The sequence below is a fragment of the Bombus flavifrons genome, unplaced genomic scaffold, assembly GCF_040668555.2.
Source record: "Bombus flavifrons isolate JBK064 unplaced genomic scaffold, iyBomFlav1_principal scaffold0032, whole genome shotgun sequence".
Taxonomy (NCBI): Eukaryota; Metazoa; Arthropoda; class Insecta; order Hymenoptera; family Apidae; genus Bombus; species Bombus flavifrons.
Genome location: NW_027184777.1, coordinates 305521 through 377609, shown reverse-complemented (window position 1 = coordinate 377609; position 72089 = coordinate 305521). Strand labels below are relative to the sequence as shown.

The window sequence follows — 72089 nt, the reverse complement described above, 5'->3', positions numbered from 1 at the left end:
TTAGATGATATAAATTAATAGTTTAAATATTGTAAATTAGTGGCTTAGATGTTGTAAATTAATAGCTTAAATGTTATAATTTAATGGCTTAGATGATATAAATTAATAGTTTAAATGTTATAAATTATTGGCAAAATGTATAAAATAACAGTTCAAAAGTTAGAAATTAATGGCTTAAATGTTATAAATTAATAGCTTAAATGTTATAAATTAATGGCTTAAATGTATAAAATAACACATTAAATGCTGTAAATTAATGGTTTAAATGTTATAAATTAACAGTTTAAATGTTATAAATTAATAGCTTGAATGTTATAATTTAATGGCTTAGATGATATAAATTAATAGTTTAAATGTTATAAATTAATGGCTAAATGTATAAAATAACAGTTCAAAAGTTAGAAATTAATGGCTTAAATGTTATAAATTAATAGCATAAATGTTATAAATTAATAGTTTAGACGTTATAAATTAATTCCTTAAATGTTATAAATTAATGGCTTGAATGTTATAAATTAATAGCTTAAGTGTTGTAAATTAATGGTTTAGACGTTATAAATTACTAGTTACAATGTTGTTGTTTGATATTTTTTCTTACTTACCTGATATTTATGTTCTTCTTCGATGTTCACTCTCCGGAATTTCAGGCACAAAAGAGCTCGCGCGCGACCTCCGTGTTCCTTATATAACATAACAAGGCGTCGGTTTGTTAATCAAACGGTAACGATTTTTTGACATAGCAGGAGACGGTTTTTCCATTGTAACAAAATCAAATTGAACGATTTCTTAATTTTTATCGTAAATTGGCATCTTTTACGATTTAATGCGATATCCATTTTTATCATTTTAATAGTTTCTACAAACTAAGACTATATTCACACCTACATGATACTAGTTTTCGACTATCGATTAGTTTGGACAAAAAGGGAAAAGAGCCTAAGTGCAGTCGATGACGTTACTGTGAAATAAGTTAAGCTATTAAATAATCAGACAGATAAAATTCATATTAAGCGTTATATTATATTATCGATATTCGTTCATTTACTCGTGCTAATTAAAAAATAAAACGTTCTTTTTTCTTGAGTAACACCTACATCACTGTTTGCGATATTTAAGATTCTTATTTAATGCTTATTTAGAAGTCAGGTACCTTTTTAATTCTTCACGAGTTAAACGAATAAATTTACTCGTTATAGTTGTAACATAAAATGGCTTTATTTCTTCAATACCGCCTGCATCGCTGTACGTGATACAGTTATTAATTATGTAGCAAATAATATGATCTAATTGGTTGTAATCGCGGTTACGTATTTCTTCGTTAAATCTATCGATGTATTGGGCTATTAGCGCGAGACTTACTGATTCCTCGAGGACTGGTTTGATTCTTATAAATTAATGTTTTAAATGTGCCAATTATTGTTTCAATTGTTATAAATTAATAGTTTAATCGTTGTTAATTGTTTGCTTAAATGTTATAAATTAATAGCTTAAGTGTTATAAATTAATAGTTTGAGTGTTAGGAATTAATGGTATAAATGTAAAAATTAATAGCTTAAATGTTATGAATTTGTGACTTATTGTTGTAAATTCATGACGTAAATATTGTAAATTAATGGCTTAAATGTTATAAATTAATAGTGCAGTCCAGTGTAGATCATCCAAAATGATCTTAGCGGCTTTTGTTGATCCAAACTGGACTGTTGCGTAGGTCTTGGCTTGGTATCGTTTTCCAAAGATTAATCGACTGATTAATTTTTGGAAAACGATGCCAATTACCAGGTCTCACCACGAGGAGGTGACTACGCACGAGACCCGCCCATGGGTTATTTAACACTACACATCGATCTCGACATTCAACCTATTGGCAGAATGTCCAGTTTTGACACAACTTGACCATGGGCCTGCGTAAAGAAATAGTTGTTTCGTAGTCTAACTGCGAAACACATATCTCCAACGCAGCGCTAACATGAACCTTTACAAACGTAGAACAAGGCATACGTAACGCATCTTCTATCTCCCACACAACGATTACATCGATCAGTACAAATAAACAATAATTCGCATCCCTGCTGGCAACATTCGGTATCAAAGACACGTTTATCTAACTTGGTGCGAAAAGAAGAAGATGAAGCTACTGACACTGTCCCGAAACGGACGAGACCGCGAACTCTCGAAAGAACTAACAAACCTACGCGACGTACCCCCGTACACGAGATAACCCCGAGGTTCAACGGAGAGCCCAAGAATTGGCCGTAACTCGATTCCTGTTTCGCCGTTCGAAACTTACACGAGTCGCGGTCGATGGCGCCGACAGATGATGCCAGTGATCCACTAGTAATTCAGCCGTGGATCCAGCACATAGGCCAGCAACTTGACACACTCCAACTGAACAAGTGGAACCCGGGGAGGGACCGCTGAACAGGATTACGAAGGCAATACCTCAACTGAACAGTGGGGTCCACTCCCGCGGGGCCGAACAGGATTACGGAGGACGTGAAATTGCTGGTCCCTGACCGAGTACCCAAGTACCAATCGGACAGAACTGCAGATCCACGAGTGAATCCCCAACAGATTAGCAAGCATCACCGGCACGACGACAACTCCCGTGATCCGATGCAAACGTTGAGCAGTCACCAAGACAGAGCTGTCCTTGGGCGACTTACGAATCCGAAGAGTTGTCTAGAGCACATTGACCCGCACGCACCCGAAATACACGCGAGCGAGTACGCCACGCGACAGTTTGAAAGAACTGAGTGATCGCGAACCGATATATCGTGGGAACAATTTTTCCAGTATGGTAAGCGAGGGGATCAAGAGAGACGAGATCTTTATTTGTCGTTCCAAGATAGATAAGTATCTTTTTACAGAATGAGCTTACAATGTACATAACATAGGTATCTATCTTATGATTAATTAAAGCTAATACGCTCGCATCCCACGGTGTCCTGCGATGTCCCACGATGTCCCACGTTGCACCCGCGGGGGGGTATTAGTCCAGTTTAGATCACCAAAACTATTTTGGGTGATCAAGACCAGACTATATTCAAGTAGTTTTTAGCTTGATATCGTTTTCGAATAATAATACTAATATTCGAAATAGTACTTGGTGTATTATTATTTGAAAAACGATACCAATTACCGGGACCCACCACGAGGAGGTAACTACGCTCGGGTCCCATTTACATATGAGTTTTTACGCATTGGAAGCAGAGATTGTTATTTCGACCAATCGCGGGGAGACGCAATCGCGAGGAGAGACGTCAACGGGAGTCGTAAATTCCCGTTACGATTATACTAATCGACACCACGAGTTGATCGATCCCCTGATTTCCGTTAAGATAATAGGGGTGATTAAGTTTATATAACACTGTGATTCACAGAATTATAAAATATACATTTCCAACACTTAAACTACACTGTTGAGTAGATACAAATCGTCGATAACACCTTGTCGCACGAATATGAGATAGATATGACTAATAGAGCAAGGTTCGTACAATCGAATTTCGTATGTTAGTGGACGTAGCACTAGAGGATACTTGATAGACACTAGATTTTGATGTTAGACTTCGACGTTGTCGTATGTAGAAGAAGTAAGTTGACTTGACCCTCCTGATGTAGCAGGAGAAGTCTGCGACTTGACTCTCCGAGAGTCGTAGGAGAAGTGACGAGTAGGAAACCTCCGACCAACGTGGTTCGTGAGTGACCTTGTGCATGGGAAAACCCAGCCTGTTCTATTAGACAGATGTTCGATTTTTCCTAATGGGCGCGTACCCGCTTTCTCCGTGTTTTTAATTGCGCCTAATAAACCCAAGGACCTCTCTAAAAACCAGATGTGCGTCGCAAATATTTCTAGCCTTAAGAAAGCTTTCAGGACGACGGATGGAATGCAGATACATGTGTACACAATGCAAGAGAAAGTTATGGTTGGTCCTCAGGTTTATTGAGGGTCGAAATGACGTTACGCAGGCCGTCGGCTGGCCGGTTGCGAGAGCTGCAGCGCAGATGTTTTAGGCGACGTAACATCCTCCCTCCGTTGAGAGGGTACCGATCAAAATTTCTGGTAGGTAGAGTTACTTGGAGCTGCCGCCCAACTCTTTGTTGATTGCTGATTGTCCGTGGTCTGCTGGATGGGGTCAGCTCGAGCGTAGGACGTGCTGCGTGGCACCTCGATCCGCGAGGCTCATTGTCGTGTGGATTGTGACTGTCTGGATGGGGCCGTCTCCGCCAGAATGTATTCGATAATACGGCCGAGAGGCCGTTGCGTTGAGGATATGTTGTCTTCCTTGCGTTCTGGATCGTCGTGGTCCTCGGCATTGCCTAGATAGTTTCTGTTGAAATTCACGAACCAGGACGTGTCGTGAAACAGCTCGGCCCATGAAGTGTCGTGGAACACCTCGTCCCAGGAGGTGTCGTTATATATCTCTCCGATTTCACAACGGAAAGTGAAATTCGCATGTAGATGCGTTGTGGAAACGTGAAGAAGATCTATGGTTGGTTGGGGAACAGGACTCCCCCCGCTGACCCATTCGTGTCGCGCCGTCTTGATGATGCGTGGTGGTTGGACCGGCGTGGACCAATTATCCGCAAAAGGCAAAATCAGAGACTTGTTCGAGGCAGCGCTCTGTGGCCGGGTATTGGGATCCGAAGGAGTGTTCTGAAAACTATCAATATCAATTACGTAATTATTCACGGTAGCAATAACGTAGATATTATTTCGCTTCGGGTTATTCGCAGCTGTGGCCCCTGTCGGCCATGGAGAGTGAGGACTCTTCACGGAATGTCCCGGAGAATGAATGAGAGTCTCCGATACGATGTTTATGCCAAATGTTGCGTGTGACGGTATGCAGAACAGGTTATTAACCGTCGAAGTGTTGATAAAGGAACGTCTGTTCCCAGATAATTCTATCATCGTGAATTTCGGAGAGTCTTCTGTAGGTTTCGCTTCTAGATTGGCTTCGGTATCCTTGACGGGATTTGACCCGCTACTCTCGTCGTTTTGAATTACAGTTGCAGGGCATCGCCCATCCTGTAACAGCTTCGGAAAGAATGTTTGCGACATCTTGTCGCCTGGTGAGGTTTTCTCTCTCTGTTGATCCAGAGAATCGTGAAGTGTTGTCTTCAGGACGCGTGTAGGCGATGAGGTGCGAGTTTCACGCAATGTGCCGCGCGGTTTAGGCGATGAGATCCGCGTGTCAGGCGACGATATCGACGTTGGATTCGACGCGTTGTTTTCTGCCGGCGGAGTATGGCCGCTGTTGTCCTGGACGGGATTGAGTTCCTTCTGGTCCAGAGTATCTTGAGCGGTTTGCTGATTCAAGGCGTTTTGTGTCGTTGAATCAGATTGTTGTGATGCTGACGATGTGAACGTGGTCGTCGTCAGGTCGCGTATGGGGGACACGTTGTGAGTATCACGCGATGAGCTCCGCATGTCAGGCGACGGTATCGGCGCTAGGTTCGACGCGATATTCTCCGTCGGCTGGCGTTTCACGCATGAATCGCGTGCTTTTAATGTCGAAGGGGTTGTTGATGGTAGTAGGTCAAAGAGGTCCAGGATCCGTACGTCAATCTTAAGATGCTCTCGCAATAAAGAGTCTGCATGAGCAATTTCCCCCTCATCTAACGCTTCCAGCTCGTCCTGAACCTCGATTATCTTCCTCCAATTCTCGTCGAAGAAGTTACGGCATGCTATGAGGGAGTTCTGTTCTACCCGTCCAGACGCTTCATATTCGTCGAGTTGACGCTTCGTGGTCGCGAGTCGGCGGACTAAGATGCTTCGTCTCCGCCGCAGTGTGCTGATCGGTTCAGCGTGGGCCATATTTGAGTTTAATGGCAGGAACGAGTTTACCTTAATCAAATGGACGTTGATCTAGGAATCGGTAGCTACTCGTTACAGTGCGGTGTGGGCTCGCGTATGTGCTGAGCGAGGAAGGAGTTCCTTTCCGATGGCAGCTCCTTTGGCTAGTTGCCTAAGTCGTTGGAATGTGGATTTCACGCGACACTGTATAGTCACTGGTCAATGCACTTTTTAATGGCGCAAAATCCGGCTCGAAGGACCATGTTATTTCGACCAATCGCGGGGAGACGCAATCGCGAGGAGAGACGTCAACGGGAGTCGTAAATTCCCGTTACGATTATACTAATCGACACCACGAGTTGATCGATCCCCTGATTTCCGTTAAGATAATAGGGGTGATTAAGTTTATATAACACTGTGATTCACAGAATTATAAAATATATATTTCCAACACTTAAACTACACTGTTGAGTAGATACAAATCGTCGATAACACCTTGTCGCACGAATATGAGATAGATATGACTAATAGAGCAAGGTTCGTACAATCGAATTTCGTATGTTAGTGGACGTAGCACTAGAGGATACTTGATAGACACTAGATTTTGATGTTAGACTTCGACGTTGTCGTATGTAGAAGAAGTAAGTTGACTTGACCCTCCTGATGTAGCAGGAGAAGTCTGCGACTTGACTCTCCGAGAGTCGTAGGAGAAGTGACGAGTAGGAAACCTCCGACCAACGTGGTTCGTGAGTGACCTTGTGCATGGGAAAACCCAGCCTGTTCTATTAGACAGATGTTCGATTTTTCCTAATGGGCGCGTACCCGCTTTCTCCGTGTTTTTAATTGCGCCTAATAAACCCAAGGACCTCTCTAAAAACCAGATGTGCGTCGCAAATATTTCTAGCCTTAAGAAAGCTTTCAGGACGACGGATGGAATGCAGATACATGTGTACACAATGCAAGAGAAAGTTATGGTTGGTCCACAGGTTTATTGAGGGTCGAAATGACGTTACGCAGGCCGTCGGCTGGCCGGTCGCGAGAGCTGCAGCGCAGATGTTTTAGGCGACGTAACAGAGATGTAAAATTATTTTATAATAAAGCGACATTGTAGCGGCGGCATTGTTTTGTCCGGAGTTTATTTGTTTTTAAATTACTTGTAATCTAACGGTTTTGGTACTCCGAGGCAAAACAACAACACTATTTGAAATGTCCTATGACTCATGTGCAGCTACAGATAAGATGTCGTTGCCTTCGGTTAAACTACACTTGCTTCCTTGATTCCATGAATATGGTGTTGTTTCCTTGGTTTTTAGCAGACATGGAAATTTACATCTTAAAATTACACTCTGCGTTACCACTGCTTTTATACAAAATAGTGAAATGAGAAATTAAGTACTGTATTTAAAATTAAAAAATAATGCTATGTAGAAATAAAATAGCAATCCAGGGACCTGAAAGATTTCCTTAATAAAATAATACAATATAAATCATTAATTCACTCACATTGATGGTACTGATTTAAATCAATGAATGTAGAGTTGCTTCCGATTAATGGTACAACTGTTATAAATTAAGAGCACAATTACTTTGAATTAATGGGAGAATATGGTTATAAATTATTGGTATAGTTGTTAAGAATTAATGGAGGAATTGTTTTAGATTAATGGCTTAAATATTATAAATTAATGGCTTAGATGATATAAATTAATAGTTTAAATATTGTAAATTAGTGGCTTAGATGTTGTAAATTAATAGCTTAAATGTAATAATTTAATGGCTTAGATGATATAAATTAATAGTTTAAATGTTATAAATTATTGGCAAAATGTATAAAATAACAGTTCAAAAGTTAGAAATTAATGGCTTAAATGTTATAAATTAATAGCTTAAATGTTATAAATTAGTGGCTTAAATGTATAAAATAACACATTAAATGCTGTAAATTAATGGTTTAAATGTTATAAATTAACAGTTTAAATGTTATAAATTAATAGCTTGAATGTTATAATTTAATGGCTTAGATGATATAAATTAATAGTTTAAATGTTATAAATTAATGGCTAAATGTATAAAATAACAGTTCAAAAGTTAGAAATTAATGGCTTAAATGTTATAAATTAATAGCATAAATGTTATAAATTAATAGTTTAGACGTTATAAATTAATTCCTTAAATGTTATAAATTAATGGCTTGAATGTTATAAATTAATAGCTTAAGTGTTGTAAATTAATGGTTTAGACGTTATAAATTACTAGTTACAATGTTGTTGTTTGATATTTATTCTTACTTACCTGATATTTATGTTCTTCTTCGATGTTCACTCTCCGGAATTTCAGGCACAAAAGAGCTCGCGCGCGACCTCCGTGTTCCTTATATAACATAACAAGGCGTCGGTTTGTTAATCAAACGGTAACGATTTTTTGACATAGCAGGAGACGGTTTTTCCATTGTAACAAAATCAAATTGAACGATTTCTTAATTTTTATCGTAAATTGGCATCTTTTACGATTTAATACGATATCCATTTTTATCATTTTAATAGTTTCTACAAACTAAGACTATATTCACACCTACATGATACTAGTTTTTGACTATCGATTAGTTTGGACAAAAAGGGAAAAGAGCCTAAGTGCAGTCGATGACGTTACTGTGAAATAAGTTAAGCTATTAAATAATCAGACAGATAAAATTCATATTAAGCGTTATATTATATTATCGATATTCGTTCATTTACTCGTGCAAATTAAAAAATAAAACGTTCTTTTTTCTTGAGTAACACCTACATCACTGTTTGCGATATTTAAGATTCTTATTTAATGCTTATTTAGAAGTCAGGTACCTTTTTAATTCTTCACAAGTTAAACGATTAAATTTACTCGTTATAGTTGTAACATAAAATGGCTTTATTTCTTCAATACCGCCTGCATCGCTGTACATGATACAGTTATTAATTATGTAGCAAATAATATGATCTAATTGGTTGTAATCGCGGTTACGTATTTCTTCGTTAAATCTATCGATGTATTGGGCTATTAGCGCGAGACTTACTGATTCCTCGAGGAATGGTTTGATTCTTATAAATTAATGTTTTAAATGTGCCAATTATTGTTTCAATTGTTATAAATTAATAGTTTAATCGTTGTTAATTATTTGCTTAAATGTTATAAATTAATAGCTTAAGTGTTATAAATTAATAGTTTGAGTGTTAGGAATTAATGGTATAAATGTAAAAGTTAATAGCTTAAATGTTATGAATTTGTGACTTATTGTTGTAAATTCATGACGTAAATATTGTAAATTAATGGCTTAAATGTTATAAATTAATAGTGCAGTCCAGTGTAGATCATCCAAAATGATCTTAGGGGCTTTTGTTGTTCCAAACTGGACTGTTGCGTAGTTCGTGGCTTGGTATCGTTTTCCAAAGATTAATCGACTGATTAATTTTTGGAAAACGATGCCAATTACCAGGTCTTACCACGAGGAGGTGACTACGCACGAGACCCGCCCATGGGTTATTTAACACTACACATCGATCTCGACATTCAACCTATTGGCAGAATGTCCAGTTTTGACACTACTTGACCATGGCCCTGCATAAAGAAATAGTTGTTTCGTAGTCTAACTGCGAAACACATATCTCCAACGCAGCGCTAACATGAATCTTTACAAACGTAGAACAAGGCATACGTAACGCATCATCTATCTCCCACACAACGATTACATCGATCAGTACAAATATACAATAATTCGCATCCCTACTAGCAACATTCGGTATCAAAGACACATTTATCTAACTTGGAACGAAAAGAAGAAGATGAAGCTACTGACACTGTCCCGAAACGGACGAGATCGCGATCTCTCGAAAGAACTAACAAACCTACGCGAAATACCCGAGTACACGAGATAACCCCGAGGTTCAACGGAAAGCCCAAGAATTGGCCGTAACTCGATTACTGTTTCGCCGTTCGCAACTTACACGAGTCGCGGTCGATGGCGCCGACAGATGATGCCAGTGATCCACTAGTAATTCAGCCGTGGATCCAGCACATAGGCCAGCAACTTGACACACTCCAACTGAACAAGTGGAACCCGGGGAGGGACCGCTGAACAGGATTACGAAGGCAAGAGGCCCCAACTGAACATTGGGGTCCACTCACAGGGAGGGACCGCTGAACAGGATTACCAAGGCACGAGGCCCCAACTGAACAGTGGGGTCCACTCACGGGGAGGGACCGCTGAACAGGATTACGAAGGCAATACCTCAACTGAACAGTGGGGTCCACTCCCGCGGGGCCGAACAGGATTACGGAGGACGTGAAATTGCTGGTCCCTGACCGAGTACCGAAGTACCAATCGGACAGGACTGCAGATCCACGACTGAATCCCCAACAGATTAGCAAGCATCACCGGCACGACGACAACTCCCGTGATCCGATGCAAACGTTGAGCAGTCACCAAGACAGAGCTGTCCTTGGGCGACTTACGAATCCGAAGAGTTGTCTAGAGCACATTGACCCGCACGCACCCGAAATACACGCGAGAGAGTACGCCACGCGACAGTTTGAGAGAACTGAGTGATCGCGAACCGATATATCGTGGGAACAATTTTTCCAGTATGGTAAGCGAGGGGATCAAGAGAGACGAGATCTTTACTTGTCGTTCCAAGATAGATAAGTATCTTTGTACAGAATGAGCATACATACAATACATACATACATACATATAATACATATAATACATACATACAATGTACATAACATAGGTATCTATCTTATGATTAATTAAAGCTAATACGCTCGCATCCCACGGTGTCCTGCGATGTCCCACGATGTCCCACGTTGCCCCCGCGGGGGGGTATTAGTCCAGTTTAGATCACCAAAACTATTTTGCTTGATCAAGACCAGACTATATTCAAGTAGTTTTTAGCTTGATATCGTTTTCAAATAATAATACTAATATTCGAAATAGTACTTGGTGTATTATTATTTGGAAAACGATACCAATTACCGGGACCCACCACGAGGAGGTAACTGCGCTCGGGTCCCATTTACATATGAGTTTTTACGCATTGGAAGCGGAGATGTAAAATTATTTTATAATAAAGCGACATTGTAGCGGCGGCATTGTTTTGTCCGGAGTTTATTTGTTTTTACATTACTTGTAATCTAACGGTTTTGGTACTCCGAGGCAAAACAACAACACGATTTGAAATGTCCTCTGACTCATGTGCAGCTACAGATAAGATGTCGTTGCCTTCGGTTAAATTATGTTGAGGTTATTCGATGTATAACCTTAGATGTAGAGAAAACTAGTGGATAAATTGTAAGGCAGAAAATATATTTAAATGTAAATGTAATTATAAGTAAGAATACAATTTGAGCTGGTCCAGATCCGCACGCTAGCTGTGTTACCCAATAACTGAAAAAAAAAAACGCCGAAGCCTACGTCGCTTGTCTACTGTTTGTGGTCTGACTTCGTCGCAGTCTTTTGTCTACGCGCTGTCGATGGCTTCAGTGCTTGAGAAACTAAAAAGACCAGATGTAGAGTTTTCTTATAAGTGGTGACCACTTCAACACCCTCCCTAAAACTCTACATCTCCACAAACAATTATCTCAATTTTACAAATTGTCTCTTAATATTTTTCTAACTCTTGTCGTAAATATCTGAAAATCAATTTGTCAATGCCTTCACAAGTACATTTGCCAGACGCCTTTCTCTTTTTCATTCAAATTAATTTATTACAAAAAAATACTAGAAGACTAAACAGATCATGTAGAGTTTTTCTTTTTTTTTTTTTTTTTTTTTAGAAGTGACAACCACTTCGACACCCTCCCTAAAAACTCTACATGTATACAAACAATTACCTCTTAATATCCTTTTTATTTTTCAAACCTAACTTTTGCCTTGAATATTCAAATCTTGGTTTTGGCAACGCCTTTGTACATATATCTGCCAGTTGCTCTTCGCTTGTTACATACGTTACATCAATTTCGCCTCTATTGTATAAATCTCGCAAGAAATGATATCTTACGTCAATATGCTTACTTCTTTGATGGAATTCTGGATTTTTAATTAATTTCACGGCACTAGTATTGTCTACACATAGCATATACTTAAGGATCTCTATTTTACATTCAAGAAATATTTTCTTTAGGCACATAATTTCTTTCGCTCCTGAGGCTGCACTGACATACTCAGCTTCGGTCGTAGATAGAGCTATACATTGTTGTCGCTTACATTGCCATGTGATGGCCGCATTCGCATACTTACATACAACGCCTGATGTCGACTTTCTTGTTTCTTTGTCGCCTGCATAGTCAGCATCGCTAAAGGTTTCGAGACTGCCTGCTTTTGTATATAAGAGTCCCATGTCCGCGGTCCCTTTTATGTAGCGCAAAATTCGTTTGACTAATTTCCACTGATACTGGTTTGGATTCTCTAAATGTCTCGCCGCTATATTTATTGCAAAACTAATATCTGGCCTACTTACGGTTTGTAAAAACATTAAGTTCCCTCTACTGCTTCTCTGTATGGTGCGTTACAATCATTATTGCCTATGTTACTTTCGTTCCAATTAGTCTCGATAGGTGTAGAAACACTGTTTGCCTCATTCATATTAAATTTTTCTAATATGTTTTCGATATATCTACTCTGATGAATGAATATTGAACCATCTTTTAATCTATTAATTTCAAGTCCAAGAAAACTCTTGACTTCTTTCGAACTCGTAATTTTGAATTCTTTATTTAAATCATCAAAAAATTTATCAATTAGAGATTCGTCTGAAGCTGCTACCAGTCCATCGTCTACGTATATGGTCATCAACATTAATTTGTCGTCTTGTGTATAAATATAAAAACAAGGATCTGCGTTACTCTGATAAAATTTTAAGTTTGAAATATATTTTGTGAAACGTTCCGTCCAACATCTTGGAGACTGCTTTAAGCCATATAGGCTTTTTAGCAATTTACAAACGCGATTCGTACCATCATCATAACCTTTAGGTTGTTTCATATAAATATCTTCTTTCAGACTTCCATATAAAAATGCGGTTGTAATGTCAAACTGTCCGAGGTGCAAATTATTTTTGGCTGCAATACTGAGCATTAATCTAATTGTATCAAACCGAGCAACGGGACTATAGGTTTCCTTATAATCTATGCCTTCCTTTTGTGAACACCCTTTTATTACAAGTCAAGCTTTGTATCGTTCCGAATTGTCCGGATTTAGCTTTACCGTTAAAACCCACCTATTACTAAGTACCTTCTGATCTTTAGGTTTTTCTACAAGAATCCACGTCTTATTTTCATGGTGCGATTTCATTTCATCGTTCATAGCCGTTTCCCATAACTCTTTCTTTTCGGAACTCATCGCTTCGTTAAAATCCACCGGTAATTTTTCCGCTACGTACGTTACTGGGCTACCATAAAAGTCGGTTCGTTTGATCTTAGCTCTATCTCTCAATTGTCTCACATTGTCGCTAGTTTCAGGAGGTTGTTTTTCATGTTCACTCTCTGCACTTTCATACGTACATGCTCTATCGCTCTGCGCACACACATCTTCGCGCTCGACAATTTTCGGTAAACTTAAATTAATAAATTTCGCACTTTCTAGTTCGGGCTTAAATATTACGTCACGGCTTAATATAACATTTCTTACTGTCGGCACATACACTCGATACCCTCGTCCGTCATCTAGATAGCCTACCAAATATCCTTTGTTCCCCTTTTTGCCAAGTCTTTTTTTCTTCTCCGCAGGTATGTGTGCAAAGCACTCAGTACCGAAAACAATAAACTTTTCTAAATTTGGCGGTTTCCCGTACCACAGTTCATACGGTGTTTTCTTGTCATGTCTTGTCGGCCAGGTCTTATTTATGACATGTACTGCTGTGTTCATGGCTTCGGCCCATAAAAACAGCGGTAGATTTGGTTTTGAATATAGCATCGATCGGCCTGCCTCTACTATTGTTCTATTTTCCCTTTCTGCGACACCATTCTGTTCAGGAGTGTATGGGACGTTAATTGTGTGCCTAATTCCCTGACTTCTTAAAAATTCTTTAACTTCTTTATTTTTGAATTCTTTCCCTCCATCACTATGAATTTCTTTAATCTTATCGTTGAATTGATTCTCAACTTCTAGGCAAAAAGTTTTTAATTTTTCGATTACTTCAGACTTATGTCGTAAGAAGTAAATCTTTGTGAATTTTGAAAAATCATCCTTAAACGCAAGAAAATACAGTTTCTTGCCTAATGACTCGACTTCCATAGGTCCACATACATCCGTATAAATAATTTCGCGAGGTTTAGTCGCACGATTGATTTTCTCATGAAAACTCGATCTATGCTGTTTCCCGTACGCGCAACCTTCACAGAAACAGCTACTATCCTCCACGACTTTCATATTCGAATTTTTTAAAAAACTTTTAACATGTCTGATGTTTTGATGACATAGCCGTTCGTGCCATAACTGCAATGTGTCCGCGTTTGACTCTGCTCTATTGCTAAAATTACAAACTGACGGTGTGATAACTCGCATATCTATTTTATACAAATTTCCGATAACAGAACCTTTTGCTATTATTTTCTGGTTTTGTAAAAACATACAATTGGTCCCTTCCTTTAAAACACAGAAATCTATGCCCCTTCTCGCAACAGATCTAATGGAAAATAGGTTTCTTTTCATACCTGGTACGTACAGAACATCGTTCATTGTACATGTTACCCATTTGCCGTCCACAAGAGTCTCTACTTTGATTTTTCTTTTGCCGCACGCATCCATGAACGTACCATCGCCGATCTCTATCTTCACCGTGTTATCGAATTCTTCAAAGACGCTGAACCATTCCCGTCGTCCTGTCATATGATCCGTAGCTCCTGAGTCGATTATCCAAACATCAGGGTTTGCCGCTTGTATCGCTGAGGTGCTTCCTAATAGACCAATTCCGCTGTGATCACGATTTTGATTTCTAGGTTCCTGGCTGTTTCTACTGTTGCTTCTTTTATTATTTTTAAAACAATTTTTACTGGTGTGGCCTTTCCTTTTGCATATAAAGCATCTAAAGCAATCCTTCTTTAGATGGCCAACTTTTCCACAATTGAAGCAGCTTGGTCCTTGTTTCTCGTATTCACATTTGCTTGACTGTTTCTGCTGTTCCCTTTTATAATTGTTACTCTTTGTTACCAGCGCCACCGATGTTTCTTGGTCGTCTTTCTTCCATCTGGTTTCTTCTGTCATCAGCCTGGTACTAAGCCTGTCTAGGGTCTTCTTTCCTTCTTCCACCGAATCCCACGCACTGTGAAAATGGTCAAATTTGTTTGGTAACACCGATAAAATGCGTATTATCAGCATTTTCTCGCCAATTTCACTCCCAAGGGCTTTCATCTTCGCAGCTATTAATTCCAACTTTGATAGGTTGTAGGCGACATTTTCAGATTCTTCCCATTTAAAATAGAAGAACTGCTTCTGGACCATACTTAGATTCTCATCTGACTTCATGTCATATACTGTATTCAACTTTTTCCACATTTCATGTGCTGTTGTGCAACATAAAAGAAGATCCAACGGTTTCTTTCCTACTGTAGTCACGATTAATTTTCTCGCTAACCGATCTGCCTTCAAAAATCTTTCACGAGCGATTTCTTTCTCCGCGCTGTTGCCTGGATGACACAGATTCCCTTCACACACGTTGATCAGGTCGTCATCTTCCTCCAAAAGTGTACGCATAACAAAACGCCACTGGAGCCGGTTTTCTTCGCCGCGTAACATCTCGATCTTCGCACTTGCTAATTCCATTTTTAGCACTATCCCTTACTTCACTAAGCACAACACTTTAACAATTTATTCACTTTACGTTGCTGCCTTGCAATTTACAGCTCTGGGCCCATAACCTGTTGAGGTTATTCGATGTATAACCTTAGATGTAGAGAAAACTAGTGGATAAATTGTAAGGCAGAAAATATATTTAAATATAAATGTAATTATAAGTAAGAATACAATTTGAGCTGGTCCAGATCCGCACGCTAGCTGTGTTACCCAATAACTGAAGAAAAAAAACGCCGAAGCCTACGTCGCTTGTCTACTGTTTGTGGTCTGACTTCGTCGCAGTCTTTTGTCTACGCGCTGTCGATGGCTTCAGTGCTTGAGAAACTAAAAAGACCAGATGTAGAGTTTTCTTATAAGTGGTGACCACTTCAACAAATTACACTTGCTTCCTTGATTCCATGAATATGGTGTTGTTTCCTTTTTTTTTAGCAGACATGAAAAATTACATCTTAAAATTACACACTGCGTTACCACTGCTTTTATACAAAATAGTGAAATGAGAAATTAAGTACTGTATTTAAAATTAAAAAATAATGCTATATAGAAATAAAATAGCACTCAAGGGACCTGAAAGATTTCGATAATAAAATAAAACAATATAAATCATTAATTCACTCACTACAAATTGATGGTACTGATTTAAATCAATGAATGTAGAGTTGCTTCCTATCAATGGTACAACTGTTATAAATTAAGAGCACAATTACTTTGAATTAATGGGAGAATATGGTTATACATTATTGGTATAGTTATTAAGAATTAATGGAGGAATTGTTTTAGATTAATGGCTTAAATATTATAAATTAATGGCTTAGATGATATAAATTAATAGTTTAAATATTGTAAATTAGTGGCTTAGATGTTGTAAATTAATAGCTTAAATGTTAGAATCTAATGGCTTAGATGATATAAATTAATAGTTTAAATGTTATAAATTAATGGCTAAATGTATAAAATAACAGTTCAGAAGTTAGAAATTAATGCCTTAAATGTTATAAATTAATAGCTTAAATGTTATAAATTAATAGCTTAAATGTATAAAATAACACTTTAAATGTTGTAAATTAATGGCTTAGATGTTGTTAATTAATAGCATAAATGTTATAAAATAATAGCTTAAATGTATAAAATAACAGTTTAAATGTTGTAAATTAGTGGCTTAGATGTTGTCTATTAATTGCTTAAATGTTAGAAATTAATGGCCTAAATGTTAGAAATTAATAGTTTAAATGTTATAAATTAATTGCTTAAATGTTATAAATTAATGGCTTAAATGTATAAAATAACAGTTTAAATGTTGTAAATTAATGGCTTAAATGTTACAAATTAACAGTTTAAATGTTATAAATTAATAGTTTAGACGTTATAAATTAATTCCTTAAATGTTATAAATTAATGGCTTGAATGTTTTAAATTAATAGCTTAAGTGTTGTAAATTAATGGTTTAGACGTTATAAATTACTAGTTACAATGTTGTTGTTTGATATTTTTTCTTACTTACCTGATATTTATGTTCTTCTTCGATGTTCACTCTCCGGAATTTCAGGCACAAAAGTGCTCGCGCGCGACTTCCGTGTTCCTTATATAACTTAACAAGGCGTCGGTTTGTTAATCAAACGGTAACGATTTTTTGACATAGCAGGAGACGGTTTTTCCATTGTAACAAAATCAAATTGAACGATTTCTTAATTTTTATCGTAAATTGGCATCTTTTACGATTTAATACGATATCCATTTTTATCATTTTAATAGTTTCTACAAACTAAGACTAAATTCACACCTCCATGATACTAGTTTTCGACTATCGATTAGTTTGGACAAAAAGGGAAAAGAGCCTAAGGGCAGTCGATGACGTTACTGTGAAATAAGTTAAGCTATTAAATAATCAGACAGATAAAATTCATATTAAGCGTTATATTATATTATCGATATTCGTAAATTTACTCGTGCTAATTAAAAAATAAAATGTTCTTTTTTCTTGAGTAACACCTACATCACTGTTTGCGATATTTAAGATTCTTATTTAATGCTTATTTAGAAGTCAGGTACCTTTTTAATTCTTCTCAAGTTAAACGATTAAATTTACTCGTTATAGTTGTAACATAAAATGGCTTTATTTCTTCATTACCGCCTGCATCGCTGTACGTGATACAGTTATTAATTATGTAGCAAATAATATGATCTAATTGGCTGTAATCGCGGTTACGTATTTCTTCGTTAAATCTATCGATGCATTGGGCTATTAGCGGGAGACTTACTGATTCCTCGAGGAATGGTTTGATTCTTATAAATTAATGTTTTAAATGTTGCCAATTAATGTTTCAATTGTTATAAATTAATAGTTTAATCGTTGTTAATTATTTGCTTAAATGTTATAAATTAATAGCTTAAGTGTTATAAATTAATAGTTTGAATGTTAGGAATTAATGGTATAAATGTAAAAATTAATAGCTTAAATGTTATGAATTTGTGACTTATTGTTGTAAATTCATGACGTAAATATTGTAAATTAATGGCTTAAATGTTATAAATTAATAGTGCAGTCCAGTGTAGATCATCCAAAATGATCTTAGGGGCTTTTGGTGATCCAAACTGGACTGTTGCGTAGTTCTTGGCTTGGTATCGTTTTCCAAAGATTAATCGACTGATTAATTTTTGGAAAACGATGCCAATTACCAGGTCTCACCACGAGGAGGTGACTACGCACGAGACCCGCCCATGGGTTATTTAACACTACACATCGATCTCGACATTCAAACTATTGGCAGAATGTCCAGTTTTGACACTACTTGACCATGGGCCTGCGTAAAGAAATAGTTGTTTCGTAGTCTAACTGCGAAACACATATCTCCAACGCAGCGCTAACATGAATCTTTACAAACGTAGAACAAGGCATACGTAACGCATCATCTATCTCCCACACAACGATTACATCGATCAGTACAAATATACAATAATTCGCATCCCTACTGGCAACATTCGGTATCAAAGACATATTTATCTAACTTGGAACGAAAAGAAGAAGATGAAGCTACTGACACTGTCCCGAAGCGGACGAGATCGCGATCTCTCGAAAGAACTAACAAACCTACGCGACGTACCCCCGTACACCAGATAACCCCGAGGTTCAACGGAAAGCCCAAGAATTGGCCGTAACTCGATTCCTGTTTCGCCGTTCGAAACTTACACGAGTCGCGGTCGATGGCGCCGACAGATGATGCCAGTGATCCACTAGTAATTCAGCCGTGGATCCAGCACATAGGCCAGCAACTTGACACACTCCAACTGAACAAGTGGAACCCGGGGAGGGACCGCTGAACAGGATTACGAAGGCAAGAGGCCCCAACTGAACAGTGGGGTCCACTCACAGGGAGGGACCGCTGAACAGGATTACCAAGGCACGAGGCCCCAACTGAACAGTGGGGTCCACTCACGGGGAGGGACCGCTGAACAGGATTACGAAGGCAATACCTCAACTGAACAGTGGGGTCCACTCCCGCGGGGCCGAACAGGATTACGGAGGACGTGAAATTGCTGGTCCCTGACCGAGTACCGAAGTACCAATCGGACAGGACTGCAGATCCACGACTGAATCCCCAACAGATTAGCAAGCATCACCGGCACGACGACAACTCCCGTGATCCGATGCAAACGTTGAGCAGTCACCAAGACAGAGCTGTCCTTGGGCGACTTACGAATCCGAAGAGTTGTCTAGAGCACATTGACCCGCACGCACCCGAAATACACGCGAGCGAGTACGCCACGCGACAGTTTGAAAGAACTGAGTGATCGCGAACCGATATATCGTGGGAACAATTTTTCCAGTATGGTAAGCGAGGGGATCAAGAGAGACGAGATCTTTATTTGTCGTTCCAAGATAGATAAGTATCTTTGTACAGAATGAGCTTACAATGTACATAACATAGGTATCTATCTTATGATTAATTAAAGCTAATACGCTCGCATCCCACGGTGTCCTGCGATGTCCCACGATGTCCCACGTTGCCCCCGCGTGGGGGGGTATTAGTCCAGTTTAGATTTCCAAAACTATTTTGGGTGATCAAGACCAGACTATATTCAAGTAGTTTTTAGCTTGATATCGTTTTCGAATAATAATACTAATATTCGAAATAGTACTTGGTGTATTATTATTTGAAAAACGATACCAATTACCGGGACCCACCACGAGGAGGTAACTACGCTCGGGTCCCATTTACATATGAGCTTTTACGCATTGAAAGCAGAGATGTAAAATTATTTTATAATAAAGCGACATTGTAGCGGCGGCATTGTTTTGTCCGGAGTTTATTTGTTTTTAAATTACTTGTAATCTAACGGTTTTGGTACTCCGAGGCAAAACAACAACACTATTTGAAATGTCCTATGACTCATGTGCAGCTACAGATAAGATGTCGTTGCCTTCGGTTAAACTACACTTGCTTCCTTGATTCCATGAATATGGTGTTGTTTCCTTGGTTTTTAGCAGACATGGAAAATTACATCTTAAAATTACACTCTGCGTTACCACTGCTTTTATACAAAATAGTGAAATGAGAAATTAAGTACTGTATTTAAAATTAAAAAATAATGCTATATAGAAATAAAATAGCAATCCAGGGACCTGAAAGATTTCGTTAATAAAATAATACAATATAAATCATTAATTCACTCACATTGATGGTACTGATTTAAATCAATGAATGTAGAGTTGCTTCCGATTAATGGTACAACTGTTATAAATTAAGAGCACAATTACTTTGAATTAATGGGAGAATATGGTTATAAATTATTGGTATAGTTGTTAAGAATTAATGGAGGAATTGTTTTAGATTAATGGCTTAAATATTATAAATTAATGGCTTAGATGATATAAATTAATAGTTTAAATATTTTAAATTAGTGGCTTAGATGTTGTAAATTAATAGCTTAAATGTTATAATTTAATGGCTTAGATGATATAAATTAATAGTTTAAATTTTATAAATTAAAGGCTAAATGTATAAAATAACAGTTCAAATGTTAGAAATTAATGCCTTAAATGTTATAAATTAATAGCTTAAATGTTATAAATTAATAGCTTAAATGTATAAAATAACACTTTAAATGTTGTAAATTAATGGCTTAGATGTTGTTAATTAATAGCTCAAATGTTATAAAATAATAGCTTAAATGTATAAAACAACAGTTTAAATGTTGTAAATTAGTGGCTCAGATGTTGTCAATTAATTGCTTAAATGTTAGAAATTAATGGCTTAAACGTTAGAAATTAATAGTTTAAATGTTATAAATTAATTGCTTAAATGTTATAAATTAATGGCTTAAATGTATAAAATAACACTTTAAATGCTGTAAATTAATGGTTTAAATGTTATAAATTAACAGTTTAAATGTTATAAATTAATAGCTTGAATGTTATAATTTAATGGCTTAAATGTTATAAATTAATAGCGTAAATGTTATAAATTAATAGTTTAGACGTTATAAATTAATTCCCTAAATGTTATAAATTAATGGCTTGAATGTTATAAATTAATAACTTAAGTGTTGTAAATTAATGGTTTAGACGTTATAAATTACTAGTTACAATGTTGTTGTTTGATATTTTTTCTTACTTACCTGATATTTATGTTCTTCTTCGATGTTCACTCTCCGGAATTTCAGGCACAAAAGAGCTCGCGCGCGACTACCGTGTTCCTTATATATCTTAACAAGGCGTCGGTTTGTTAATCAAACGGTAACGATTTTTTGACATAGCAGGAGACGGTTTTTCCATTGTAACAAAATCAAATTGAACGATTTCTTAATTTTTATCGTAAATTGGCATCTTTTACGATTTAATACGATATCCATTTTTATCATTTTAATAGTTTCTACAAACTAAGACTAAATTCACACCTACATGATACTAGTTTTCGACTATCGATTAGTTTGGACAAAAAGGGAAAAGAGCCTAAGGGCAGTCGATGACGTTACTGTGAAATAAGTTAAGCTATTAAATAATCAGACAGATAAAATTCATATTAAGCGTTATATTATATTATCGATATTCGTTCATTTACTCGTGCTAATTAAAAAATAAAACGTTCTTTTTTCTTGAGTAACACCTACATCACTGTTTGCGATATTTAAGATTCTTATTTAATGCTTATTTAGAAGTCAGGTACCTTTTTAATTAATCACAAGTTAAACGATTAAATTTACTCGTTATAGTTGTAACATAAAATGGCTTTATTTCTTCAATACCGCCTGCATCGCTGTACGTGATACAGTTATTAATTATGTAGCAAATAATATGATCTAATTGGCTGTAATCGCGGTTACGTATTTCTTCGTTAAATCTATCGATGTATTGGGCTATTAGCGCGAGACTTACTGATTCCTCGAGGAATGGTTTGATTCTTATAAATTAATGTTTTAAATGTGCCAATTATTGTTTCAATTGTTATAAATTAATAGTTTAATCGTTGTTAATTATTTGCTTAAATGTTATAAATTAATAGCTTAAGTGTTATAAATTAATAGTTTGAGTGTTAGGAATTAATGGTATAAATGTAAAAGTTAATAGCTTAAATGTTATGAATTTGTGACTTATTGTTGTAAATTCATGACGTAAATATTGTAAATTAATGGCTTAAATGTTATAAATTAATAGTGCAGTCCAGTGTAGATCATCCAAAATGATCTTAGGGGCTTTTGTTGTTCCAAACTGGACTGTTGCGTAGTTCGTGGCTTGGTATCGTTTTCCAAAGATTAATCGACTGATTAATTTTTGGAAAACGATGCCAATTACCAGGTCTTACCACGAGGAGGTGACTACGCACGAGACCCGCCCATGGGTTATTTAACACTACACATCGATCTCGACATTCAACCTATTGGCAGAATGTCCAGTTTTGACACTACTTGACCATGGCCCTGCATAAAGAAATAGTTGTTTCGTAGTCTAACTGCGAAACACATATCTCCAACGCAGCGCTAACATGAATCTTTACAAACGTAGAACAAGGCATACGTAACGCATCATCTATCTCCCACACAACGATTACATCGATCAGTACAAATATACAATAATTCGCATCCCTACTAGCAACATTCGGTATCAAAGACACATTTATCTAACTTGGAACGAAAAGAAGAAGATGAAGCTACTGACACTGTCCCGAAACGGACGAGATCGCGATCTCTCGAAAGAACTAACAAACCTACGCGAAATACCCGAGTACACGAGATAACCCCGAGGTTCAACGGAAAGCCCAAGAATTGGCCGTAACTCGATTACTGTTTCGCCGTTCGCAACTTACACGAGTCGCGGTCGATGGCGCCGACAGATGATGCCAGTGATCCACTAGTAATTCAGCCGTGGATCCAGCACATAGGCCAGCAACTTGACACACTCCAACTGAACAAGTGGAACCCGGGGAGGGACCGCTGAACAGGATTACGAAGGCAAGAGGCCCCAACTGAACATTGGGGTCCACTCACAGGGAGGGACCGCTGAACAGGATTACCAAGGCACGAGGCCCCAACTGAACAGTGGGGTCCACTCACGGGGAGGGACCGCTGAACAGGATTACGAAGGCAATACCTCAACTGAACAGTGGGGTCCACTCCCGCGGGGCCGAACAGGATTACGGAGGACGTGAAATTGCTGGTCCCTGACCGAGTACCGAAGTACCAATCGGACAGGACTGCAGATCCACGACTGAATCCCCAACAGATTAGCAAGCATCACCGGCACGACGACAACTCCCGTGATCCGATGCAAACGTTGAGCAGTCACCAAGACAGAGCTGTCCTTGGGCGACTTACGAATCCGAAGAGTTGTCTAGAGCACATTGACCCGCACGCACCCGAAATACACGCGAGAGAGTACGCCACGCGACAGTTTGAGAGAACTGAGTGATCGCGAACCGATATATCGTGGGAACAATTTTTCCAGTATGGTAAGCGAGGGGATCAAGAGAGACGAGATCTTTACTTGTCGTTCCAAGATAGATAAGTATCTTTGTACAGAATGAGCATACATACAATACATACATACATACATATAATACATATAATACATACATACAATGTACATAACATAGGTATCTATCTTATGATTAATTAAAGCTAATACGCTCGCATCCCACGGTGTCCTGCGATGTCCCACGATGTCCCACGTTGCCCCCGCGGGGGGGTATTAGTCCAGTTTAGATCACCAAAACTATTTTGCTTGATCAAGACCAGACTATATTCAAGTAGTTTTTAGCTTGATATCGTTTTCAAATAATAATACTAATATTCGAAATAGTACTTGGTGTATTATTATTTGGAAAACGATACCAATTACCGGGACCCACCACGAGGAGGTAACTGCGCTCGGGTCCCATTTACATATGAGTTTTTACGCATTGGAAGCGGAGATGTAAAATTATTTTATAATAAAGCGACATTGTAGCGGCGGCATTGTTTTGTCCGGAGTTTATTTGTTTTTACATTACTTGTAATCTAACGGTTTTGGTACTCCGAGGCAAAACAACAACACGATTTGAAATGTCCTCTGACTCATGTGCAGCTACAGATAAGATGTCGTTGCCTTCGGTTAAATTATGTTGAGGTTATTCGATGTATAACCTTAGATGTAGAGAAAACTAGTGGATAAATTGTAAGGCAGAAAATATATTTAAATGTAAATGTAATTATAAGTAAGAATACAATTTGAGCTGGTCCAGATCCGCACGCTAGCTGTGTTACCCAATAACTGAAAAAAAAAAACGCCGAAGCCTACGTCGCTTGTCTACTGTTTGTGGTCTGACTTCGTCGCAGTCTTTTGTCTACGCGCTGTCGATGGCTTCAGTGCTTGAGAAACTAAAAAGACCAGATGTAGAGTTTTCTTATAAGTGGTGACCACTTCAACACCCTCCCTAAAACTCTACATCTCCACAAACAATTATCTCAATTTTACAAATTGTCTCTTAATATTTTTCTAACTCTTGTCGTAAATATCTGAAAATCAATTTGTCAATGCCTTCACAAGTACATTTGCCAGACGCCTTTCTCTTTTTCATTCAAATTAATTTATTACAAAAAAATACTAGAAGACTAAACAGATCATGTAGAGTTTTTCTTTTTTTTTTTTTTTTTTTTTTAGAAGTGACAACCACTTCGACACCCTCCCTAAAAACTCTACATGTATACAAACAATTACCTCTTAATATCCTTTTTATTTTTCAAACCTAACTTTTGCCTTGAATATTCAAATCTTGGTTTTGGCAACGCCTTTGTACATATATCTGCCAGTTGCTCTTCGCTTGTTACATACGTTACATCAATTTCGCCTCTATTGTATAAATCTCGCAAGAAATGATATCTTACGTCAATATGCTTACTTCTTTGATGGAATTCTGGATTTTTAATTAATTTCACGGCACTAGTATTGTCTACACATAGCATATACTTAAGGATCTCTATTTTACATTCAAGAAATATTTTCTTTAGGCACATAATTTCTTTCGCTCCTGAGGCTGCACTGACATACTCAGCTTCGGTCGTAGATAGAGCTATACATTGTTGTCGCTTACATTGCCATGTGATGGCCGCATTCGCATACTTACATACAACGCCTGATGTCGACTTTCTTGTTTCTTTGTCGCCTGCATAGTCAGCATCGCTAAAGGTTTCGAGACTGCCTGCTTTTGTATATAAGAGTCCCATGTCCGCGGTCCCTTTTATGTAGCGCAAAATTCGTTTGACTAATTTCCACTGATACTGGTTTGGATTCTCTAAATGTCTCGCCGCTATATTTATTGCAAAACTAATATCTGGCCTACTTACGGTTTGTAAAAACATTAAGTTCCCTCTACTGCTTCTCTGTATGGTGCGTTACAATCATTATTGCCTATGTTACTTTCGTTCCAATTAGTCTCGATAGGTGTAGAAACACTGTTTGCCTCATTCATATTAAATTTTTCTAATATGTTTTCGATATATCTACTCTGATGAATGAATATTGAACCATCTTTTAATCTATTAATTTCAAGTCCAAGAAAACTCTTGACTTCTTTCGAACTCGTAATTTTGAATTCTTTATTTAAATCATCAAAAAATTTATCAATTAGAGATTCGTCTGAAGCTGCTACCAGTCCATCGTCTACGTATATGGTCATCAACATTAATTTGTCGTCTTGTGTATAAATATAAAAACAAGGATCTGCGTTACTCTGATAAAATTTTAAGTTTGAAATATATTTTGTGAAACGTTCCGTCCAACATCTTGGAGACTGCTTTAAGCCATATAGGCTTTTTAGCAATTTACAAACGCGATTCGTACCATCATCATAACCTTTAGGTTGTTTCATATAAATATCTTCTTTCAGACTTCCATATAAAAATGCGGTTGTAATGTCAAACTGTCCGAGGTGCAAATTATTTTTGGCTGCAATACTGAGCATTAATCTAATTGTATCAAACCGAGCAACGGGACTATAGGTTTCCTTATAATCTATGCCTTCCTTTTGTGAACACCCTTTTATTACAAGTCAAGCTTTGTATCGTTCCGAATTGTCCGGATTTAGCTTTACCGTTAAAACCCACCTATTACTAAGTACCTTCTGATCTTTAGGTTTTTCTACAAGAATCCACGTCTTATTTTCATGGTGCGATTTCATTTCATCGTTCATAGCCGTTTCCCATAACTCTTTCTTTTCGGAACTCATCGCTTCGTTAAAATCCACCGGTAATTTTTCCGCTACGTACGTTACTGGGCTACCATAAAAGTCGGTTCGTTTGATCTTAGCTCTATCTCTCAATTGTCTCACATTGTCGCTAGTTTCAGGAGGTTGTTTTTCATGTTCACTCTCTGCACTTTCATACGTACATGCTCTATCGCTCTGCGCACACACATCTTCGCGCTCGACAATTTTCGGTAAACTTAAATTAATAAATTTCGCACTTTCTAGTTCGGGCTTAAATATTACGTCACGGCTTAATATAACATTTCTTACTGTCGGCACATACACTCGATACCCTCGTCCGTCATCTAGATAGCCTACCAAATATCCTTTGTTCCCCTTTTTGCCAAGTCTTTTTTTCTTCTCCGCAGGTATGTGTGCAAAGCACTCAGTACCGAAAACAATAAACTTTTCTAAATTTGGCGGTTTCCCGTACCACAGTTCATACGGTGTTTTCTTGTCATGTCTTGTCGGCCAGGTCTTATTTATGACATGTACTGCTGTGTTCATGGCTTCGGCCCATAAAAACAGCGGTAGATTTGGTTTTGAATATAGCATCGATCGGCCTGCCTCTACTATTGTTCTATTTTCCCTTTCTGCGACACCATTCTGTTCAGGAGTGTATGGGACGTTAATTGTGTGCCTAATTCCCTGACTTCTTAAAAATTCTTTAACTTCTTTATTTTTGAATTCTTTCCCTCCATCACTATGAATTTCTTTAATCTTATCGTTGAATTGATTCTCAACTTCTAGGCAAAAAGTTTTTAATTTTTCGATTACTTCAGACTTATGTCGTAAGAAGTAAATCTTTGTGAATTTTGAAAAATCATCCTTAAACGCAAGAAAATACAGTTTCTTGCCTAATGACTCGACTTCCATAGGTCCACATACATCCGTATAAATAATTTCGCGAGGTTTAGTCGCACGATTGATTTTCTCATGAAAACTCGATCTATGCTGTTTCCCGTACGCGCAACCTTCACAGAAACAGCTACTATCCTCCACGACTTTCATATTCGAATTTTTTAAAAAACTTTTAACATGTCTGATGTTTTGATGACATAGCCGTTCGTGCCATAACTGCAATGTGTCCGCGTTTGACTCTGCTCTATTGCTAAAATTACAAACTGACGGTGTGATAACTCGCATATCTATTTTATACAAATTTCCGATAACAGAACCTTTTGCTATTATTTTCTGGTTTTGTAAAAACATACAATTGGTCCCTTCCTTTAAAACACAGAAATCTATGCCCCTTCTCGCAACAGATCTAATGGAAAATAGGTTTCTTTTCATACCTGGTACGTACAGAACATCGTTCATTGTACATGTTACCCATTTGCCGTCCACAAGAGTCTCTACTTTGATTTTTCTTTTGCCGCACGCATCCATGAACGTACCATCGCCGATCTCTATCTTCACCGTGTTATCGAATTCTTCAAAGACGCTGAACCATTCCCGTCGTCCTGTCATATGATCCGTAGCTCCTGAGTCGATTATCCAAACATCAGGGTTTGCCGCTTGTATCGCTGAGGTGCTTCCTAATAGACCAATTCCGCTGTGATCACGATTTTGATTTCTAGGTTCCTGGCTGTTTCTACTGTTGCTTCTTTTATTATTTTTAAAACAATTTTTACTGGTGTGGCCTTTCCTTTTGCATATAAAGCATCTAAAGCAATCCTTCTTTAGATGGCCAACTTTTCCACAATTGAAGCAGCTTGGTCCTTGTTTCTCGTATTCACATTTGCTTGACTGTTTCTGCTGTTCCCTTTTATAATTGTTACTCTTTGTTACCAGCGCCACCGATGTTTCTTGGTCGTCTTTCTTCCATCTGGTTTCTTCTGTCATCAGCCTGGTACTAAGCCTGTCTAGGGTCTTCTTTCCTTCTTCCACCGAATCCCACGCACTGTGAAAATGGTCAAATTTGTTTGGTAACACCGATAAAATGCGTATTATCAGCATTTTCTCGCCAATTTCACTCCCAAGGGCTTTCATCTTCGCAGCTATTAATTCCAACTTTGATAGGTTGTAGGCGACATTTTCAGATTCTTCCCATTTAAAATAGAAGAACTGCTTCTGGACCATACTTAGATTCTCATCTGACTTCATGTCATATACTGTATTCAACTTTTTCCACATTTCATGTGCTGTTGTGCAACATAAAAGAAGATCCAACGGTTTCTTTCCTACTGTAGTCACGATTAATTTTCTCGCTAACCGATCTGCCTTCAAAAATCTTTCACGAGCGATTTCTTTCTCCGCGCTGTTGCCTGGATGACACAGATTCCCTTCACACACGTTGATCAGGTCGTCATCTTCCTCCAAAAGTGTACGCATAACAAAACGCCACTGGAGCCGGTTTTCTTCGCCGCGTAACATCTCGATCTTCGCACTTGCTAATTCCATTTTTAGCACTATCCCTTACTTCACTAAGCACAACACTTTAACAATTTATTCACTTTACGTTGCTGCCTTGCAATTTACAGCTCTGGGCCCATAACCTGTTGAGGTTATTCGATGTATAACCTTAGATGTAGAGAAAACTAGTGGATAAATTGTAAGGCAGAAAATATATTTAAATATAAATGTAATTATAAGTAAGAATACAATTTGAGCTGGTCCAGATCCGCACGCTAGCTGTGTTACCCAATAACTGAAGAAAAAAAACGCCGAAGCCTACGTCGCTTGTCTACTGTTTGTGGTCTGACTTCGTCGCAGTCTTTTGTCTACGCGCTGTCGATGGCTTCAGTGCTTGAGAAACTAAAAAGACCAGATGTAGAGTTTTCTTATAAGTGGTGACCACTTCAACAAATTACACTTGCTTCCTTGATTCCATGAATATGGTGTTGTTTCCTTTTTTTTTAGCAGACATGAAAAATTACATCTTAAAATTACACACTGCGTTACCACTGCTTTTATACAAAATAGTGAAATGAGAAATTAAGTACTGTATTTAAAATTAAAAAATAATGCTATATAGAAATAAAATAGCACTCAAGGGACCTGAAAGATTTCGATAATAAAATAAAACAATATAAATCATTAATTCACTCACTACAAATTGATGGTACTGATTTAAATCAATGAATGTAGAGTTGCTTCCTATCAATGGTACAACTGTTATAAATTAAGAGCACAATTACTTTGAATTAATGGGAGAATATGGTTATAAATTATTGGTATAGTTGTTAAGAATTAATGGAGGAATTGTTTTAGATTAATGGCTTAAATATTATAAATTAATGGCTTAGATGATATAAATTAATAGTTTAAATATTGTAAATTAGTGGCTTAGGTGTTGTAAATTAATAGCTTAAGTGTTATAATTTAATGGCTTAGATGATATAAATTAATAGTTTAAATGTTATAAATTAATGGCTAAATGTATAAAATAACAGTTTAAATGTTGTAAATTAATGGCTTGAATGTTATAAATTAACAGCTTAAATGTTATAAATTAATAGCTTGAATGTTATAAATTAATAGTATAAATGTTATAAATTAATAGTTTAGACATTATAAATTAATTCCTTAAATGTTATAAATTAATGGCTTCAATGTTAGAAATTAATAGCTTAAGTGTTGTAAATTAATGGTTTAGACGTTATAAATTACTAGTTACAATGTTATTATTTGGTATTTTTTCTTTATTTACCTTATATTTAAATTCTTCTTCGATGTTCACTCTCCGTAATTTCAGGCACAAAAGAGCTCGCGCGCGACTTCCGTGTTCCTTATATAACTTAACAAGACGTCGATTTGTTAATCAAACGGTAACGATTTTTTGACATAGCAGGAGACGGTTTTTCCATTGTAACAAAATCAAATTGAACGATTTCTTAATTTTTATCGTAAATTGGCATCTTTTACGATTTAATACGAAATCCATTTTTATCATTTTAATAGTTTCTACAAACTAAGACTATATTCACACCTACATGATACTAGTTTTCGACTACCGATTAGTTTGGACAAAAAGGGAAAAGAGCCTAAGTGCAGTCGATGACGTTACTGTGAAATAAGTTAAGCTATTAAATAATCAGACAGATAAAATTCATATTAAGCGTTATATTATATTATCGATATTCGTTCATTTACTCGTGCTAATTAAAAAATAAAACGTTCTTTTTTCTTGAGTAACACCTACATCACTGTTTGCGATATTTAAGATTCTTATTTAATGCTTATTTAGAAGTCAGGTACCTTTTTAATTCTTCACAAGTTAAACGATTAAATTTACTCGTTATAGTTGTAACATAAATTGCCTTTATTTCTTCAATACCGCCTGCATCGCTGTACGTGATACAGTTATTAATTATGTAGCAAATAATATGATCTAATTGGTTGTAATCGCGGTTACGTATTTCTTCGTTAAATCTATCGATGTATTGGGCTATTAGCGCGAAACTTACTGATTCCTCGAGGAATGGTTTGATTCTTATAAATTAATGTTTTAAATGTGCCAATTAATGTTTCAATTGTTATAAATTAATAGTTTAATCGTTGTTAATTATTTGCTTAAATGTTATAAATAAATAGCTTAAGTGTTATAAATTAATAGTTTGAATGTTAGGAATTATTGGTATAAATGTAAAAATTAATAGCTTAAATGTTATGAATTTGTGACTTATTGTTGTAAATTCATGACGTAAATATTGTAAATTAATGGCTTAAATGTTATAAATTAATAGTGCAGTCCAGTGTAGATCATCCAAAATGATCTTAGGGGCTTTTGGTGATCCAAACTGGACTGTTGCGTAGTTCTTGGCTTGGTATCGTTTTCCAAAGATTAATCGACTGATTAATTTTTGGAAAACGATGCCAATTACCAGGTCTCACCACGAGGAGGTGACTACGCACGAGACCCGCCCATGGGTTATTTAACACTACACATCGATCTCGACATTCAACCTATTGGCAGAATGTCCAGTTTTGACACTACTTGACCATGGGCCTGCGTAAAGAAATAGTTGTTTCGTAGTCTAACTGCGAAACACATATCTCCAACGCAGCGCTAACATGAATCTTTACAAACGTAGAACAAGGCATACGTAACGCATCATCTATCTCCCACACAACGATTACATCGATCAGTACAAATATACAATAATCCGCATCCCTACTGGCAACATTCGGTATCAAAGACACATTTATCTAACTTGGAACGAAAAGAAGAAGATGAAGCTACTGACACTGTCCCGAAACGGACGAGATCGCGATCTCTCGAAAGAACTAACAAACCTACGCGACGTACCCCCGTACACGAGATAACCCCGAGGTTCAACGGAAAGCCCAAGAATTGGCCGTAACTCGATTCCTGTTTCGCCGTTCGAAACTTACACGAGTCGCGGTCGATGGCGCCGACAGATGATGCCAGTGATCCACTAGTAATTCAGCCGTGGATCCAGCACATAGGCCAGCAACTTGACACACTCCAACTGAACAAGTGGAACCCGGGGAGGGACCGCTGAACAGGATTACGAAGGCAAGAGGCCCCAACTGAACAGTGGGGTCCACTCACAGGGAGGGACCGCTGAACAGGATTACCAAGGCACGAGGCCCCAACTGAACAGTGGGGTCCACTCACGGGCAGGGACCGCTGAACAGGATTACGAAGGCAATACCTCAACTGAACAGTGGGGTCCACTCCCGCGGGGCCGAACAGGATTACGGAGGACGTGAAATTGGTGGTCTCTGATCGAGTACCCAAGTACCAATCGGACAGGACTGCAGATCCACGAGTGAATCCCCAACAGATTAGCAAGCATCACCGGCACGACGACAACTCCCGTGATCCGATGCAAACGTTGAGCAGTCACCAAGACAGAGCTGTCCTTGGGCGACTTACGAATCCGAAGAGTTGTCTAGAGCACATTGACCCGCACGCACCCGAAATACACGCGAGCGAGTACGCCACGCGACAGTTTGAAAGAACTGAGTGATCGCGAACCGATATATCGTGGGAACAATTTTTCCAGTATGGTAAGCGAGGGGATCAAGAGAGACGAGATCTTTATTTGTCGTTCCAAGATAGATAAGTATCTTTGTACAGAATGAGCTTACAATGTACATAACATAGGTATCTATCTTATGATTAATTAAAGCTAATACGCTCGCATCCCACGGTGTCCTGCGATGTCCCACGATGTCCCACGTTGCCCCCGCGGGGGGGTATTAGTCCAGTTTAGATCACCAAAACTATTTTGGGTGATCAAGACCAGACTATATTCAAGTAGTTTTTAGCTTGATATCGTTTTCGAATAATAATACTAATATTCGAAATAGTACTTGGTGTATTATTATTTGGAAAACGATACCAATGACCGGGACCCACCACGAGGAGGTAACTACGCTCGGGTCCCATTTACATATGAGCTTTTACGCATTGAAAGCAGAGATGTAAAATTATTTTATAATAAAGCGACATTGTAGCGGCGGCATTGTTTTGTCCGGAGTTTATTTGTTTTTAAATTACTTGTAATCTAACGGTTTTGGTACTCCGAGGCAAAACAACAACACTATTTGAAATGTCCTATGACTCATGTGCAGCTACAGATAAGATGTCGTTGCCTTCGGTTAAACTACACTTGCTTCCTTGATTCCATGAATATGGTGTTGTTTCCTTGGTTTTTAGCAGACATGGAAAATTACATCTTAAAATTACACTCTGCGTTACCACTGCTTTTTGTTAGGGAAGTGATACATTTACACTGTACATGAGAGTGTGTGTGTAAGGGTCAGAGGGCGTCCAGGTCTGAGTTGAGACAAAACACAGCAGTCGTTAAGAAGCATCTGGAAGAGTCGGTTGACAACAAGCGTGCGTGCGAGTAGGATTACGAGGTCTTCAGAGTATAAGATATGTGTATAGCTGTTGTGTGTGAAATAAAGTCAGTTATTTGTATTTCCAAATCCTCTGATTTCCTTAACATGGTAGCAGAGCGTGGTTTATAGTTTTGCAAGTTATTGAGTGCGTGGCTTTTCAATCTTGCGAGTTAGTTCGAGTGAGTTTCAATAAGGGAAGAAACGTTCAAAGAAAGAAGAGAAAAGTTATACTTCGAGCACGTGGGAACGCTTGAGTAAGATATAAGGAATCAATTAAAATGGAGAGATCGGAAATCATGATACCTATATTCGATGGTGAGGATTATGGATTGTGGAAGCAAAGAATCACAATGTTTTTCAGGTATAAGGAATGTGATATTGTTATAACAAGAATGAAGAACAAAAGAGACAATGAAGACTGGGACAAAAAGGATTTGAAAGCAATAAATATAATTTATAGTGCAATATCGAATAGACAATTGGAGTATGTTAGGGAAGAAAAAACGGCGTATGAAATAGTAAAAAAGTTCGATGAAATGTACTTGAAAGAGTCGACGGCACTACAGATCGTGTGCAGAAGGAGATTGGAAAAGATAAGACTGGATAACTACGGTGATTCAGCATCGTTTTTCAGAGATTTCGAAAATTAACAAATGAATTAAAAAGTGCGGGCGCACAAGTGAGTGAGAGGGAAAAACTAAATTACATGCTGAATACGTTACCCGAAGAATACAGCTACATAGCGGACATAATAGATGCATTGAAAGAAGAAAATCAAACGGTAGCGTATGTGAAAAATAAAATTGAAATGGCGGAGAAGAGAAATAAGTCCAATCGTGGAGAAATGCAAACCAATGCCTTTTCTGCAAAAAAGGAAGGATGCTTCAGATGTGGAAGATTAGGACACTTTGCGAGAGAGTGTCAAAATGGCGTACAAGCGGGAAGCAGTAACAGCTATTGGCATGGGCCAACACGAGGTCGCAGCAGAGGACAAGGAAACAAAGGAAATACGAGCAGGGGACGTGGAAACTTCCATCGTCAATCAACAACCGGCACGAGCGAGCATGGCAACTCAGGGGCAGGCACATGGATAGCAACGGCGCACGCAGCACACAACAGCGAGACGAATGAGATAAGTGAGAAGGAAATAATGTGGCTATTAGATAGCGGTTGTACCGATCACATAATTAATGATATAAATTATTTTGATAAATCTATCGACCTAAAAGAACCGGTAAATATATATTTAGGCGATAATAGTCCGATAAAAGCGACAAAAGTTGGGAATGTTATAAGTTATTTTGAAGCATTTGGAAAGCGAACTAAAATAAATATGAGAAAAGTTTTTTATGTGAAAGAAATGTCCGCAAATTTGATCAGTTTAGGTAAACTAACAGATAATAAGAATATGGTTATTACAAAAGGAAATATTGCGAAAATAATAGATGTAAACAATAGACTTACGGCTGTAGCGTTCAAAGAGAATGGGACATATAGAATAAAAGGTATATTGAAAGGGAAGGAACACTTAGTAAACAGTGCCAAATGTAGTGGTATGAGTAAAAGAGAAAGAGAAAGAGATAGGAAACGTGAAAGAGATAGGGACCGTGACAGGGAAAGAGAAAGAGAAAGAGATAGGGAACGTGAGAGGGATAGGGCAGATTATGTCACACATATAAAACAACATATTAAAGTAGGTGAAAAAATGGTACCAGATGGATTACCACCAGACAATAAAACCAAACTTGATTTGGATTCTGACGAAGATGAAGAAGAAGAACAATATTCAGATGGAGATGATGATTACGAGCCACCAACATATATTGTGAAAAAGCTTCCAAAACCACTTAAGCCATCAGAGCGCGAAGAGGAACAAGAAAGATCAGAAAAGGAAAACAGCAGTGTGATTCACACAAAGTATTGTAAAGTAGATATCCCTTGTACATTTGAGGAGGCGATTTGTTGTGAAAATAGTGAAGATGGTAAGAATGAAGAAAATTATAAGAAGAGCAAAAAGAATAGAAAATTGGAGAAGGACAATGACGAAGATAGAAGCAGGGAAGGTGAAGTATCTGCGAGGAACAAGGGCGAAAAATGTAACAAAAGTAGAACGAAGCGAGGAAAAGAAAGAGATAAACAAAAAAATAGGACATTGTAAATAAAAGAGAAAAGAGAGCGATGTTGCAAAGAATATGATATGTAGAATGAATGAATAGAGTTTGTAAATTATCGAGAGCGATTTATGGGTTAAAAGAAAGTCCGAGAGATTGGTATGAGTGTTTTGTTAGGTATGTGACGAGATTAGGTTTTAAGAAGAATAATGTAGAATTGTGCTTATATACTCATGGAGAGGGAGAAAATGTTGTTTATTTGCTAATATATGTAAACGATTTGTTAATCTGTAGTAAAATAAAAAAAAGGGTTATTAACAGATAAATTTAAAATGAAAAGATCTAGGCGAAGTGGAAGAATATCTTGGAAAGTTATAGTGCGAATTATCTGAGTAGATAGAAGATTGTTGTAGCGAGACACATTTTAAATATGCTTTGCGAATACTGAAATATTTGCACCGGACAAGAGATTTAAGGTTGCATAATAAAAGGAGCGAAAAGTGTGAAACGATAGATTGTTATGTGGACGCCGATTGGGCAGGAGATCATATAGATAGGAAATCGACTTCTGGGTATGTAATTAGATTGTATGGAAATGTAATTGGATGGAAGTCTAAAAAACAAAGGTGTGTGACAAAAGCGTCAACGTATGCAGAGTATGTAGCTCTATCGGAAGCGGTGAGCGAAGTAATGGCTATCAGAGAATTAATGAAAATCTTCGATGTAAATCTAGACGATAACCCTGTAAAAATTTATGAGGATAACTCTGGAGTAATGAGTATAGCAAAATACGGAACTTTTACAAAAAATTCGAAACACATTGAAGTTCATTACCACTACGTTCACGAGTACGTAAAGGAAAATAAGATAAACATAATAAAAGTAAGTACAGAAGAAAACACTGCGGATATTTTTACGAAGGCACTGTGTAGAGAGAAATTTGAAAGGTTTAGGTCATGGATGAATGTAAAATAAGAGAAATGTAAATAAAGCGATAAATGTTAAATATTTTGTTAATTCGACAAGTATGTAAATAAAATTAAGTGTACAGTATAAATGTAAGGAGGCGTGTTAGGAAAGTGATACATTTACACTGTACATGAGAGTGTGTGTGTAAGGGTCAGAGGGCGTCCAGGTCTGAGTTGAGACAAAACAGCAGTCGTTAAGAAGCATCTGGAAGAGTCGGTTGGCGACAAGCGTGCGTGCAAGACGTTCTTCAGAGTGTAACATAGATGTATAGCTGTTGTGTGAAATAAAGTCAGTTATTTGTATTTCCAAATCCTCTGATTTCCTTAACATGGTAGCAGAGCGTGGTTTATAGTTTTGCAAGATATTTAGTGCGTGTCTTTTCAATCTTGCGAGTTAGTTCGAGTGAGTTTCAATAAGGGAAGAAACGTTCAAAGAAAGAAGAGAAAAGATATACTTCGAGCACGTGGGAACGCTTGAGTAAGATATAAGGAATCAATTAAAATGGAGAGATCGGAAATCATGATACCTATATTCGATGGTGAGGATTATGGAATGTGGAAGCAAAGAATTACGATGTTTCTCAAGTATAAGGAATGTGATATTGTTATAACAAGAATGAAGAACGAAAGAGACAATGAAAACTGGGACAAAAAGGATTTGAAAGCAATAAATATAATTTATAGTGCAATATCGAATAGACAATTGGAGTATGTTAGGGAAGAAAAAACGGCGTATGAAATAGTAAAAAAGTTCGATGAAATGTACTTGAAAGAGTCGACGGCACTACAGATCGTGTGCAGAAGGAGATTGGAAAAGATAAGACTGGATAACTACGGTGATTCAGCATCGTTTTTCAGAGATTTCGAAAAATTAACAAATGAATTAAAAAGTGTGGGCGCACAAGTGAGTGAGAGGGAAAAACTAAATTACATGCTGAATACGTTATCCGAAAAATACAGCTACATAGCGGACATAATAGATGCATTGAAAGAAGAGGATCAAACGGTAGCGTATGTGAAAAATAAAATAGAAATAGCAGAGAAGAAAAATAAATCCAATCGAGGAGAAAGGCAAACCAACGCCTTTTCTGCAAAAAAGGAAGGATGCTTCAGATGTGGAAGATTAGGACACTTTGCGAGAGAGTGTCAAAATGGCGTCCAAGCGGGAAGCAGTAACGGCTATTGGCATGGGCCAACACGTGGTCGAAACAGAGGAAGAGGGTACAAAGGCAATACGAGCAGGGGACGTGGAAACTTTCATCGTCAATCAACAACCGGCACGGGCGAGCATGGAAACTCAAGAGCAGGCACATGGATAGCAACGGCGCACGCAGCACACAACAGCGAGACGAATGAGATAAGTGAGAAGGAAATAATGTGGCTATTAGATAGCGGTTGTACCGATCACATAATTAATGATATAAATTATTTTGATAAATCTATCGACCTAAAAGAACCGGTAAATATATATTTAGGCGATAATAGTCCGATAAAAGCGACAAAAGTTGGGAATGTTATAAGTTATTTTGAAGCATTTGGAAAGCGAACTAAAATAAATATGAGAAAAGTTTTTTATGTGAAAGAAATGTCCGCAAATTTGATCAGTTTAGGTAAACTAACAGATAATAAGAATATGGTTATTACAAAAGGAAATATTGCGAAAATAATAGATGTAAACAATAGACTTACGGCTGTAGCGTTCAAAGAGAATGGGACATATAGAATAAAAGGTATATTGAAAGGGAAGGAACACTTAGTAAACAGTGCCAAATGTAGTGGTATGAGTAAAAGAGAAAGAGAAAGAGATAGGAAACGTGAAAGAGATAGGGACCGTGACAGGGAAAGAGAAAGAGAAAGAGATAGGGAACGTGAGAGGGATAGGGCAGATTATGTCACACATATAAAACAACATATTAAAGTAGGTGAAAAAATGGTACCAGATGGATTACCACCAGACAATAAAACCAAACTTGATTTGGATTCTGACGAAGATGAAGAAGAAGAACAATATTCAGATGGAGATGATGATTACGAGCCACCAACATATATTGTGAAAAAGCTTCCAAAACCACTTAAGCCATCAGAGCGCGAAGAGGAACAAGAAAGATCAGAAAAGGAAAACAGCAGTGTGATTCACACAAAGTATTGTAAAGTAGATATCCCTTGTACATTTGAGGAGGCGATTTGTTGTGAAAATAGTGAAGATGGTAAGAATGAAGAAAATTATAAGAAGAGCAAAAAGAATAGAAAATTGGAGAAGGACAATGACGAAGATAGAAGCAGGGAAGGTGAAGTATCTGCGAGGAACAAGGGCGAAAAATGTAACAAAAGTAGAACGAAGCGAGGAAAAGAAAGAGATAAACAAAAAAAAATAGGACATTGTAAATAAAAGAGAAAAGAGAGCGATGTTGCAAAGAATATGATATGTAGAATGAATGAATAGAGTTTGTAAATTATCGAGAGCGATTTATGGGTTAAAAGAAAGTCCGAGGGATTGGTATGAGTGTTTTGATAGGTATGTGACGAGATTAGGTTTTAAGAAGAACAATATAGAGCTGTGCCTATATACTTATGGAGAGGGAGAAAATGTTGTTTATTTGTTAATATACGTAGACGATTTGCTGATTTGTAGTAAAAACAAAGGGAAGATACAAAGTGTAAAAAAATTATTAACTGATAAATTTGAAATGAAAGATTTAGGTGAAGTAAAAGAATATCTTGGAATAAATATAGACTATGATTATTTAAAAAAGGAAATGAGATTAAGCCAAAAGAAATACATAGAATCATTAGCAAACAAATATAAATTACATAATAGCAAATTGTACTGTACACCTATGGAGACCAACTTAAAAATTGAAAAAGCTGATATAAATAGAGAGGACATTGGATACAAGAATTTAATTGGCGCATTGCTGTATATTAGTGTAAATACCAGACCCGATATAAGTTATAGTGTGAATTATCTGAGTAGATTTCAAGATTGTTGTAACGAGACACATTTTAAATATGCCCTGCGAATATTGAAATATTTGTACCGGACTAGAGATTTAGGGCTACATTATAAAAGGAATGAAAAGTGCGAAACGATAGACTGTTATGTGGACGCCGATTGGGCAGGAGATCATATAGATAGGAAATCGACTTCTGGGTATGTAATTAGATTGTATGGAAATGTAATTGGATGGAAGTCTAAAAAACAAAGGTTTGTGACAAAAGCCTCAACGTATGCAGAGTATGTAGCTCTATCGGAAGCGGTGAGCGAAGTAATGGCAATCAGAGAATTAATGAAAATCTTCGATGTAAATCTAGACGATAAGCCTGTAAAAATTTATGAGGATAACTCTGGAGTAATGAGTATAGCAAAATACGGAACTTTTACAAAAAATTCGAAACACATTGAAGTTCATTACCACTACGTTCACGAGTACGTAAAGGAAAGTAAAAGTAAGTACAGAAGAAAACACTGCGGATATTTTTACGAAGGCACTGTGTAGAGAGAAATTTGAAAGGTTTAGGTCATGGATGAATGTAAAATAAGAGAAATGTAAATAAAGCGATAAATGTTAAATATTTTGTTAATTCGACAAGTATGTAAATAAAATTAAGTGTACAGTATAAATGTAAGGAGGCGTGTTAGGGAAGTGATACATTTACACTGTACATGAGAGTGTGTGTGTAAGGGTCAGAGGGCGTCCAGGTCTGAGTTGAGACAAAACACAGCAGTCGTTAAGAAGCATCTGGAAGAGTCGGTTGACAACAAGCGTGCGTGCGAGTAGGATTACGAGGTCTTCAGAGTATAAGATATGTGTATAGCTGTTGTGTGTGAAATAAAGTCAGTTATTTGTATTTCCAAATCCTCTGATTTCCTTAACACTTTTATACAAAGTAGTGAAATGAGAAATTAAGTACTGTATTTAAAATTAAAAAATAATGCTATATAGAAATAAAATAGCACTCCAGGGACCTGAAAGATTTCGTTAATAAAATAAAACAATATAAATCATTAATTCACTCACTACAAATTGATGGTACTGATTTAAATCAATGAATGTAGAGTTGCTTCCTATTAATGGTACAACTGTTATAAATTAAGAGCACAATTACTTTGAATTAATGGGAGAATATGGTTATAAATTATTGGTATAGTTGTTAAGAATTAATGGAGGAATTGTTTTAGATTAATGGCTTAAATATTATAAATTAATGGCTTAGATGATATAAATTAATAGTTTAAATATTGTAAATTAGTGGCTTAGGTGTTGTAAATTAATAGCTTAAGTGTTATAATTTAATGGCTTAGATGATATAAATTAATAGTTTAAATGTTATAAATTAATGGCTAAATGTATAAAATAACAGTTTAAATGTTGTAAATTAATGGCTTGAATGTTATAAATTAACAGCTTAAATGTTATAAATTAATAGCTTGAATGTTATAAATTAATAGTATAAATGTTATAAATTAATAGTTTAGACATTATAAATTAATTCCTTAAATGTTATAAATTAATGGCTTCAATGTTAGAAATTAATAGCTTAAGTGTTGTAAATTAATGGTTTAGACGTTATAAATTACTAGTTACAATGTTATTATTTGGTATTTTTTCTTTATTTACCTTATATTTAAATTCTTCTTCGATGTTCACTCTCCGTAATTTCAGGCACAAAAGAGCTCGCGCGCGACTTCCGTGTTCCTTATATAACTTAACAAGACGTCGATTTGTTAATCAAACGGTAACGATTTTTTGACATAGCAGGAGACGGTTTTTCCATTGTAACAAAATCAAATTGAACGATTTCTTAATTTTTATCGTAAATTGGCATCTTTTACGATTTAATACGATATCCATTTTTATCATTGTAATAGTTTCTACAAACTAAGACTACATTCACACCTCCTTGATACTAGTTTTCGACTATCGATTAGTTTGAACAAAAAGGGAAAAGAGCCTGTATTTTCGGCCTATCGCGGGGAGACGCGCTTGCGAGAGTGCGCGTCAACGGGAGTCGTAAATTCCCGTTACGATTGCATGAATCGACACCGCGGATAGATCGATCCCCTTATTTCGGCTAGGATAATAGGGGTGGTTGAATAAGTATAACACTGTGATTAACAGAGCTATAACTTTATATATTTTCAACACTTTTACACTGATATGCAGTAACGTAGACGATATGCTAAGATATGACGTAGTCAAGGAACGAGTAAGAGAGGCAACCGAAGTAGCCTCGTAATCGACAGGATGAATGTTGTAGAAAAACTGTAGGTCGTTCTCGTAGGATTACAGAAGAAAGCTCGGTGTGGGTGTTCCCTTTTTATGAAGGACGTGGATTCGTTGTTCACACTTTTCGTGAGTAGGGTGAGGGCACGATCTATGATGTCCATTGGTTTAAGTCAATGTTAAAGAATGACTAGAGGGGATGAAGCCTCCTACCAATGTTGCTAGTTGATGTCTTGTTTAACGGAAAACCTGGATTTCCCGGTGATTAAACATTCGTCTTTTACTAAGTCACTACCAGCTTTCTCCGGGTTTCCTAATAGCGTGTAGTAAATCCAAGGGCCTTTCTAAACTGGCTATAAACAAAAAGCATCTCTAGGATATGGAGCTTATTCCGTAAATTGACGACATATGTCAAAACAATAGCATTAAAAGCTGTCATTTTACGGGTTCCTTGGATTTGTTGAGGGTCGAAGGACGGTGCGTAGACCGTCGGCGGTCAAGCAGCGCCGGATAGCGTGCAGAAGTCTTGCGCGACGTTACAGAGCCTAAGGGCAGTCGATGACGTTACTGTGAAATAAATTAAGCTATTAAATAATCAGACAGATAAAATTCATATTAAGCGTTATATTATATTATCGGTATTTGTTCATTTACTCGTGCTAATTAAAAAATAAAATGTTCTTTTTTCTTGAATAACACCTACATCTCTGTTTGAAATATTTAAAATTCTTGCTGGATGCTTACTTAAAAGTCTGGTTCTTTATTAATTCCTTTCAAGTTGAACGAGTAAATTTACTCGTTATAGTAACAACATAAAATGGCTTTTTTCTTCAATATCGCCTGCATCGATGTACGTGATACAGTTATTAATTATGTAGCGAATAATATGTACTAATTGGCTGTAATCGCGGTTAGGTACTTCTTCGTTAGATCTATCAAAGGATCTATTAGACTATATGCGAGAGACTTATTGATTCCTCGTAGAAATATCAAATTCTATGAAAATTAAATGATTTTATTCAATTAGTATTCGACAATGTCTGTCATTGTATTTTCGACCAGTCGCGGGGAGACGCGTTCGCCTGATATCACGTCAACGGGTGTCGTAAATACCCGCTACGATTATAATAATCGACACCACGAGTTGATCGATCCTCTGATTTCTGTTAAGACAATAGGGGTGATTGTTTTGATATAACACTGCATTAACAGGATGTAAAAGATATGTCGGAGATGAAAGGACATCGGAGCCTTCCTTTTGGAACTTCGGGAAAATCCCTTAACACCGTAATCTAGATTCTATCATAGGCGTAATTAAACAATTGTCGTCTTTCGATCCGATTGTATTTGTTTGAGATTTGTGATAATAAGCTTGGGCTCGAGGCGACAGCAAGTCGTCGAACGTAGCCGCGGTCACGGGATGAACGCTTTGTCTAACAAAGGTATGGAGTAATTCTATAGCTCTCCTTAAAAGAAATATTTGTGGCGGCACGCGACAGTAAACATTCCAATGGTTTCTCTCCCGTGGCTCGCCACACGCAGACCCTATTCTTCGAGTAAGATGATTGCCAGATGTCGATGCGTCTCCGCAGTACATGTTCGGCTAGCCTGAGGGCCTGTCATAAATCTTAAGATTTAGTTAACTAAAGTCCTTCAGACAGACAAAGAATCTTTGTCCCAGCTACGGGAAGATAGGAAAGACTTATTATATTTTCCAACGAACGGCGTCTCCCACTAGTAACTTTCCTTCGAGGGCGGCTAGCATCTTTTTCTAACCATCGATATGGAGATTGACCAATTAGCAGCAACGCCAATTTCCCTCACCTTCTGAACGAAGGCTATTCTCCATGAATCCAATGATTTCGTGTCCTTAGACACACCCCATCATAGTTTACCTTTGCAGCATCATCGCGACGGAAAGTCATTCTCTCGTGAGGTCGTATTAGCGAGTTACTTAGCGTCTGTACGTTCGGTGGATATTCCACGTTAACAACTAAAACAACCAAAGGCTGCGAGCAACTGGGTAGAAATCTTGCCAATAGTTCTATTAGGCATACGAACAGCTATTAAAGAGGACCTGAACGTGACGGCAGCCGAAATGGTTTATGGCACCGGCATACAATTGCCGGCAGAATTCTTTTTACCGACTAAGCAACAGGCCAACTCGGAATGCGCAACTCGCCTAAAAGACCGAATAGAAAAGATCAGGCCTCACCCGATTACGCAACACGACGAAAAGAGAACCTTCGTGTTCCGTGATCTCGAAACATCGCCTTACGTATTTTTGCGCCACGACGCCATCGGAGACCCCTTACAACCACCCTACTACGGACTGTATAAGGTTATAGAGCGAGGAAAAAAGACCTTTACGATTAAAATAAACAACAAAAACGTAATAGTGTCCATAAACCGATTGAATCCCGCATTTTTACTAGACGATAACATTGAACACCATAGCACCGAAAAGCGTAATGTAACAACATCGCCTGGTGTCCGAAACGAACAAAGCGAAGGGGACTCAAGAGTTCATCACACTACACGCGCAGGCAGGAAAGTTCGCTTTCCCGATCGTTTCCAGGCAGGCCTTAGATAAGCTAACATTTAGATCTACCTGCGACATAGATATAAGGAAAAACGTTATCACTGGTAAGGGGGTACTGTGGCGGCACGGGTCACGGAACTTTCCGACGGCTCCGGATACAAAGCGCTACGCTGTCAAAGCGCGACACCGACGTGCCCAACGTGGGATCGATATCTTCACGCTCTTTTCGCCGAATTCTCGGAAGAGCATACACGTGCCAGCCGCGGCGGCACATCTAATGAACACACGCTAGTGGGGGATATCGATGGGCAACGAAGGGAAGAGTCTGTTCGATCCGGAACAAAAGGACAAGCAGTCTGTCTCGAGCCGTTAAATAATAATGTCCTCAGTGCCATTGCGTAGCAAACGCGTCGATTGAACTCTCGGTGTCAATTGTTAGTAGTTAACAGTTAATAGTTATTTGTTGACTCTTCTGTTAAATTGTTTCTTAATAAACTGTTGTTCGTTAAACATCTGAATATTCCTTATGCACCTATCACGACATACCACCTCATACTTAACGCCATCGCTACAGACTGGCGCTGATGGCAAAACTACGTAACATTATTTACAGCGCATGAAGCAAACCATGTACACATCTCTGAACTTTTGAACAGTTTCTTCCACTTTCTCCTATGAATGTCTTTATGCGATATACAGGTTGCATTGAAATCAATCAACGTTATTAAAGTCGTAGATTTGGCGAAGTTAATTAAATATTTTCAATTCTTTTTTAAACTTATATGTCGGGTTTACATTGGAAATAGGGTTAGGGGCGTGAAACGAATCTTCGTTTGGATTACACATTGTCGATAAGCAATAGAGAAGAGATTGACTAGTGCAGATACGATTATCATAGAATTGGACAAGTAACCGTGGTAATTAGATACTCGAGAAACTAGTGACAATGATCCTAGGTTCAATAACGAATCCGCGGTCGACGGGATGATGGATGAACGTGCTCGCAAAATCTAAGTCAGACTCTTTGTTAAAACGTGGAATATCCACCGAGCGTACAGACGCTAAGTAAGTCGCTAATACGATCTCACGAGAGAATGACTTTTCGTCGCGATGATGCTGCAGAGGAAAACTATAATGGGGTGTGTCTAAGGACACGAGGTCATCGGATTCGTCGAGGATAGTCTTCGTTCAGAAAGTAAGGGAAATTGACGTTGCTGCTAATTGGTCAATCTCCAAATTGGTGATTAGAAAAAGATGCTAGCCGCCCTCCAGGGAAAGTTGCTCGTGGGAGACGTCGTTCGTTGAAAAATAGGTCTCCTCTATCTTCTCGTAGTTGGGACAAAGACTGTTTGTTTGAAGGACTTTAGTTAGCTAAATCTTAAGATTTATAACGGGCCCTCAGGCTAGCTGAAAGTGTACTGCGGAGAAGCATCGACATCTGGCAGTCATCTTTTAAGGAGAGCTATAGAATTACTTTATACCTTTGTTAGGCAAAGCGTTCATCCCGTGACCGTGGCTACGTTCGGCGACTGGCTATCGCCTCGAGCCCAAGCTCATTATCACAAATCTTGAACAAATACAATCGGATCGAAAGACGACAATTGTTTAATTACGCCTATGATAGAATCTAGATTACGGTGTTAAGGGATTTTCCCGGGGTTCCAAAGGGAAGGCTCCGATGTCCTTTCATCTCCGACACGGCCATCCTGACTATCACACGTCCTCGTGTGTAACTAAAATATTGCAATTTTTTCTTTTTTTTTTTTTTTAACATTAGACTCGACGTAACTGATATTATTTACCATTCAATTAAACGTTCCAAATAAGACGAGGGTCCATTTCGACAACGAGATTTTGTTCAGAGGTTTGACAAGCAAGGAAATGAAGGAGAACTAAAATTAGTGGCGTTATAATTTGTATTCAAAGTGCTAGTTGCATTCTGTGAGTTATCAGTCAGATCGTAACGACACGACAGATCATTTTTGATTTCGTACACGGGTGAATCTCAGTTTGTTGGATGTGTTACTACGTTGGGCGTATTACGAAGGCGCAGAGTGTCCCACTTTACGTATTACGAAGGCGCAGAGTACCACACTGGGTGCACGACCACAACGTGGTATTAATGATCCTCTGAGGTCCGTGAACTTGCATCGTTATTATCACCGTCGTTGTCATCATCGTAGACGTCTAACTCAGCAGGAACGCTGCTGTCTGGCATCTTCCTCAGTCTGTCATGTCTGCCCTTATATGATCTTTTGCCGTCTAAGGTTTCTAAGGTGTACCTATCTCCTTCCAAAATCTCTGCTATCCTGAACGGACCTCTGAATTTCGGATCTAGCTTCGTTTGGTTCTTTTCCTCGTTTTTACGTAATACAAAATCACCAAGGTTAAACCTAACTACTTGAGCCTTATTTTTGTCGAACCTATCCTTATCGTATTTGGCACTTGCTTCTATACATTTTATCGCCTGTCGTTTTACATGGGAGATATCTACTTCTCTTTCTTCGATGTTGTCGGGTACGGACAAGCCGTAGGGTCTCGCTGTTTTACCGATTAACAGTTCCAATGGGCTCGACTTAGTCACGCGGTTGGGGGTACAATTTAAAGCCAGTTGTGTTTCCCCGATCGCGTCTTGCCAGGACCTTCCGGTCATTTCTATTGTTGCGAAGGTATTTTTTAGCGTACCCATGATACGCTCTACCTGTCCATTGGCCCTGCTAGCACCGGTTGCTATTAAGTGGAGTTTAATATGTTTGTTTCTGCAAAAGTCTTGAAATTCTTTGCCCGTTAAACATCTTCCCTGGTCCGCTAATATAGCGGACATGAGTGCTTTAATGGTATTAAGGGAGTCTATCTTACGGTTGTGGTGCAAGTATACGAACTTGGTGAAGGCGTCGACCAACACAATGACATATTCCTTCGCGTCGTTTTTACCGCTTAGTTTGCCCGTGATATCCATGTGAACCGTGTGCCAAGGTATGCTGGTCTTAGGTATGGGTGTAGTTCGGCTTGTATTTTGCCTGAACTAGCCTTAGAAACTCGACAAGCATGACAGTTCTCAACGAATTTGCGAACGTATTTCGCCATTCCTTCGAACCAGTAATACTCGTACAGTTTCTCGAGCGTTTTATCCCATCCTAAGTGCATGATTGACTGGTGTACATGGCTGATCACGGACCACCTAAAGCTTCTTGGGACAATGGGCAAGCAGAGAGTTCTGCCTCTTCTTTGTATTTTACGGTACAGGGTGCCGGATCGTTGTTCGTAGGTGTTCGCGATGTCGTCCGCAAGCTCGTCGTTCCGCAACTTATCAACGATTTCGGTGATTTGGGGGTCGCGACGTTGCTCCGCTAAGAGCCAGTCGTCGGAGATTTCGGCCAGATTGATTTCCTTTTCGGCGATTTTGTCGATCGTACGGTGATCCGAGTCTACGTGGTTCCACGAAAAGAAATCGGCGTGAGCCATTTGTTTGCCTTGTTGCCTGGATTTTCTGTCTTGTTGTTGCGGACAAGCTGGTGCGATATGGCCCTCCGCCTTACACTTGAAGCAAACCAGCCCCAAGAACAATCCCCGAGTCGACTTCTGTGGGATGAAGCCGCCAGTTGGTAGTTTGAGTCATCTGGGTGAGTCGTTTCCGTTTCACTTCGATTCCGGAGTCGAGTGCTCATTAATTAAAGAATCCGTAGCCTCGAAATTTTCCGGTAAGAGAACGACTGATGTAATAGTAATGCAAGGAATCGGGAATACCTGCGTTAAAAGTACGTCCCAGATTTTGTCCGTCGTACGTATTAACGATTTTACATTGGAGATAGCTTTTCACGTCCTTGACGATAGTCATTTAAAGTACGATATTATGATTGGTCGCGAGATAGTAAGATTCGATGTAATCATTACGCCCAACGGCCTCGATATCCGCAAAACGAAGACAGTCAATGCTTGCCATAAAACCGTCGAAAATGAGATTGATTTTGATAAAGTAGACACCGAAGTATGTGGTAATGATAAGAGCCGATTGATTTCTATTCTTAGAAATTCTTTCTAGGCCAGTTAGAGATTCGATTAATTGATCCCAACATCACCGTACAAAGAAGGCCCCACCGACTCAGCGAGGAAGAACGAAGAACAGTTATTATTATTATTGTTATTATTGTTATTGTTATTGTTATTGTTATTGTTATTGTTATTGTTATTGTTATTGTTATTGTTATTGTTATTGTTATTGTTATTGTTATTGTTATTGTTATTGTTATTGTTATTGTTATTGTTATTGTTATTGTTATTGTTATTGTTATTGTTATTGTTATTGTTATTGTTATTGTTATTGTTATTGTTATTGTTATTGTTATTGTTATTGTTATTGTTATTGTTATTGTTATTGTTATTGTTATTGTTATTGTTATTGTTATTGTTATTGTTATTGTTATTGTTATTGTTATTGTTATTGTTATTGTTATTGTTATTGTTATTGTTATTGTTATTGTTATTGTTATTGTTATTGTTATTGTTATTGTTATTGTTATTGTTATTGTTATTGTTATTGTTATTGTTATTGTTATTGTTATTGTTATTGTTATTGTTATTGTTATTGTTATTGTTATTGTTATTGTTATTGTTATTGTTATTGTTATTGTTATTGTTATTGTTATTGTTATTGTTATTGTTATTGTTATTGTTATTGTTATTGTTATTGTTATTGTTATTGTTATTGTTATTGTTATTGTTATTGTTATTGTTATTGTTATTGTTATTGTTATTGTTATTGTTATTGTTATTGTTATTGTTATTGTTATTGTTATTGTTATTGTTATTGTTATTGTTATTGTTATTGTTATTGTTATTGTTATTGTTATTGTTATTGTTATTGTTATTGTTATTGTTATTGTTATTGTTATTGTTATTGTTATTGTTATTGTTATTGTTATTGTTATTGTTATTGTTATTGTTATTGTTATTGTTATTGTTATTGTTATTGTTATTGTTATTGTTATTGTTATTGTTATAATCGTCTATATCATTGCTGTTGTTGGTCCTTTTGGTTTAATCATCATCGTGGCACGTTTCAAAGTATAATCCCAACCTCTCCAACGGAACCATACGATACCTTTTATTAAATAACAGAAAGGAAGAATTGTCTTTTGTCATTAAACGGATAATACGAAACATGAATGGCTGGTTGTACGTGACGACATTATTTTGTAAGCAATCATACCTTGTCGAGCGGTTAAATCCTGAGGATCGTTCAAATAAAGACCGTTTAATCCTCGTCCGCACGATTTCCACCACCATCCGCCTTTTAGCATGGAAGCGCAGTTCAACGATGACCTATCGTTGTCCCTGTGTGAAATGAAATATCGTCTCGAACGAATAGTTGACTCTTATTACGATTAATCTATCCGATATTATCCGTTCTTCAATGCTTTTTGCTTTGTGCTTTCACATAACCGAAATTGTCATTTCATGCATTCTAACAAATGAAGAAATAACGTGTTACCTGTTGTACGTGGGAAACGGATTATTGTTCGAACCGTACCATGGATCGTTTAATGAGTCACCGGCATTTCCGTCGTAACCGTCAATCTCCAATTTATAATATTCTCCTTCTGAATAGATTTTGAAGTGGGAGTACTGTGCGTACCTAAACGAAAGTACATGGATCTATAATTTTTGTATGCGCACGGATATACGGATGTTCCGAAACGTTCTATATCTTAAATGTACAGAGAAAATCGTCTTTGAAATCCTCTCCGATCTATTCTACACAGACATTAAAACGTCCGAACTTCGCATCCAAAATCAGTTGCAATTGTAATTTTGATATTTCTTACCTTTTGTTACCTTCGAAATCTTCGAGTTCCACCCGAAGCATGTAATCTTCGTTGTTAGTTAACACGTATATGTTTTCGTTGCCAAGCCAAAACTCTCGAGCAGGATCACCAAAACCGTTTTTATAATCAGCCCAATCACGATAGAAATTTTCTCTTGGCTCGCCGAAATCGTCTCTTCTTTAAATAACCTAGGAAAAAGTGGAAATTCTTTTTCGAATTATGAGATAAAAGAAGTAGGAAGATTAAATATCTTTTACCAACGAACGCGGCTGTTTATTGTACGCACAGTTATTCTTTTTCTGTAACGACCTAAGAGTATAAGCTATCGATTCTACATTGATCCTACATTGATTCTACATTGCGAAATATACTTTTTTGGGAAAAAAAGCCCGTTCTATCACACTAGTTTTATCTCGATGCATGATGCACACGCGTATATACATATTATAGTATTTGGACGAATCTCTGTTTTACCGTCCAACCTCCTTCGGCGATATCCTGCTCGCAATAAACCTTGAGAAACCAATAGGTTGTTCCACGAATTTGAAGATAATAGACACCGCTATCTCTCATGCCAGCATTTAACAAATCAACACATGAATAGTCCTGTAACGTTAAACAATATGTACATGTATTATCGTGTTTGTAAGCATTGATAATATGGAATAACGCTTTCTTTTTCTTGCGTAGATTTTTCACTCTGTTACATATTACGTACATAGATTAGTAGTTTTCTCTCTTTCTACAATATTGTTATACATATTTAATGTTTCAATTATACAATCGTATTGTAAAAACTACTTTTCTCTTTCTTTCCTTTTATTTCTTCTAGAAATATGGTATAGATTTTCAAAATTCCCATAAAGGAAGGATTAATAAAAATTTCACCGACAGGGACTTTTTACGAGCCATATTCGAACGTTTCAAAGTTGATGGTTGTACGTGATGCACATGTGTACATTATAGTGACTTTGTGTGTTATTTACGGTTTGACGAGACGAGTAATTACGAGCAACTTTAAAATGACCGTTTAAACGAAACATTCAGAATGTTAATCGATGTATTACGTAATAAATTTTTCAAATCTGAACATTTCTTTGTGTTATAGCACATACGATATGTACGTGAACGAAGGTGGGCATATGCGTAGGCATGTCGTGTATTCTATAAGTGATTTAACTATACTGTGTATGCACGATAAAATGCATATGTTTAAGATTCCTTCTTTCTCTCTCCAATCCCTTCACCCTTCCCCCTCCCTACACAATCACTCCTTTTCCGTAGTAATTGGGCCTCCCCTTGTCTACACATTCTTCACATAGAAATACAGCAGCGTTGTTGTTACGTTTACTCTCTCATCTTCTTCCGTTTCATCGCGTTCGTTCGCTTATTCGCTTACAGGGTCTTACAAGGTAACTAAACTATAGAAAAGAGAGGAAGAAAGAAAAAAGTATGTTTGCATAAAAGTCATGCGGTATATCGATTATTCCACTTTGGTCGGTTAAAAACCAAAGAAGAAATGAGAAAAATATAAAATACTATATAAAAACTGTTTCTAATTCGTTTGAACGGTGCCGATTACCAGTGACGTTAATTGGTACGGGTTGAGAATGTTTTTGTTGTTTATTACCTTAACATCTTTGTAATTAAGGAATGCATCGGTGGTAAAGGTGGAATTTGCTGTACTTGGTTTGTTTTTGACACTTGGAAATATAACAATGGAAATATAACGATTTTTAGACGATGATCGCTGCGAACTCGGTGATAATGGGGGGCCTATTGAAGGATTGGCTGTCGAGTTGGAGAAATTAGTGGAACCAGCTATATTGCTTGAATTAATGAAATTATTGATCGATACGGCGTTCGACGAGGTCGAGGAAGACATGGACATCGACACAGACGAAACAATGGTAGTCGGATTGACCGGTGAAACGGTTGTTTCAACTGCAATGTCATCAGAGAGTTCAACGTATCTGTGAATCGAAAGAAATTCGTTCTACATGAAACATAATAATTAATTACATAGCAATGTAATAATGGTGTTTCGTTAGTTGAACGTAGTATATTGTCGCTACACTTTCTACATATTTATTTATTTATTTATTTACTAATATTCTTTTACATCGTTCTTTCACGCATCATATACCTATGTATAATAATATATTGGAATATTTACTAACAACAGATGCAATCAATTCGAAATACGATTCTTTCACATTACACGAAACGAAAGATTTCTTTTCATCGAACGGAACAAAGCAAACAGATAAAGATAGAAATACGTATGTACATTGTCTGTTATTATTAGAGAGAAAAGATTATTTCTCGAAAAATGGAATGGAACTGACAACGTCGTAAATGCCTTTGGTTTCTATATTATTTCGTAACATGGTGTATGATAATAAAAGCAAGCGAATAAAGTATCAAAGAAGGAAAACTAACCTATTGGAGTCGTATTCGACAAGGCGATCGATCGTGGGATCTAGCAGCAATTCCGCAGGTATTGGACGCTGAGCAAGGCTAGCTACATCGTCCTCCTGCTTTCGAAGTCTATTCTCCACTCCTTCTAAATTTTCGATAATCTTATTCGTTTTCGATCTTAAATCCGCATGAATTTCACTGATCGCTCTTTCTTGTCTTTGCGTTTGTGTAAGTAATTCATCGGATTTTGGCAAGAGATCGTCCACGGAACTTTTCGTGCCAACCTGTTGAAAAAAGTATAATACCTATCTATATGGAATGCCGTCAAGTGGACATGTAAAATTGTGCATGCGGTCATACAACGTGATTAACACGGCAGGTAAACAGTGAAATTAACAATTTAGCCACATCTTCTCAGCTTACCACGACGTTCCAGACTTCATCCATTTTCTCCGATACAGTCAACAATTGGATATATTTGTTCGACGAGTCGATCGATTTTACTCTGCCTTGGTGGTGGCGGCTCGGTAGTTGTCGTTGTTGTTGTTGTAACGTTGAACGCCGGTCGACCGTTCGTACTTCCTCTCACTAATATCGCATCGTGCACGTCACTCATCATGTTGTAAATAGTTCCCAAACGATCGGAAACCAAGTTTACGTGAAACTGTAACTTTCTGTCCATATTGTTTGTCGCTTGCCTTAAATTTTCTATCCCGATCGTAATGTGATTTATTACTTCATTACTCATCGCTTTAGTGATTTCGATTACGCTCATACATTGACTGGCTTTTTTTGGCTGGCTTCGGCATTTATGTCGTCATTTTGTAACAAGTTATTATCCAATTGATGTTTCAAATCGATCAATTTATTATCTATATCCGATACCTTTTGATCAAGTGACAATAATTTTTCACCAAGAGTGAAATCGGATGATGATGTATTTTCTCGCTTCTGATGGATTGCTTGTAATTTCGGACCTGTTTTGCCAAATAAATGCCAATTTATACGATAAACTTGAACAGCGAATGGCAACCGTAGAAAGAAAAGAAGAAGAAGCATCAGTAAAAAGATAAAAGTATGGAAAAGAGACAAAGAGAACGAAAAAAGGGGAGGGGGGAAATACAGGGAAAGCAGGCTTGTATACGTGTGTACATATGTAGGTATATACCTATACAATAGGTATATATAGGTAGGTACCTATAAACTACACGTAAATACAATTGTTAAGTAAACGATATAGATAAAAGAAAACCGGCTGTAAATGTAATACAATTCAAACGACAATTTGTAGTTGCGATCCATGTTTGTTCTAACCGAGTCGATCAGTCCAATATTTTTTTTTTTTTCTTTTCTTCTTCTATAGATACGTCTGTTAACGAATTTCTGTTTTTACGTATTAGCATTTTATGTACATACATACATACGTACCGCTTCTGATTTCACTGTCGTTTTTATCATCGCTCCTTTTTGTCGAGTATGCAGATTCAGTTGAAGAAAATTCAATTTGATGAGAATTGAAAAGTTTTAGATCTAATGTTCGTAGCTTTGTAATAACTGCATCGGTTTTATCGATATTATCATTCACGCGTGAATCCAAAGCTTCCACTCTTCTCATCAAGTGTTCCACCGCTTTGTCCAAATTTTCAATGCGCTTTAATTTTGATTCCAAAGTCGAAACTATAACCTCGAAAACGTTAAAGAGGTATTGCTCTCTGAAAAAAAAGTACCGAAAAGTATTACGATCAAAGAATGAAATTCGTTTTAATTTCAATTAAGAAATTTTCATTTCACTGGAGTAATGCAAAAGTAAGAATGTTCATCCATTGATTCGTTACATCTTAACTATCTCAACAATTAATAGAAATTTCAAAATATGAACAAATTATCAAATTTGATTAATATTAGTTATTATAAAAAGCTACAAAATTAATTCATCTTCTTTAAATAAATTAAACGATATTGATAATCGATACATCATTGCTATAAATGAGGAAAATGTTGCTCTATCTTATATAAAATAGTATCGGATCTAAGATAAAGCTGAATCTGAAACAACTTGCACAGATGTATCCTTTCTCTCGTTACGATGTAAACTGTAATTTTACGCAATCCATAGGTAGGTCAACAGTCGTACTCTCCATGGTTATTACGGTCCTTTCGAATCTTACAAATCTGTAAACTTTATAGTGTAATGCCTAAATTTGTAGAATTTGTATGTAATTGTATGAAATGTAAAATATAACGGCATTGTTGTCATTACTTTTACCACATGTACACGACTACTGAACGATAATCAACATACTTAAATAATTAACATACATATACATTATTAAGAATTACAACATATTTTCGTAAATTTTATCATTTATTCTCTTTTCGTAACGCACACGCGATATTCGTATTCGTATTCGTATTCGTGTGTGTATTCTCTGGTTTACTCTGGCTTTATTCGTCGAATAAAAATGTAATTTATAATAATAATTATATATAAATATAGTATGTAACATGCAATGATTATAGAATGTAGAATTATAGTAAAATATATACAGAAAGAAAATGACTCGCAAATATTTGCTCACTCGCTTTTACTAAATATACAGATACGATAAATATACCTTGTAAGGAGAGTAGGAAAATATCCTAATTATTAATTATTCGAACGAGGAGATCTACGTTTACCAGTTTCAATGATTTTCAAATATATTATTGTCAGGATCATGATTTTGAACAACTTTTTCCTACGTATGTTTGGGGCCCTGCTCGGCTGTAGCTTTCGAGATATGTACATATTCGTAAAAATACCTTTGCTACCTTTTATCTTGGTATCGGTTAGGTTGCTGGCAGCTTTGTGTACCGGGCAAGATGATATTACCTATACGTATGTATGCGAGTTTATGGCTCTCGCATAGATAAAGCCAAACTTGTACTGTTTCGCGTTGCAGGATCGCTGGATAGATGATTCCTCCACAGTGAAAGTGAACAACGAAAAACGGAGAGTATTTACACCAGTTCACTGGTGGATGAATACTCCGGATGAACGCTAACATATTCTTGGCGACTGAAATAGTGAATTGTTTAAATAATATATTAGAATCTGTTACTTTTTCGCTAATATTCTAAATCTTCTAAATATTTTCATGTAAATTACAGTTTACGTTGACGTTGTACACCTGTGCTTAAAATACGGATAAATCGAAATTTTGTTCCTTTTTTTCTTCAAATTGATGAACATCTACAATTATTATTAAAATTACACATTGCACATAAGAGCAATCGGCCGAGACCCTGTAGCCTTGTAATTGAAACGCCCGCTCGTTGCAAGTTTGATAGTCCTACGTGCTATAATGAGATTATTCCTACGTAAAAATGAATTAAAAAAATTAATGACAAGTGATTAATAAGAATTATTAGTAAGGAATACTTTTTAAATCCTATTTAATTGATTTGATATGATGAGACGAAACCTTTCATGATCATAAGAATATATAATAGAATGAATAATAGAATATATAATAGAATATATAATAGAAAAGTTTGTGAAGTTAACTTATGTTTACTTTACCCTTTCCGATAATAAAAATACTTTATGATACTTATCAGCTTCTTTCGGGCAAAGTTATTTTATTTTTACAATATAAAAAGTTGAGATATCTCTTTTAATTCTTTAGAATTACGATATTACAATCATTAATGCCAGATTCATCGAGGAGCGATAAAACAAAGTATCCTCAAAGGTCACATCCATCAAACCCAGTTGTTAGATAAACTTTATGTAAAATTTTTAATCGAGAGATCTTTACAAACACGACGATACTGCTGCTGCAGTGCGACATGCTCGACGTATCGTCGACTGATTGTTTGAAAAATGGTTCACAATTCGATCAACTGTATAGGCAGCTGAGGTTGGTATTGCTTAAATGCGATCGATGATCGACTATGTCTACTGTCGTAGTTACGATTGGCTGAATGAGAAACAAATATTTATACAAGTATGTATTTGGTGCTGACGAGATTTACTTCTGACTGATTTCTTCACATATACTTGAACGATTCTAACTGAAGAATGAAATTTAAAACGTAATTTTATTCTATTAATTTCTACTTCGTTCCAGCTATTGCCGATTCATCTACAAGTATAGTATGTACGTATGATTATACAAATTATAATAATAAACAGGTCTCGTGTTCCTAAGCCAAAAAAAATCGTTCTCTTTACTTTCCTTCTAATTATCAAATTGTCAGATTAATATCTTATACTTTATCTATATGTAAATGAAGTTGTCTATTATAAAATTCTATCATCTCAAACGTATCGCGTAATTTTAATCGCTGATATTTCTGTTGTTTCAATTATTATGCCGACATCGTTATATAATGTTACCTTAAATAATAATAAGACCTTGTTCTTTCACGAGTGCTCCTCTTAAATAAGTCTCAATAAGAATAATTGATACCATAAGCGTAATTATTATAGATATCGGTCCTTCGATTCATAGAAAACAGAAAATGTCGTTATTCTTTCAAATACAATTGTATCATATAAGGTCCATGACGTTGCAAAAAAAAAAAGAGAGAAAGAAAGGTTACAATATAAACATACATGATAGAACGCATGTTTTAATTTAATTTATTAAGCTATAACTGTATAATTGTTTTACTTGATCCACATTTTTAACCAGCTTATAACGAAAATGGGCATGAATATTATCGAAATTACTCTAGTGTAAAAGTACTCCGCAGCGAAACCAACGAACAAAAACTAACAACGACTATTGAAAGGTGGAAGCGGAATTACAACGAGCGCTTACAACGGACGACATTCCACAACTGATAACTTCCGTAAGATTGAAGAAGAAGAAGGAACAGAAGAAAAAGAAAGAGAGAACGGCAGAAATAAAGAACGGAACGAAGAAAAATACGCGATTTTAAAAATTCACGTACCCACGGCACTCCCGACGAAGATCACTTAATGTTCGGTTAGTTGTTCGCATGCAAGTTCTTCTTCTTCTTCTTTTTAAGCCGAACATCCATTCATTCTCAACGCTTATATATATGTACAAAGCAATAAGTAAATTCACCAACGATAATGTTTCTAAGTGAAGATATATACGCGAGAATGTAAATGTTCTTTTCGACTGGAACAAAACCAATTTGATCGAAGCACAAATCACGAAACACTCGGCAAAGAAAACACGACTATTACAAGTTGCAACAAACAGGAAAAGATCTTTCTTTCGCCATTACCAATTTTAAATTGTTTCATAACAATTCGTTATCATAACGAATGTTCAAGGTGATCACAGCGGAGTTTATCCCGATCCTCTTCGATATAACACTTTGATCACCGTATACGCATCAAGGATAAGATGAGATGATGAACTTAAGCGAATCCTATATTTTTCTCATTTTTCTCTTTGTAGCAAAATCATTACTTGTTCTGTTGGTTTCGCTCTACTTTTAATATTCGTTCGCCTTGATCGAAATATATACGACCGTTGTCATTACGAACATTGACATTCCCTTGATGAAGACACACACACACACACACGGTAAATGAGTAATTAGTATAGTCTCTTAGAAACGACTTAAAAAAGAAAGACAAAAGACCGTATCAATTTGTTGTATTTATATGTGCGCAACTGTTCCACAGACAAAATCAGAACCATTATTTAATTCTTTTGAATCTCGATGATTACGCGCACTTCGCAATGAATGTTGTGTATGACACCTGTTCCATTTTCTTCCAAGTTCGATGATCTATCCGTTCTTCTCTTCTTCCTAGATATATAAGTTCGATATAAATTGAAACATAGATAAACTCTATGTCATATACGATTGTGCATCACCCTTCCTTATTCTAATGTTTTTCACTTTATTGTTCGTACGTCTCCTGAAATAACGAGCAAAATATACAACAGTAATACGCAATTATGCGCACCGTATTTTAAATTCGATACAAACAACCAGACTGCCGACACCATAAAGCACCAACAAGTTCCCGATCGCCGCTAAATAGTAAGAGTTACTTTCACGTACATACGTGTCCGCTTTGAAAGAGTGCTTGTACCTCTCCCCACTGATCTACCGACCATTCTGTGGTCTTTTTCCGTCCTTTCCCTCTGTAAGGCTATGATCCGATCTGAAACGGTTCGATCCGTTTGAATTCGTACTGTTCCGTTTCGTTGCAACTTCTTCTTCCCCTTCCTTTGCGTTGCCCTTCTCTTTCTCACCCTACCTACCACTCTACCCCTTCTTGACTGATGTCGTTGCCAGCGTCACCAGGAGAAGTTCCTATCGCAGGAACAAGATGACGTCACTTATAAAACGAAGACATACATGTATGTGACCATACGCGAATACGACTGTCAGTCCCCATCCTTGTCTTGCCCCTTCGCTTATTTGAGTGCATCTATAGTACGAGATATTCCGTCATTCTATGCTACTACTACATACACCATAAATACTATTTTAATTCTTACTGCTGCCGTTCTTCATGCTTCCAAACTTTCAACAGTTCCAACAGCCATTTTACTCCTACTTTTGACTTTCTGACAATATCGATTACAGTTGATTGAAAAATAAACAGGAATAAACCGAACATTACCTGCGTATGATATATTAATTTGTAAATACATATCTATATCGCATCGATATCTATCTAATATTTAATATATTTGCATCTAACGTATTGATAACTTTCATTTTCTTCGTAATGATTATAAATCATCTTTTTATAAATCATTATTTATCTTTTAATTAAAATGTGTCAGAGCGCAGTTGGAACGAGGATTAAAATTACATAACTTAAACGTAAAATGAAGATTAAGGAAATAACTATTATTAAGGTGAGCTAATTCAAAGGTGAAAATTGCTTTTAAATAAGATAAATGTCGTCAGTTATTTATAGCTGAGCTTCTATCTCGTATCTATACTCTTCGTGTGAAATTACAAACAAATCAAAACATTATTTTCCGAATCTAAGAGAACTTGTGTGAAATATTTCGAGAATGTCATGATCTTACATTCTAAGAGAACGTGTCAGACTTTTCACCTTGATCGAGACGTCGATACAATTGTTGATCAAGAAACGAGAACAGGCATACTCGGTATTACTGTGAAATGTGCATTCCATGATTATCAGGGCGCATCGATGTGAAATATGCATTAAAATTCCAACGACAACGACGAGAATGAAGAAATGGAAAAGATTAAATAACGAATCTAATCAAAATCGAAAAAAAGAATGCAATACAGTAATTCGGTAAATGCGATAAAGGAAAAAGTAACAAGATACGATCGGAAAGAAGATGTACAAGAAAATTAGTAAACCGACAGACTGGCAATGAGGTAGATCGTAGTATAAAAATGAAGAGAGGAAGAAAGCAGAGGGGAAAGGGAAGAGTACATTATAAATTCAAGTATACATAGGTATCGTCATATATGTATGTATGTAGATCGGTAAAATTGTTTCACTTATCGACACAAATTAACCGGAATGCTTTGTCACGGACTGAATACAGGATAGAGCTGATACCTGTCGCTGTTTTTACGTGTCCCATGTTTGGGAGACCATGTGACCTGTGAGGCGTGATATATTCCCTATGTTAGGGCAATGTATCAATCAGATCGATCAATGTAGAAGCGCTTAAGCACGCTTGTCCAATGTAATAGGAAATACTCTAATTTTTTTGAAGTTGGTATTCAGTTGGAATTTGTGAGACACGAAGTCCCATATAATTATGTTACGTCTACTCTGTACTTAATCGATGCTATTACAATCTAATACATATCGCACGGTGCATCAAATATGAAACCTACGTACAAATAATATATGTAACAAAACATTCACAGTTCATATTTCATTTAATAATTCTAATGAGCATTCATAATCGTACATACATACAATAAGAAAAACAGAGTAAACATCTATAGAAATAGAAACAAGATTGGGATTTCATTTATTATGTCACTATAACTGTAACTGTAATCTGTACGTTCAGTATAGTATGTCAAATATACAAAATAATGACAATTTATCTCCCAACTAAATGGAACATCACGATATATAATACCTCGAATACGATCTACTAATGTCACCTTCTTCTCAATAATAAGGTCTTCGAGGATTGTTCTAAAAATAAAAGGAAGAAAAATAAACATTTGATTAGTGGTTAAGTATATGAAACATAACTTTGGTATTGCGAAATTTTTTAGATATTTGACAAAATTACCAAAGGATTAGGCCTAAATCTGTAGGCAAGCATCATTCTCTTTCTGTAGGCATCGAATTCATCGTCGTCCCTGGATACACCATCCGGTCTTTCGGAACCTAAACCAGCACTGTCGAATCTATTGGTTGCTCTATAGAAAAATGAGAAATGTCGGTACAACATCGAAGATATTGGTATTAATAAATGAAGTAGGAAATGGTCACAGATAGATCAAATAAAATGCTAAGGAAATTCAATAATACGGTAAACTTCTATCATAAAAATAATTCACATGTATTATATGTTTATATGTGAAATTAACGCGAATATAATAAGTACAATCAGTCAGGAACTACTTACTTATTAATAGGTTCGATGCGACCATTGCCTTCGCTACCTAATCCTTGTCCTTCGCTCCAACCAAGTTTTTGTAGCATGTGAAATCCTAAAGAATTGCAAACTTCGTTAATTTGGTTGTCAAACATAACTTACTGACAAAAAGATACATATATATTTTAATATATGTAAATACATGGACGCGCAAAGAAAGGCAGGCTGCGTACCGATGTTATCTTCTTTTAGTTTGTACTCCTTGTAATCGCTAAGGTCAGGTTCCTTCCCTTGATTAACTGCGTTATATTGTTCCATAAATTTTTTAAGTTCATCCGGTGGCAAGATATCACCAATATGATGCTTTCCTTCTGCTTGGGCCGTCAATTCTTCAGCCCACATTTGAGTAGCCTCCATTTCGGCAGATTTGAGTTTGTGTTCCCAAGTACCACCTTCCGTCTCTTCGTCACTGTCGTATTCGTATTTGTGCTTACCCTGTGCTTCTAAACGTCTTACTTCTTCTCTTTTTCTTAATAAGTTTTGGTAGAGAAGATTTATCTGAATGAAGGTTAGAATAAACGGTGAGTGAGTTGGCAGAAATTACACATAGTTGAATTAACAAAGTACTAAGCTCGATCTTAATCTTAAATCTTAAATGAACGCTTGAAATAAAACAATTTTAAAATAAACAATCTTGTCACCTTGTAATGATCTTCGGCTTTTTTCCTTTGCTCTTCAGTGAGATCTAACGTCCCCAAAGTTTGTCGTACATATTGTATCAAGGCTGGATCGTTCCTTGATATTTTAGTTAACATAGGGTTCTTTGTTTCCGTACGTTGCACTTTTGGTGATGGAATTATAACAGCCGGTTGTCCAATTTGTCCAGGAATCGCGATACCTGGCTGTGAAAAGCCACTACTACTTTGCTGTTCATTATGGCTGGTTAATTACGTGTTCATTTCTGCTACAGGCACCTTATTATCTGGATCACCCCATCGGCTACGTCTTTTTCGTTTACGTTCTTCCTTGTTGTCTTCCTTTGATCGATTTGTAGAATTGTTATCGCTCTCTCTCTCGTTTCTTTTCTGTTTAATGTACAAATAATTATAATCAATAATGGTAGATGATGACACGATGCAAAAATAAATATACATTATATATACCTTGTGGTGAAACATGCTTGTTAGAGGTAGGACCTTGATCGCTATCGTCATTATCGCTGAGAGCTTCTTCCGGACAATAGAGTTCCGCGCCGGTGTTTTTATTTTCCTTAACGGATTTTTCGGTGCGAAATTTTGCCAATCCCCTGTACTGCATATAGGCTGCACTTTGCTTTTGGTGCAGAATCCTTGATTAAAACAAAACTTAAAACTTCTGACGAGTAACATAGTCTCCTAAATTAAATTCCTTTAGATTAAAAGAGACACAATAAAGAGGGAAAAAATAAAAGAAAAAAAAGAATAAGAAGAAAGAATAGAAGATAACAGGTGTTTTATAAGAAAACAGCTCGTATATTCGTATGTTCGTCCAATATGTCACGCCTTTGATTCGTCAATTACATTGAAGAATTTAGGTATTGTCTTTGTTTTATAAAAGGAATATTTTATAAACTAATTAGGGGAACATACTCTAACGTATGTTGTTTTACAGAGGATAAAATAGTAATTATAAATAATTGTAAATAAGAAATGAAGATAGACATTCACGTTTTGGACGCACGATATATGTATGATTAGAAAACTTATTGGTCAAATTTTAATTACAATTTCACGTATCGTTATTATCAAATATTATCGGTAAGATTTCGCTATTTGATTAAAAAGGAAGTAGAGAACGGAGAAGTGATACAGACAAAGCAAGCATTGTAATACATTACACCTAGATGCTGTATCTAGTGCTTGAAATAGAGCAATGTTGTACAAAAAAGACGAACGAACGATACGTAAGGTGAAATAAAGAAAATGTGATATGTGCAAACGCTACACGTATAAAGACACTATAGATGGGGGACCAGAGAGGACAGTAGTTACCATAATTTAGGATCTTGGGCATTCTTCTCTCGTGCTTCTTATTTGATTTCATCCCCACAGTCAGTGACGATGCGTGCCAGCTGCTCAGCCTCTAGGGGACACACTTAGAAGCCTTTGTCAGACATGCGTAACAACGCTAAAAGCTCTGGATTTTGTTTTTGTTTCTGTAGTGTAGAACACGTATTCGTCTACACGAATGATCAGCACGAATTTGCTTTTTGCAAGTTTCGTATTCGCCCACGCGTCTTGTATTCGGCGTATCGCGCGCGCGCATACGCATACGCACGCACACTTACATATTCTGGACTGCGCGAACAAGTAATCCATTTTACAAGAAATAACTTGTTCTTCGTAAATATAAACATGCGGCGATACGCCGAAACGAAGAAATAAATGAAAATAATCGACATATCGTACCTAGCTGTTCAGAGGCTTGTAGATCAGTCAATGGCCTCACTGGTGGTGGCACTTGTACATTAGGTGGTCCCATAGGTACCTGAGCGACTTGATTAGGAAGAGGGTAACTGGTCGACATTAAAGAAAGCGGCGGTCTGGCGTTTGGAATTAAGGAAGGGGGTGGTACATTCGGAGGTGGAATATTAAAATTGGGCGCTGGAATTGAATTCATATTCGAGGCAACATTGTGAACTGGTGGTGGAGCGGACATCATCACAGATGGACGACGACGTCCGCTATTATCCAGCGAGGACTCCCGAATAAAAATATAGTATACTTAAGTGTTTTAACGATACTAAGGGAATCTATTTTACGAGTATGATGCAGATATATGAATTTAATGAAGACGTCGACCAAAACAATGACATATTCTTTCGAATCACTTTTACCGCTTAGTTTGTCCGTTATGTCCACGTGAACTGTATGCCAGGGTATGCTGGTCTTAGGTATAGGATGTAATTCAGCTTGTATTTTACCTGAACTAGCCTTCGAAACTCGACAAGCATGACAGTTCTCAACGAATTTGCGAACGTATTTCGCCATTCCCTCGAACCAATAATACTCGTGCAGTTTCTCGAGCGTTTTATCCCATCCTAAGTGCATAATTGACTGGTGCACATGGTTGATCACGGACCACCTAAAGCCTCTTGGGACAATGGGCAAGCAGAGAGTTCTGCCTCTCCTTTGTATCTTACGGTACAGGGTGCCGGATCGTAATTCGTACGTATTCGCGACGTCGTCCGCAAGCTCGTCGTTCCGCAACTTATCAACGATTTCGGTGATTTGGGGGTCGCGACGTTGCTCCGCCAAGAGCCAATCTTCGGAGATTTTGGCCAGATTTTGAACGGGAGATAGTTACGTTGCTATAGTTTAAGAATGGGTCTACAACGCGTAGACTATTTTCATTTTCTTCCCCTACGAGATCTGACGAGATAAAGAGATGAACAAGAAATTGCATATTATATTATTATTAACAGATGTAATACAATCATAGACAGAGAAAATGATTATGCACGCTTGCTCCCAGGTTATAATCGAATTTTCGCAGTATTGTTAGTTCGATGTCACCGTCCTAGAATTCTAATACATAATATTGGAATTCCAATATCGCACCGCATCAGGTTTGCCGCTTTATTCAGCTTTTATTCGTCACAATCCTTCGATTAACCTTTCTTTACTCCACTCAGCTCCAAGATAAGTGTTACTCTTTCTTTTATACTGATTCTATATCTTGAGGTTAACACGAACATGAAATAAGAGAAGGCGAGTAAATGGTATATACAAATGTGCTTGAATTACGAAGCTTTTCATTAACAATTAAAAAATTTGCCTTGAGATGTTTCAGCCACGTTATCCATATTAACAAATCCTTCCTGTATTTTGAACGTTAAGAGCGGCAATTTAATCGATTTAGCTTCCACTGACACAGCGTGGAATCACTTTCGACTAAAAGTACGACATCTGTCCTAAACACGCGAAAACCTATCTTGACGGGTGTGTCGCAGAAATTGTTCAGCAACGAAAAAAGATCAACCGCATTCCTCCAAATGGAACAACACCTTTCTGAATACAATAATTGATCTGTCTTGTAGACACTTATAAGAAATTATTAACGTATCTATGGGCTATTTAGAAAGTACAAATAGCTGACAGACGAAATACCTGAAGGCGTTCAAGAGCATGAAGAGTATAATGCGCTTCGGATTGCCGACATACCTCTAATTGCGGTGAATTGAATATTTCAGCCAAAATATGATCAACTGCATATACATTGGATTTGGACGGGACCGGAGTTGATATAGCGTAAACCGGCCGATGTACGCAGTATTTGGCAGCAAATATGCAGCATAACACACATCGAATTGTCGACATATCTGAAATAGAAGCGGAGATATGTTGATTTGAATATTTAAGACAGAATCTGTAAAGCAGTAACTACGCTAAATTTGACAGGGAATAGAGTCGATATAGCGTAAACCAGATGATGTGTGCTGTATTTAGTAGAAATTGTGGATTATAACGCGCATCGAATTATAGACATATCAGTAATAGTATCGGAAATACGTCCAAATGGATTTTGAAGCCTGCATATGCAGTACTGCAATAACATTGGATTTGACCTCGACCCGAGTTGACATAATGTAAACAGGAGCAGGACCGCTGTATTTGGCAGCAAATGTGGATTATAATCCGCATCGAATTGTCGACATACCACCAATAGCAGCGGAGATACGCTTAATTGAATACTAAAGCCTAAATGTGGAAAACTGAAAATACAAAGGATTTGGCAGTGACCGGGGTTGATATAGCAAAAACCGACTGATGCGCGCTGTATATGGCAGGAAATGTGTAGTAATACGCTCATCAAATTGTCGATATATCAGCAATTAAACCGAGATACATTCAAATGAATATTCAAGCCTGAATACGCCGAACTGTAATATCACTGTTATTTGACATCGAACAGAGTTGACATAGCGTAAACAGGAGCACGTGCGCTACATTTGGCAGTAAATGAGGAGTACAACTCTCATCGAATTGTCCACATACCACCAATAGCAGCGGAGATACGTTGAATTGAATACTTAATCCTTAATATGCAGAACTGCAATGACAGTGAGTTGGCGATAGACCAGAATTGACATAGCAAAAACCTGCTGATGCGCGCTGTATTTGGCAGCAAATGAGGAGTATAACGCGCATTGGTTCGTCGACATACCACCAAGAACAGCGGAGATACGTTTAGTTGGAATACTTAAGCCTAAATATGCAAAACTGCAATTGCAAACGATTTCGCAGGAACCTGGGTTGACATAGTAAAAACCGTGTGATACGAGCTGTATTTAGCAGCAAATATGGAGTAGAACGCGCATAGAATTGTCGACATATCTCCAATATAAACGGAGATACGTTCAAATGAATGCTTACTGCTAAATATGCTACACTGTAATCACTATGGATTTCAGAGCACACAGAGTTGACATTGCACAAACCGGTTGATGTGCGCTGTATTTGGCAGCAAATTTGGAGTAGACCGCTCACCGAATTGTCCACATATCTCCTATGGAAACGGGGAAGCGTTCAATTCAATATTTAAGGCAGAATCAGCAAAATTGCAATTGCGCTGGATTTGACAGAGCACAGATTTGACATAGCGCAAACTAGCTCAAGGGCGCTGTATTTGGCACCAAATGTGGAGTATAACGCGCATCAAATTGTCGACATATCACCAATAGCAGCTGAGAGGCGTTCAATTGGATACTTAAGCCAAAATATGCCAAACTGCAAATACAATGGTTTTTTACAGGACACAGAGCTGACATTGCGCAAACCGGTTGGTGTGCGCTGTATTTGGCAGCGAGTTAGGAGTATATCGCGCATCCAATTTTTGACATACCACAAATGGCCGCGGAGGTACGTTTAATTGAATATTGAAACCTGGATATGCAGTACTGCATTAACATTGGATTTGACCTCGACCCGAGTTGACAAAATGTATACAGGTGCAAGTGCGCTGTATTTCGCCGCAAATGTGGATTATAACGCGCATCGAATTGTGGACATATCTCCAATGGAAACGGACATACGTTTAACTGAACACTAAATACAGAATATGCTAATCAGCAATTACGCTTGATTTGACAGAGAACAGAGTTGACACAGCGCAAACCGGTTGAAAGGCGTGGTATTTTGCAGCGAATGAGGAGTATATCGCGCATGAAATTGTCGACATACCACCAATAGCAGCGGAGATGCGTTTAATTGAATATTGAATGCTGAATATGCATACTGCAATAACATTGGATTTAACCTCGACTCGAGTTGATATAATGTAAACAGCACATAATGCATATAATGTAAAACGCGCATCGAATTGCCGACATATCTCCAATGAAACGTTCAATTGAGTATTTAAGACAGAATCTGCAAAATTGCAATTACAATGAATATGGGAGGGACGTAAGTTGAAATAGCGCTAACTGGCTGATGCGCGCTGTATTTGGCAGCGAATGCGGAGTATTCAGGCCATTCACCGCGGGCAGACGGACACCAGATATCCGCTCATCCTTACTGCGTACCCTCAATAGTCTTAAGGACCCGTCATAAATCCGAGTAATTTGCTAGCTAAGGTCCTTCAGACCGAACAAATATCTTTTTTTTATTACTTTTTAACGACTATTGTCTACTACGGCTTGACAAGGGAAAGCTAGTTTTTCTCACGTACGGTGCTTCCTACTAGCAACTTTCTATCGAGGGCGGCTAAGATCTTCCTAATCCACCAACCTTCGTTTGGCCAATCAGAAGCAATGTATACTGCCCTCACTTTCCTGTCCAAAATGTCATGATCAAATCCGATGGTCTCGCGCCCTAGACACACCCATCGCTAGCTTTCCTCCTACACAGCATCGTCACCCAACTTTACTTGTCCTACACCGCAGGGAAAGTCAACGACTTGTCCTACACCGCAGGGAAAGTCAACCACTTGTCCTACACCGCTGGGAAAATCAACTACTTCTTCTACACCGTTAGAAAAGTCAACTACTGCTTCTACACCGTTAGAAGGGTCAACTTTCAACGTCGAAGTCTAACATCTAAATCTAACGCTATGTAAATTAACATACTAAATTCAACTATAACAGCCTTGTTCTATTGTACATCTATATTATCTTCGTGCGCCAATGTGTCATCTCGGAATTGTATCTACTCAACAGTGGAACTTAAGTGTTGGAAATAAAACCCCTATTCTCACCCCTATTATCTTAACGGAAATCAGGGGACCGATCTACTCGTGCTGTCGATTATTATAATCGTAACGGGAATTTACGACTCCCGTTGACGCCTCTCCTCACGATTGCGTCTCTTCGCGATTGGTCGAAATTACAATATGTATATAACATTCAATAAGCCTACCAATAACCGACTCGCGATTTGAACAAACTAATTAATAAATTACTACACAACCTAACAATTAAGCAAGAATAACCTATGATTCGACAACTCGGCGAAGAATAAACCTTGATTCGAAAACTTAACCAATAACACTTAAGATAAAATAAAATAAATAAAATCGATTAGTAAACTGATGGAAATGTCACAGTACGATTCGAAAACCTAACCAATAACAATTAGTATAAAATAAAATAAATAATATCGATTAATAAACTACACTAGACGTGAGCCGATCAAATAAATCAAGAATAAGAAGGATTATATACGACAAATTAGCAAAATAAAGGAAAAGCAACAAGAGGAAGATATACGGCAATCAACTAACGAAGATGGAATATGTAAAATACAAAATAAGAAAATAAAAAAAAGGAAGAATTAAAAATCATTGAATAAAACTAACTACTGAATTGAACGAGTCGCGAACCGAACAAATAAATCAAGAAATAAGAACAATCACATACTACGTAATAGTAAGGGAGAATAAACGGAACAATAGGAGGACACATTTTGATTAATCTACAAGTATAAAATATGTAAAATGATTGAAGAAACTAATTAATAAACAGTACAAGCCGTAAACTGCCCCGATGATTCAAAAATAAGAATGACTACAGAAAGGAAATAATTGATACAACAGGAATACATATTTTTAATTAACAAATACAAGGAATAAAATAGATAAAATATTAACGACTAAGCAAACCTGTTAACAAATCAAACGATTAAGAACAATTAACACCATAACAAACTTGAAGATTTACATACAGAAATTCTACCGTCAAGTATAAACATATATGTAAATCACATTAAACAAATAATAACCTAGTAAACATTAGAAATAAAACTGTCAATGCTATGTAACAAATCCAAAATTATCACATTACAAAATCATTTATGTATATATGAAATCAAATAATTAACATTCTAACGAATACATAACCTAAAATATACAATACTACATTATTAAAGAATTTTATATGAAAACCACACTGTCAGAAATATATATATGTCTGTGTGTGTTCTACACTATTAAATCAAAGAATTAGTAATCTAGTAAACATAAAATAAAATACATAATTAAGACTAGCCAACATTTCAGTAAATTTAAAGAACTATATATGAAAACTACATTACGAAACATACATGCATACATATTTCGAACCAAACTACTAATAATCTAAATGAACATAAAAGAAATAGAACACACAATATAACAATATTGAAACTAACTTTTTATTTTTTTTCTTTTTTTATTAACGTGGAGGAAATCCGCACGGACACCAGGTCGCTTCTGGGGAAAAGCGGTGTGGTAGTGCCAGACTCCAACCGACTAAAACCTCCACGATAACCGTCCCGGCTGCGATCGAGAGGGGGCCGGGAACCGGTGAAAGCGATACACCGTGCCCCCCTCCCGCGCTCAATACGTCCCCTAATGGAGTGATGTGCGGCCACGGCACACCGCGCCCCGTCACCGGAGCCGCCGTGCCAGGCAGTCCGGTTCCCCTACCGGGCTTCTTTGCGGCCCCAGGGCGCTGAGCTGCCAGCGCCTAAGCTTGCACCCCACCGAGGGACGCGGCGGACCTAGTGCGTCTCACCGAATCGTGTCCATGGCCTATGCCGCGCCCTCGCCGTTCAATCCTCTCAGGGTGAGAGTACCGCACCCTCACCCTCCCCGCTGCCTCTTTTCGAAGCATGACTTGCTCAAAGAAGGAGGTCACGGCCCTCCTCCTTCTCTGGCTTACGGACAATGCCTCGAGGATCGTCGGCGGCGATAGATCACAACCGATTTCCACGATGAGGTCGTGGCGCGGCCGCACCCACGCCGGGCAGTATTCCAGCGTGTGCTGCACCGAATCCACGCTCGCATCGCAATGTTGGCAGCGCGCGGTCGCTATCTCCCCTACTTGGTGCAGATAGTCACCGCAGCAACCGTGTCCGGTGAGCACCTGCGACACTCTGTAGGTCAGGGGAGGCCCGCCGCCGTCCAACCAAACGTCCCAGTTTGGAAAGACGGCCCCGAGGACGCTTAACACCCTGCGCACCCACTCTCGTGACGATGCTGGCGCGCCATCTGTCTTGCCATCTGTCGCCTAATCCTGACGTCGGCGCCCACCGAGCCCGCCCCACCTGACAGACCCCGAGTTGGGAGATAAATCTCACGACACCTCAGGGCCTGCAGTTCGAACGGGGGAAATCCGGCGGGCACCGCCGCTGCCGCCGCCGAAATGGTGCGGAAGCCTGTTACTACCCTGATGGCCGCCGTCCTGTGCAGCCTCCTGACCACTAGGAGACTGCGACGGTTGGTCATCAGGTCCTCCGCCCAGATCGGAGCTTCGTAGAGGAGCCTCGATCGCACCTTGCCGGCGTACAGCCGGCGCACTCCGACGTCGGGTCCGCCCAGCCGAGGCAGCAGACGTCCTGAGGCGTTCGCCGTCGCCTCAACAGACGGCGTCAGGCGCTCGAGTTAGCGCCGACGGTCCAGTGGCTGTCTAGGGTCAGGCCCTGATACTTCATGCTGGTTCCGACCCTGATCTCAGCCCGCTCCAACCTCAGGAGATAACCCGCTGGAGGCGTCCCGTGATCGGCCTTGCGACAAAACCACATTGCCTCGGACTTCTCAGGGGACACCCTCAGTCCCAATCCCTTGATTTCGGCGACCACGCAGGCCACCGAAAGCTCCGCCAGGCGGACAGCTCTACCCCATGCTGTGCCCCAGACCAGCATCAACGTGTTGTCGGCATAGCACGCCAGTGCCGAGTTCGGAGGCATCGGCGTCCGAAGCACCGCGTCGTACGCGATGTTCCACAGCAACGGGCCCAACACCGAACCTTGCGGGACCCCGCGGTGTACAGCCCTCCCGGTCAACCCTCCGCCCGGGACGCTGCAGACAATACTCCGGACCCGGACCCGGACCACATGACGCAGGTACGCGGGTATCCGATGAAATTCGAGAGCCCGGCATATCCTGTCCCAGAGGATGCTGTTGAAGGCGTTGACCAGGTCCAGCGACACTGCCAACGCCACGTAACCACGCTGCACGGCTCCCTCGACAAGGCAGCGGACACGGGCGACAGCGTCGGTCGTAGACCGCCCCCTCCGGAAACCGAACTGGTCATCGTGCAGTCCGGGCACGCTCCGGGACAAATGCGACTCCAGACGGGCAATCATCCTCTCTCCAGCTTCTTGCCCGCCTCATCCGCAAGGCACACCGGCCGGAAGGCGGAAGGCGAGTCCGGAGAGCGCCCTGGCTTCGGCAGCAGGACCATCCGCCCCTCCTTCCACGAAGTGGGGAATTCACCTCGAGACAATCATCCGTCGAACAGACGCATTAGTCTCGGGGCCAAGACCCCGGCGTCGTGCTTCCAGAGGCGGGCCGGGACTCCATCGGGAACCAGAGCTTTCCGCGCTCCGATTTTCACGGCGGCCCCGGCCAGTTCTTCCTCGGTGACCCTAGATACCGGGCTCCAACTTACCGCAGTGACCCGTGGTTCTTCTTTCAGCGGTCGAGGCTCCGGCTCCTCCTCTTCGGTAAAGCTGCCAAATTCCTCCCTCGCTGCTCCCGGAAACAGGGTGCCGACGACCTCCTCCAGGAACCGAGGTTCCATGCTCTCCATTAAGGGAGGCGCCCATGGACGGAGTATGTTCAATACCGTCTTGTAAGGGCGCCTCCAGGGATTAGAGTCGAGGCTGGCCAGAAGCTCGTCCAAGGTCCGCCTCTTCGCCTCCTTGATGGCTCGTTGCAGGGGCCTCCGCGCTTCGCGGTAGGCCTCGTGCGGACAAGCCACCGTGTCTTCGTCCAACGCCGTCTACGGCGGGATCTGGTGTACTGGCGCCGAGCATGGATGCACGCCTCGCGGAGACGAGCGA

General features: G+C 38.0%; 1 protein-coding gene and 2 pseudogenes across 1 annotated transcript; 1 reads left to right on the top strand and 2 right to left on the bottom strand.

The window, feature by feature from the left end:
• Window positions 1-34859: 34859 nt before the first annotated feature.
• On the top strand, window positions 34860-38622 carry LOC138189392 (nucleolar protein 58-like). The gene is made up of 4 exons (XM_069131449.1): window positions 34860-35071; window positions 35129-35250; window positions 38156-38375; window positions 38433-38622. The coding sequence occupies exons 1-4, from the start codon at window positions 34860-34862 to the stop codon at window positions 38620-38622; spliced, it is 744 nt and encodes a 247-aa protein (XP_068987550.1).
• A 10865-nt stretch (window positions 38623-49487) lies between these two features.
• LOC138189391 (uncharacterized) lies at window positions 49488-58464 on the bottom strand (annotated as a pseudogene).
• Window positions 58465-60181: 1717 nt separating this feature from the next.
• On the bottom strand, window positions 60182-62373 carry LOC138189393 (SURP and G-patch domain-containing protein 1-like; annotated as a pseudogene).
• Between the last annotated feature and the right edge of the window lie 9716 nt (window positions 62374-72089).

Coding starts and splice junctions, on each gene's coding strand:
- LOC138189392 (XM_069131449.1), top strand. CDS start 34,860: ATGGTACCAGATGGATTACCACCAGACAATAAAACCAAACTTGATTTG. Junction 35,072..35,128: donor AGCAGTGTGATTCACACAAA/GTATTGTAAAGT, acceptor TTGTGAAAATAG/TGAAGATGGTAAGAATGAAG. Junction 35,251..38,155: donor GAGGAACAAGGGCGAAAAAT/GTAACAAAAGTA, acceptor ATATTAAAGTAG/GTGAAAAAATGGTACCAGAT.